The sequence below is a fragment of the Octopus sinensis genome, linkage group LG19, assembly GCF_006345805.1.
Source record: "Octopus sinensis linkage group LG19, ASM634580v1, whole genome shotgun sequence".
Classification (NCBI taxonomy): domain Eukaryota; kingdom Metazoa; phylum Mollusca; class Cephalopoda; order Octopoda; family Octopodidae; genus Octopus; species Octopus sinensis.
In genome coordinates, this window is record NC_043015.1 from 30,747,677 (window position 1) to 30,819,765 (window position 72,089).

At 36.8% G+C, this 72,089-nt stretch overlaps 3 protein-coding genes, 1 long non-coding RNA gene and 1 other non-coding gene across 10 annotated transcripts in view; 4 read left to right on the plus strand and 1 right to left on the minus strand.

Moving 5' to 3' along the window:
- LOC115222174 (tyrosine-protein kinase HTK16) overlaps positions 1-9,176 on the plus strand; it is a 94,543-nt gene extending 85,367 nt beyond the window's left edge. The window contains exons 15-21 of one of the 3 annotated variants that reach the window (XR_005002971.1): positions 491-631; positions 2,868-3,056; positions 4,291-4,379; positions 7,278-7,404; positions 7,800-8,363; positions 8,453-8,791; positions 8,970-9,176. Coding sequence is in view for 1 of the 3 variants with exons in the window: in XM_029792320.2 (XP_029648180.1) it covers positions 491-631; positions 2,868-3,056; positions 4,291-4,379; positions 7,278-7,404; positions 7,800-7,961 (708 nt within the window). In the remaining 2 variants the exon portion in view is untranslated. The other 2 variants (XR_005002972.1, XM_029792320.2) reach the window with 2 other exon arrangements.
- A 3,561-nt stretch (positions 9,177-12,737) lies between these two features.
- Positions 12,738-13,118, minus strand: LOC115222034. The gene has a single exon (XM_029792141.1). It carries the CDS (start codon positions 13,116-13,118, stop codon positions 12,738-12,740), a length of 381 nt encoding a protein of 126 aa, XP_029648001.1.
- Positions 13,119-15,478: 2,360 nt separating this feature from the next.
- Positions 15,479-15,584, plus strand: LOC115222417. Its single transcript, XR_003882706.1, has one exon. It is a non-coding gene; the product is annotated as a U6 spliceosomal RNA (small nuclear RNA).
- Positions 15,585-18,261: 2,677 nt separating this feature from the next.
- On the plus strand, positions 18,262-43,402 carry LOC115221980 (RNA-binding motif protein, X chromosome). Of its 4 annotated transcripts, none has more exons than XM_036511260.1 (12): positions 18,262-18,508; positions 24,127-24,249; positions 25,773-25,879; positions 26,503-26,699; positions 27,763-28,034; positions 30,404-30,442; positions 32,474-32,588; positions 33,402-33,467; positions 33,572-33,619; positions 35,133-35,297; positions 36,440-36,525; positions 43,030-43,402. In XM_036511260.1, the coding sequence occupies exons 2-12, from the start codon at positions 24,141-24,143 to the stop codon at positions 43,149-43,151; spliced, it is 1,326 nt and encodes a 441-aa protein (XP_036367153.1). In that variant the 5' UTR covers positions 18,262-18,508; positions 24,127-24,140; the 3' UTR covers positions 43,152-43,402. The 4 variants fall into 4 exon arrangements, with proteins under 4 accessions (XP_036367153.1, XP_029647938.1, XP_029647940.1 ...); XM_029792078.2 differs by lacking the exon at positions 43,030-43,402 and adding an exon at positions 39,013-40,748 and having other exon boundaries at positions 18,276-18,508; XM_029792079.2 differs by lacking the exon at positions 43,030-43,402 and adding an exon at positions 39,013-40,748 and having other exon boundaries at positions 18,280-18,508; positions 27,778-28,034.
- LOC118767163 lies at positions 33,626-34,963 on the plus strand. The gene is made up of 2 exons (XR_005003066.1): positions 33,626-33,891; positions 34,295-34,963. It is a non-coding gene; the product is annotated as an uncharacterized LOC118767163 (long non-coding RNA).
- Positions 43,403-72,089: the final 28,687 nt, after the last annotated feature.

A 72,089-nucleotide genomic window follows, 5' to 3' on the forward strand; every position in this document is an offset into this window, starting at 1 on the left:
ATATGTATTTGCATAAGTTTCGATTCCTTCTATCTGTTTGGTTGACAACAAACACAACCAATTCTAATGAACTTTACTTCCCATGACCTTTATAGGTTTTTGTTCAATGAATGGATAATACAACCTTTCATGGTATGAACCAGAAAACCATGCATCATTTATAGCTCTTTGTGTATTATACGTGTAGGAGAGCGTTATTGAGGTCAACTTTGCATTTTATCCTTCCAAGGTTGACTCCATTTAATTGACTATAAATTCCTTTAAAAATATGCGATTCCATACTAATAATAGCAATCAATAATTTGATAGAGAGACAAATATAAAGAGAAGCAGGTAAATTGTCAAACAGGTTTATAGATATACAGACAGATAGATATAGCACAGTGGTTGTGAAGTTAGAGGCTGAAATAATAAAATCACAAAAACATTTTGATAAAATCCTACTTTCTCTTTTCTGTATTTTAAATTTCTGTTTTTATATTATTTTTAGATAACAGTTGCTTTGAAAACCTTTAATAATAATGTTGTGAACAGCACTTCAGACTTCTGTCGAGAAGCAAAGATTATGATGAACTTGGACCATATATGTATCACCAAACTAATCGGTCTCTGTCAGATGCCTTTGATGCTGGTAGGTGGCAGCACCGTTTTCGCTTTTTTATGTATTGTTTTATGTTACACTACTGCAAACTGTCATATTCCCTCACCAATCCAGTTAAACTGAGATTTATAAGGGGTATTCCACACCCTTTATAAATTTTGAGGTACTTACTCTTTTACTTGTTTCAGTCATTTGACTGCGGCCATGCTGGAGCACCGCCTTTAATCGAGCAACTCGACCCCGGGACTTATTCTTTTGTAAGCCCAGTACTTATTCTATTGGTCTCTTTTGCCAAACCGCTAAGTAACGGGGACATAAACACACCAGCATTGGCTGTGAAGCAATGCTAGGGGGACAAACACAGACACACAAACACACACACACATACATACATATATACATATATACGACGGGCTTCTTTCAGTTTCCGTCTACCAAATCAACTCACAAGGCTATAGTAGAAGACACTTGCCCAAGGTGCCACGCAGTGAGACTGAACCCGGAACTATGTGGTTGGTAGACAAGCTACTTACCACACAGCCACTCCTGCGCCTTAGTTTATATCTCTTTACAATCTGAGTTCAAATCCTGCCAGAACAACTTTATTTTACTTCTTTTCATTTCAGGGTTGATAAAATAAGAACCAGTCATGAGTACTAATGTTGATACAATCCACTGTACTCTTCGACAAAATTTGAATCCTTTTGTTTACATCTGAAATTATCATCGTCCTCATTTTAATTCAGGCTTTGTTGGAACTCCTGGGGTCTTGCATGCTTAGCAATCTTGCTACATGCAGCCTACATCATCATCATTGTTCGACCATGGTCGAGACAATGGAATTTACTATGCTACGCCAGACTTCACGGTCTGTCATAGCATTACGGAGGTCCTGTTGCTGGATACTTGTATCCCTGGAGATTACATCAGGATAGGAGAGTGTGCACCCTCTGGTATTATGAGCAGATGGCTTCCAGAGGAGAAGAGTAGAAATTACCTCGTTTTCAGCTCTACAACAATGTCCAGCAAACTGGGCTCTTCTACCTTTCACAAGAGATGACACAGGTGGTACCATGCTATCTGTTCTTTTCAACTACCTAATGCTTTTCTGATGATTCTGGCCATGCCAAGGAGGTAAACCTTTTGTAACAGTTCTACTGGGCACTCTATTCCCATTTCCTTTATGTTTTTGGTGCCTTCTGATACTGTCCCCAAGGACCCAAGAATACTTGGCACTATCTTCACCTCAGCTTTTTGAACAAAGAAGCAACAGTGTTACCTGAACAGTTGAAAGTGGCCTAAATAATGTATGGAACCATATTTCTATTATCGATGGGAATAAGATATTTGGGAATGTACATCTAGTTTTCAAAGTTAGAAACATTATTATTATAAAGGTGAAGGTGGCATTTTTGTCCATCTGTACATTCTGAATTCAAATTATGCCAAGGACAACTTTACCTTTCTTCCTTTTGAGATCAGTAAAGTAAGTCCCAGTTGAGCACTAGGGTCAATGTAATCAACTTATCCCCTCCCCCAAAATTGCTGGCTTTGTGCTAAAATTTGAAACCGTTATTATTATAAAGGTTGTGGATTCACAGATTTGTTAGTGTTGAGTAAAATGCCTTGTAATACTTCTTCCAGCTCTTTGTGTTCTGAGTTCAAATTCCTCCTAAGACAATTTCTGATTTTCGTCCTTTTGAAATCAATAAAATAAAGTACCAGTCATGTACTGGTGTTGATGCTATTTACTAACCTTCTCCTGTCAAAATAGCTGGCCATGTGATAAATTATAAGGCATGGCTGCATGGTAAGAAACTTGCTTCCCAACCACATAGTTCTGGGTTCAGTCCCCCTGCGCAGCACCTTCGACAAGTGCCTTCTACTATAGCTTCAGGCCAACCAAAGCTTTGTAGGTAGATTTGGTAGAAGAAAATTGAAAGAAACCTTCCATATACATATATGTGTGACTTTGTATCTCTGTCTCTCACCACTGCTTGACAACTGGTGTTGGTGTGTTTACATCACCGTAACTTAGCAGTTCAACAAATGAGTCTGATTGAATAAGTACTAGGCTTAACAAAATAAGTCGTGAGGTCAATTTGTTCGCCTAAAACCCTTCAAAGCAGTGCTCCAGCATGGCTGCTGTCAAATGACTGAAACCAGTAAAAGATAAAAACTGAAAGATATCAGAATTCCATATTTGACCAACACCAAAGATATGTATATATATATATATATGTATGTTTTTTTTTTAAACTTTTAGGTTGAAGAATTTGTCCCGAAAGGATCAATGCTAGACTTTCTCTTGGATTACCCTTCAAAAGTTGATGCAAAAGTAGAACTGATTTTATGGGCATCTCAAATTGCTTTTGGAATGGTTTATCTGGAATCAAAGAAAATGGTGCATCGAGATTTGGCAGCAAGAAATATCCTCTTAGAGTCTAAAAAACAGGTGACTATCAATTGAGTCTTCTGTCAGCATCTGGAATTTGTGTTGCTGTTGTTATTATTATTATTATTATTATTGTTATTATTATTATTATTATTATTATTATTATTATTATTATTATTATTATTATTATTGTTATTATTATTATTATTATTATTATTATTATTGTTATTATTATTATTATTATTGTTATTATTATTATTATTATTATTATTATCTCTTAAAGCCAATTTTGTTGTTGTTTAACCCCCAGTTTATACACCCCTAATCACTCAATCTTCATTTTAGGTTTAGTATAGGTTTTTAACACAATTTTTTTCTTCAAACTGGCATTGGTTGTACAAGACTTCTTGAGACAGCAGTATATATATATATATAACCGGATGTCCTTCCTGCCAACCATTACTGATTTTTAAAATAAGATACCGTAAATCCTCGAGTATAGTCCGCCCTTGAGTATAATACACAGGGGATTTTTAGGGGGCTGTACCTCTGAAAAACCTAAACTTTGTGTATAATACATGCTCCTTCTCTAACTTGAGTCAAGGAGGTCTATATAACATCCTTGGTTTGTAAAAATGCATACAGTAACGTCCTTTATTATTATTGTATATATAATGCAAATGTAGCTTTTTTGTGCATTTTGTTTGCAGAAAATAAAGAAATAACAGCAATAACTGTTAATAAATGTTGCTTACTGCAAGTTATGGATGATTCTTTTATGACTTCATTGCTTTCAGGCTTAGCTTAAGGTATTTTTGCGCCTGACATCACAAAATGCGTCTGAATAAACATTGCTGGACAGCAAATAGAGACTTGGACATTGCTTAGAAAATAATTTTTATTTTTAACCTCGTATATAGTACACACTAGGGATTTTGACCTTTAAATTTTGGGAAAAAAATGTGGATTATACTCGAGGATTTACAGTACATTATTCTGCATCTTCACATGTGAAAAAAACTGCTGGACATTTTGTTTGTGGGAAATATAAAGAACATCACCCCAAGACAATGTCAGTGTGAAGATATGTGGATACACACATGCACACACACACATCATCATCATCATTTTAACATCCATTTTTACATGCTCTGGGACTAAACAACAACAACAAAATAAACAGTGTCTCATTTGAAGTTGTTATTACTGTACATACATCATTTAATGATATTAAAAATCATCCTTTATTATTCATCAGGTTTTTCTTTGAGGTTTTTTTTTTTCCACTCCACAGATTAAAATAAGTGATTTTGGATTATCTCGAGCTGTTGGGGAGAACCAATATTATCGTGCCACCACTGGAGGAAAATGGCCTATCAAATGGTACTGTTCATTTTACTTTGTCTATTTATTTTTCTGAAATTACACATATTTCTTTTGTCTTTATTTATCACATGTAATATGCAAAATAACTCAACTGCACTTGCAGTTCATCATCATCATCATCATGGTCATCATGATCATCATGATCATCATCATGGTCATCAACATCATCATGGTCATCATCATCATGGTCATCATCATCATCATCATGGTATTCAACATCATCATGGTCATCATCATCATCATGGTCATCATCATCATCGTCATCATCATGGTATTCAACATCATCATGGTCATCATCATCATCATCGTCATCATCACCATGGTCATCATCATCACCATGGTCATCATCATCATCATGGTCATCATCATCACCATGGTCATCATCATCACCATGGTCATCATCATCATGGTCATCATCATCACCATGGTCATCATCATCATCATGGTCATCATCATCACCATGGTCATCATCATCATCATGGTCATCATCATCATCATGGTCATCATCATCACCATGGTCATCATCATCATCATGGTCATCATCATCACCATGGTCATCATCACCATGGTCATCATCATCACCATGGTCATCATCATCACCATGGTCATCATCATCATCATGGTCATCATCACCATGGTCATCATCATCACCATGGTCATCATCATCATCATGGTCATCATCACCATGGTCATCATCATCACCATGGTCATCATCATCATCATGGTCATCATCATCATCATGGTCATCATCATCATGGTCATCATCATCACCATGGTCGTCATCATCATCATCATCATCATGGTCATCATCATCATCATGGTCATCATCATCACCATGGTCGTCATCATCATCATCATCATCATGGTCATCATCATCACCATGGTCATCATCATCATCATGGTCATCATCACCATGGTCATCATCATCACCATGGTCATCATCATCATCATGGTCATCATCATCATCATGGTCATCATCATCATGGTCATCATCATCACCATGGTCGTCATCATCATCATCATCATCATGGTCATCATCATCATCATGGTCATCATCATCATCATGGTCATCATCATCACCATGGTCATCATCATCATCATGGTCATCATCACCATGGTCATCATCATCACCATGGTCATCATCATCATCATGGTCATCATCACCATGGTCATCATCATCACCATGGTCATCATCATCATCATGGTCATCATCATCATCATGGTCATCATCATCATGGTCATCATCATCATCATTGTCATCATCATCACAATGGTCATCATCATCACCATGGTCATCATCATCATCATCATCATCATGGTCATCATCATCATCATGGTCATCATCATCATCATGGTCATCATCATCATCATGGTCATCATCATCACCATGGTCATCATCATCATCATGGTCATCATCACCATGGTCATCATCATCACCATGGTCATCATCATCATCATGGTCATCATCACCATGGTCATCATCATCACCATGGTCATCATCATCATCATGGTCATCATCATCATCATGGTCATCATCATCATGGTCATCATCATCATCATTGTCATCATCATCACAATGGTCATCATCATCACCATGGTCATCATCATCATCATCATCATCATGGTCATCATCATCATCATGGTCATCATCATCATGGTCATCATCATCATCATTGTCATCATCATCACAATGGTCATCATCATCACCATGGTCATCATCATCATCATGGTCATCATCATCGTCATTGTTGTTGTCAATTATTCCTCCATACTAGCTGGGTTAAATAGGATGACTTTCTGAGGCTGTATTTTACATCAGGCAGCTAGATACCCTTCATAATGCCAACTCTTTTAGTTACTTTTCACAACACACACGGGTATAAGGTATAAGGGTATCTGTTCTAAAAGTTGGGACACACATAATTATAATAGGAATTTCATTTGATTAGAGAGAAAAAAAGCAAAACCCTCTTATTGGTTTTAGTCATTGTGTCATGACCATGCTTAGGTATTAATCCTAAACATATCATTTTCGTCATCATCATCATCAACATCATTGTCGTGCCTACTTTCCATGCTGGCATGGGTTGGACATGTCATCATGCTCCAAGTCAGTTCTTATTCAGAATTACTAATTAATCTCCTAGATGTCCCATGGGATGGAAGATGTCCCATGGGATGTTGCTGAAGAGGTTACAGACGTGTGACGAAAGATGTCCAGGCAACAGACATAAGCTAAAATAAGAGATGATGATGATGATGAGGATGAGGATGAGGATGAGGATGAGGATGAAGATGACAAATAGACAAGTGAAGAATGAATATGTAGTACATGTGTCTATTAGGCAAGTAAAAGAAAAAAAATTACCATCCTGAAATATAACAATATCTGTTTCAGCCCATTATTTTACATCAGGAATCTTATAAACCAAATTCATAAACATGTGTGTGTGTGTGTGTGTGTGTGTGTGTGTGTGTGTGTGTGTGTGTGTGTGTGTGTGTTGTGGTGTGTGTGTGGTGTGTGTGTGTGTGTGTGTGTGTGTGTGTGTGTGTGTGTGTGTGTGTGTGTGTGTGTGTGTGTGTGTGTGTGTGTGTGTGTGTGTGTGTGCGTGCGGACACAACAAACTTCTTTTAGTTTCTGTCTACCAAATCCACTGAAAAGGCTTTGACCAGAGCCCAGGGATATAACAGAAGACAGGCCCAAGGTGCCATGTAGTGGGATCAAACTCAGAACTCTATGATTGGGAAGTGAACTTCACACCACACAGCCATGTCTGTGCCAACTAAAGATTTTTTTTTAATATTTTTTTTTTTAATTTTGTTTTCCTTCATTTTTGTTTTTTTACGATCCATTAACTGACTTTGATTTTCAGTTTTTTTTGCAACATGTTGCAGGTATTCACCTGAGTCTGTGAAATATGGCCATTTCTCACATGCCTCAGATGTCTGGAGTTTTGGTATAACATTATGGGAAATGTTCACATATGGAGATGTACCTTACCATGATATGAAAGGAATTGAAGTAAGTCTTTATTGCTTTTTCTTTAATTATGTATGTTGGATGTTGTCATAATTTGGGTTGGGTACCAGGGTGAAAAAAACTATAGCTTATAGCAACTTTTATTTTAAGTATCTAAGGTTTACCAGGGAAGAAAGTACCATATTTTGATGCCATAAAAGGTGCATGGACATATTAGATGAACCCATATTTCAGCTGTGCATATTCAGGAAAAAGGTTTAGCATTTCTTTCTCCAGCTATTATATCCTTCATGTCCTGCTGGGTCAATGGTGTCTATATCTACTTGTATCACACAACTCCCTGTTTCTTTCCTCTTAAAATTTAACTGTATTTCCCATAAAATGAATAATTATATGAATATATTAATTTTTTTTTTTTTAATTCCTATTTTCTCCAGGTCATGAAATTTTTGGAAAACAATAACCGATTGTCTCAGCCCAAAAAATGCCCAAACGCAGTCTACAAGATAATGGGCTGCTGTTGGGAAATGGAAAGCAAAGCTCGACCAACATTCACAAAACTCCAGGAATTCTTTACCAATTTTGGAAACCAAATGTAACTGAAGAGAAACCTGTTTTTGTTGTTGCTGCTGCTGTTTTTATTGTTGTTGTCTGTGTTGTTTTTATGTTGTCCTTTTGTTTTGTAATTATATTTTTTATTATATATTTTTTAATGAGGTCCGAGGGATGGGGGTGTGACTTAAAGAATCCTGAGAGCATTCAACAAAAGGCTTTGTAACATTTAGTTACAAATGCTTACATTCTAAGTTCAAATCCCACCAAAATCAACTTTGCCTTTCATCCTTCCATTCCAGAATCAAGAAAATAAGAACTGAGTCAGTATAATCCACTGTCCCTTTCTTTCACCACCACCACTTCCACCAAAATCAATCAGATTGATCATTGATTGACGTATCTTATCATCAAAAAGCAAAGCTTTTAAGTCTTTTTATCTGTATGAAGTTTGTCAAATAAATCCTTTGGGGATTTTGAGAGTTACATACCAGTAATATACTGGAATTATAGGGGCGCAGGTATTTATCTGTTTGAGGTTTGTCAAATAAATCCTTTGGGGATTTTGAGAGTTACATACCAGTAATATACTGGAATTATAGGGACACAGGTATTTATCTGTTTGAGGTTTGTCAAATAAATCCTTTGGGGATTTTGAGAGTTACATACCAGTAATATACTGGAATTATAGGGGCGCAGGTATTTATCTGTTTGAGGTTTGTCAAATAAATCCTTTGGGGATTTTGAGAGTTACATACCAGTAATATACTGGAATTATAGGGACACAGGTATTTATCTGTTTGAGGTTTGTCAAATAAATCCTTTGGGGATTTTGAGAGTTACATACCAGTAATATACTGGAATTATAGGGGCACAGGTATTTATCTGTTTGAGGTTTGTCAAATAAATCCTTTGGGGATTTTGAGAGTTACATACCAGTAATATACTGGAATTATAGGGGCACAGGTATTTATCTGTTTGAGGTTTGTCAAATAAATCCTTTGGGGATTTTGAGAGTTACATACCAGTAATATACTGGAATTATAGGGACACAGGTATTACCGTGTCAATAAGAAGCTTGCTCTGGGCTCAATCTCATCGTGCAGAACTTTTAGCAAGTGTCTCCTGCCATAGAATCTACCAATTTCAGGTCATTGTGGTGTTTGGTTGAGAAAAACTGTGCAGAGGTCCAACATAAATGTGTGTGTGTGTGTGTATGTATGTGTGTGTATTATACTATGTTTGTATATAAATATCAGCTATAAAAAAATGAAATAATGAAAAAATTGGTGGGTTTTAACAAAGTCCCTTGTGATATTTGTTCAGAACTGCTTTACAGACACTTCTTGTCATTCTTGCCATCAGGTGTACATTGAACCAATGACTGACCCATCAAAAACCTGTAACCAACAACACTATTATTCATTAATTGCAATAATATGATAATCAGCAACACATCCTTAATTAGGCTCTCCCGAGCCTAATCAAAAAGAAATCATTATATCTATATATTTTATAGTTTTTTTGTTTTGTTTTATTATTTTTATTTTTATTTTCACTTGAACAAATTTTCATGACATCACCATTTTCACTGACCTTTTTTTATGAGAAAAACAAAGATTTTAATGACAATTTTTGTATATTTTTGTTATGAAAATAAATTTTATAAATTGCAGATGTTGTTGTCATTTGTTCATTTGACTCTGTCACAATCTTATGCCCTTAGCTGCAAAAGGAGGAATTACAACCGTGTTTCGTGGTCTGCTACCACAACAGCTCCTTTATAGGATCCAGTTAGCTCAAGACATCATCAGGAGGAACCACATCCGGTTTCGGCCCCTACTCCTCTACTGTTTTGACGTGGCGGGGCCCCCCTTTTCGGAGGTATCTTCAGCTCTGGTGTTGGGTGCATGTCTTCTTTCTTCTGTTCCCTGGCCTCTTCGATGTATCGTCAGTGAGTGTCAGCCGGTGACTGACTGTCTTGTCAAATTCTCCCTTTAAATACCTGCCACCAGACTCCAGCAGGCAGCCCCAGCAAGTTGTCACATGACACTGTCTCACCTTAACTGACTAGTTTTAGCCTGCACTTTTTCTAAACGACCTGTCAGCAGGCAGCCCTAGCGAGTTGTCATGTGACTCAGCAGGCAGCCCCAGCGAGTTGTCATGTGACTTCAGATCACACCCTACAAATTACAACAACCCATTTTTTAAGCCCATCTTCCCTGCTAAAGTGGAGATTAACTTTGCAGGTCTCATAGATCAGTGATTCCCCCAACCTTTTTTGCAGCACGGTTTCATGCAAAGAAATTTTTCCATGGGCTGGATGATCATGCACATAACAAAACGCAATAAAGTGTATAAAATATAATATAATTACTATATATATATATAATACATATACAGATCTTGTGTATGGTCCACGGTGAAAGCATTAAATGTAACTACACAAAGAAACATTACACAAGACAAATCTATACTGGAAGATATACATTACATATATTTATTTATACATTTGCAGCATGGAAGGTGTTTGTAAGCCATTTAAGAAACACACAAAAGCCGTTTGATTCACTTCAACATTTAAGTTTAATTTGTCAAAATATTTTCATCGCTATAAGACCACGACCTGTTCACTGACAAAAATCATGCTTGCAAAAACACTCTACAGATTGCAATAGTCAATAAAATAGAAATAAAATATAAAAATTCCTTTTTTCTTTGCAGCCCCGTACCAAATAATCTATGGCCCAGTACTGGATCACATCCTGATGGTTAGGAACCCCTACCACAGATCGTATTTATCATGGTTCTCCGTTTGAAGCAGTTTTACAGCCAGATGTCTTCCCTGTTGCCCTCTTATGACAGGAACACAATGTATTTTTTTTCCTAAAACTGGACACACACAAATCACAGTAATCTTTAAGGCAAGAAAAGTACTTGAGCCAATGAAAGAAGCCTCTTACACGGTTACACAACTTACTAGAAATAGCAGCAAAATTCAACTGCAAATTTAATAAGGCTGCTACTATATAGTTGCTTGACCTACTAAAAACTACACACTTGGTTTCATAACCTCCCTCTGCAGCACATATAGGGTGAGACATGCAGGACCCAGTTGTGAAACTGTCACTGACCTGGTTATGGGTTTAAGTGGCACCTTCTGTAAAATGTCTGTCATGTGTAGCCCTCTTCATCTGCTGGTTCAGGCATTGAGATCTATTGTGGTCATCATCTGCTTGCTCCAACATTGGGGTCTTTGGGATTGGCGACGCATAGTCTGGGTCCTCATCTTTGACCTTGCCACCAAGAGTGGCTCCACCAGGATTTAGAACTCCTGACCGCATTGATTTCAGAGTCATTGGTCCACGCAAGCCCCTCCACCAGCAACAGGACCTCCGTAATGCTATGATGGACCGTGAAGTCTGGCGCAACATGGTAAATTCCATTGTCTCGACCACGGTCGAACAATGATGGTGATGACAACACAGAGCGAAAAGCAAAGGAAAGGCACATTAAACAAGGTAGTCCCAGAAACACTATACCTGAATTTTAAAAAAATCTAGATGGCCACGGCTGGAATGGCTTTGATCATCAGTCTACTGGATCATGATAAACTCGCTGCTGTATGACAATAATCTAAATCAAATGACCTTAAACAATGGCTATAAGATTAAAGTCATGACTTCAAACTGCTCTCCTCCAGATGTGGTGATGTATCCTCTGGCAAGGTACATAACTCTGCTTACACTGATTTGTCTGGCTAAACAAAAAAACAGGTTGTAGGAACCAACGAGGAACCCTTTACACCAGTGATTCACAATCAATTTTCACCTATGGACCCCTTTGATTCCTAATTTTACTAGGATGTATCCTCCTGGCCATTCGATGTCTAAAAAAAGCATATTATATGTTTATGATTAAATATTATTAAGAATGGTATTTAAAATATTGCTAAAATATTTTGTGTATTACTCTTTTACTTGTTTCAGTCATTTGACTGCGGCCATGCTGGAGCACCACCTTTAGTCGAGCAAAGTGACTCCAGGACTTATTCTTTGTAAGCCTAGTACTTATTCTATCGGTCACTTTTGCTGAACCGCTAAGTTACAGGGACGTAAACACGCCACCATTGTTTGTCAAGTGATGTTGGGGGGACAAACACAGACACACAAATACCCACACACACATATATATATATATATATATATATATATATATATATATATATATATATACATATATATATATACGATGGGCTTCTTTCAGTTTCCGTCTACCAAATCCACTCACAAGGCTCTGGTTGGCCCAAGGCTATAGTAGAAGACACTTGCCCAAGATGCCACGCAGTGGGACTGAACCCGGAACCATGTGGTTGGTAAGCAAGCTACTTACCACACAGCCACTCCTGCACCTATAGAATATGTCATTCTATAAGTATTGTATAAGTATAACCAATTTATTGCAGACTAACTGAATTACCTGGCGTTGCCTGGGTGACTGGTGTTCTTATTCAGATTAGTAAACAATAAATATGAAGATTTTTTTTTCTCATAATTATTTCCAAATATCTATATTTTATTAAAAAATATCAAAATTGTTATGCTAATAGCATTTAGAACTGAAATCTTGAAGCACTTCAGGATAAACAATTTTCATTGCATAATTTTTTTGTTGGTGTCCAAATGAATAAATTATTCCTGCTTCCAACTCATCAACAACCAGCATAGAGTTGGCCATGGGAAAAGCATGTAGTAGAGAGATGATGTCCAACTACCTTGAGGGATTGACCATTGAGATTTGTTAATTGAAATTCCAAAACTTAGTCAGACTGGAAGCTGAAGCATCTTAAATTCAAATGGAACATCTGTAGGTATGAGAGGAAATTTTGGATTAATGACATTTTCTTCTTTGTGACTACCTGTTATGATTGTTGCCTGTAGGATATAGGGCTTCATGGAAGTAACAATTAAGCGAGTTCCATTACACAAGAGAGTTGGGTCAAGATTCCTAAGCAACATAATGGGAGCATCCTGCTTTAGCGTTAAGTTATGTGGTGACATTCCAGTGGGTTTAAGTGTGTTCTGAAATTCAACAGGGCATTGAACAGCCTGATCTTGGTCGACTGCTGTGTGAATTGATGGAAAAGTCATTTCTGATGTATCTGTTAACTTTTGAAAAAGTTCATGATTGAGTTTCTCAACCATTTCATTAGTTAGGGCCTGTATAGCTCTTTCACATAACCAGTTTACGTCACTGTAATTGACAATCACACTGACACATAGACTCTGACACTGACACACATGTACATTTTCACATACACTCACATACATATACTAAGACGGACACGCACACAGACATACATTTACGTAATGAATGCACTGAGAGTGGCCTTTGTAGGCCACTCTCAGACTAATAACCACAGCCTTCATAGGTCCATCTTTGTCCAGTGGCAATAGCTTTGCAGACCAGTCCCAGACCAGTGATTATAACCTTTATACATCAGTCCCAGACCAATCACCATAACCTTTCTAGGTCAGTCTCAAACCAATGAAGTTGATGCAGCAGGTATTCAACTTAAATTTCCGTAGTGTGGCATCTGTAAGAAAACTATAAGCAAGGATAATACCAAAGGATAATACTGGGAACAAATGTTTTCAAGTGTGGTGTCTTGGAGCCTTGGAGTTTGGAGTCATAAGGGGAGAAGTTGGTGTTTAGCCCCAGATCAGCAGACCAATAAATAAATATGTTCCTGTTGTTTTTTTTTTTGGGGGGGGGGGTTTCCCCCTTTAATAGTTTACCTTGAAATACATTATCCAATGTACCTCTGTCGCATTTTTTAGAATTGTAGGTGTGATATGAGGGATATTTCATGACTATTTCTAGCAGTTTGGGTGATCATGTAGACCAGTGGTTTACAAACTTTTGTAGTTCAATTTTTCTTCTGTGAAGCAAAAAGTTATCAATTTGTGGCTGAACACTGAAAACTAACTTTGGAAAAGACTTGACCTTTCAACTTAGAAAACGATTGAAAACAACAAAGAAATTGATTAAAAGAAAACAATCTGAAGTATAAAATATAAAATTATCGAAAAGTGCCTTAATTTTAGAAAAATATAAATTTGGTTAATATGTAATCGCAATCCTCATCTTGTTTCGGCTTAGAATAAAAATCTCACGGACTACCTAAGGCATAACTACACAAATGTGCCCCGCCGGACTTTGCTTTTTTTTTTATTTCATAACTCTCAGTAAAATGGATATTTTCTTATGAAATTTTCTACAAATACGCTTCAGATGATGCAGATTCTGATCATATCGGAATTCGTTGAGAAAACATTTTCCGGGGGCGAGGAAAGGAGTTTCGGAAAATTCATACTATCGGTTTTATTTCCTCGTAACTTTCAGAAAAATGGGTATATTTTTATGAAATTTTCTACAAATATTTTTCAGGATGTGTAAATGATGATTATATCAGAATTTCATGTGGAAAAAAATTGTGGGCATGCACACATACACGCTGGCACATATCACAATTTTTTAATGAAATTTCAAGTTTGGTTTTTTTTTCATATTGAATTCCGATATAATCGTAATCTGGCGATCTTTCGTCTCTAGTAGACCTTTCCGTAAAAATCTTTTTTTTTTTTACCAATGGGCTTGCGGGAACTTTTGAAGTAATATACATACATATACACATACACCGAGTAAAAAATTTCAGTTATCTCTTTCTTTCACACATTACTCTGTCTCTTCACACACACTAACAGAAGCACTTCACTTACACAACATACTATCTGTCTCCCACACCCCATCAAACACACACATGTACATCAATGCTTCCCCTGGACGGTAACTTCAAAAGAACTTCCCTCGTCATACAATCGCTTTCTCTTAGTCTCTTTCGCTCTCATTACTTCAAAAGTTCCCGCAAGCCCATATGTAAAAAAAAAATTTTTTTACGGAAATCGACGGAAAGGTCTACTAGAGACGAAAGATTGCCCACCATCGGAAAGGTATCTGTAGAAATTTTCATTTAAAATTAAAAATACCCATTTTCTGAAAGTAACGAGCTAAGTCGCTAGGTACACGCGGACTAAAAAAAAAATGAATAACTCAAATTTTCTATACATCTAGAATAGAAGTATTGTACACATAACCATACGGTCTGGTTATAGATACATTAAAATATATATAATTTACAAAATCTCCCACTAAATTAATGCATGAAATGGGGAAAGGGAAGCATTTCAAATCTGCAAAGCCGGAATGAAAATATGCAGATGAAAATAGAACATAAATTACCTCCCTTGATTTTTATTCAAATACTATTAAAGTATTTTTATATTTTATATTTCATAAAATATTTATCAGATTAATATATTATATTTCAATAAAACAATTTTATATATAATAAAAAATATAATCTATTTAAAATATCATCAATATCTTTATCTACAAGTTTAGTTAAAGGCTAACTTTGACTATATATGCTAATTAGATTGCCTGTTTATTTTTTTACATGACATTTAGTGACTATATATACCGTTTCTAAATACTAGATTGTGTATTGCTTCGGCAATACATATACTAAAATTGGAACGATACAGAGAAGATTAGCATGGCCCCTGCGCAAGGATGACACGCAAATTCGTGAAGCGTTCCATATTTTTTGGCTTTCTCTACTTTAAATAACTTATTTTATTCTTTTATTCTACTACTTGTCTCAGTCGTTAGACTGCGGCCATGCTAGGGCACCTCCTTGAACCATTTTGGACGAAGGAATTTACCTTACTACTTTTTATTTTTTAAGCCTGGTACTTTATTCTACCTTCGCTATTGCCGAACCGCTAAGTTACGAGGATTTAAACACAAAAACTGTTGATCAAGCGGTGGTGAAGGACAAACACACACAGATGTATGTACGAAGGGCTTCTTTCTGTTTCCGTCAACCAATTCCACTCACAAGTCTTTGGTCGGTCTGTGACTATACTAGAAGGCACTTGCCCAAGGTCCACGCAGTGGGACTGAACCCGGAACCATGTGGTTGGGAAGCAAACTTCTCACCGCGCCTGGAAACTTTCATTTTATTATTTTTTTTAAATCATTCAAAAGTTTCAGAAGGGAAAATGTGAAACAGTCCTCTTTCGTCTCTAGTAGACCTTTCCGTCGATTTCCGTAAAATTTTTTTTTTTTTACATATGAGCTTGCGGGAACTTTTGAAGTAATGAGAGCGAAAGAGACTAAGAGAAAGCGATTGTATGACGAGGGAAGTTCTTTTGAAGTTACCGTGCATGGCAAGCATTGATGTACATGTGTGTGTGTGTTTGATGGGGTGTGGGAGACAGACAGTATGTTGTGTAAGTGAAGTGCTTCTGTTAGTGTGTGTGAAGAGACAGAGGTAACTTCAAAAGAACTTCCCTCGTCATACAATCGCTTTCTCTTAGTCTCTTTCGCTCTCATTACTTCAAAAGTTCCCGCAAGCCCATATGTAAAAAAAAAATTCTTTTACGGAAATCGACGGAAAGGTCTACTAGAGACGAAAGATTGCCGCGTCTTTTTCTCTTTTTTTCAGCAAAGTTTAGATACGTGAAATATCTAACAACTCTCCTCACCGTTTTTTTTTTTCACATTAAATTCTGATATAATTACAATAAATACCCATTTTTCTGAAAGTTATGAGGAAACAAATTTGAGGCGTGTGAACTGTCCGAAACGCCTCTCACCGTCAACCCCCGCCGAAAAAAAAGACTTTCACAATAAATTCCAATATAATTGTAATCTACACCATCTGAACCGTATTTCTAGGAATTTTTGTTAAAAAATATTTATTATTTAGAAAAGTTATGAGGTAACAAATCCTGCTCTCCAAAAACAATCATCGTTGTCAAATTCACAGTGCCATAGGAGGACAAACTTCGATATTTCCCACCAGATGAAGAAAGCCAAATATCAGGACTTAGTCGACGAGACCCTTGTACGCGGCCTCAGTTCCCACAGAAGTCGGCTGGCCGCGACTTTCCAGCTGGTTCGATGCTGTATCACCTAGAAAAAATAGCTCAGGAACCCAGGCAACTGTAGAAAACCACCCAGGATATAGCCACGGTAGCTGAAGCAAGATCAAAGGTGGCTATGGTTGATATGATGGAAGCACTCCGTCGGTTACGACGACGAGGGTTCCGGTTGATCCGAATCAACGGAACAGCCTACTCGTGAAATTAACGTGTAAGTGGCTGAGCACTCCACAGACACGTGTATCCTTAACGTAGTTCTCGGGGATATTCAGCGTGACACAGAGAGTGACAAGGCCGGCCCTTTGAAATACAGGTACAACAGAAACAGGAAGTAAGAGTGAGAGAAAGTTGTGGTGAAAGAGTACAGCAGGGATCACCACCATCCCCTGCCGGAGCCTCGTGGAGCTTTTAGGTGTTTTCGCTCAATAAACACTCACAACGCCCGGTCTGGGAATCGAAACCGCGATCCTATGACCGCGAGTCCGCTGCCCTAACCACTGGGTTGATATGGTTGATATGAGAGTGCAGGTAAAGATTCGATCAGTCCTTGCAGCCCTAATCACTACAAGAATACAAGTTAGGTTGGGGACCAAACGCACGTAACTCTGAGATTCTGATTTTATGGGGTTTTGCTTTTCTGCTTTATTTCATTGTGTTGAGGATATTGAATAAAACGATATTTTATTTTCCACAAACAAGTAATGCCATTTATGTAAATTTTGCTGTCATTGTGTACAAATCGTGTATTGTCAGTTAATAAATGGCTTTAAAATATTGTATACGACATTCAACAAATGAATTGAAACTTTTTCTTGTAACTTTTTACTTCCAACCAAAAAATCGATATATGCCTGTGTGTGAGTATATGCATATATACATACAATCATTCATACATATATATATAATATATGTCTATATATCTATACACACACACGCATATTTTTTTTTAAAATTTATTTAGTTTCCGCTCACAAGCTGTGGCCATGCTGGGGCACCGTCATTTGCTGATATATATGTACATATAATATATATTTACATATATATATACATACATATAATATATAACATATATATATATATACATATAATATACTCAAGTATGAACGTTACTGTTTACTTTCTCTTTCAAAGATCTCTCTCTTTCTCTCTTTCAAAGATCTCTCTCTTTCTCTCTCTCTCTCTCTTTCAAAGATCTCTCTCTTTCTCTCTCTCTCTCTCTCTTTCTTTTTCTCTCTCTCTCTCGTTCTGTTTACGGAAATTACCGAACGACCAATTCGGCAAATATTCAGTATCAGTAATCAATCGCTTTCATTTTAATAGATATTTAAATCGGCAATCGCCGTTCTCTTCGCTATTAAATTTCTACTCCTATACAGCATATATAAAAAAAATATTCAACATTTCAAAACCAGTGCCATTTTTCCTCTCAGCATTTCAAGCAAGCGAACGTGAAAGACGAAGAGACAGACAGCCATATTGAAAAAAATTAGCCAAGAACCTCACAAGTGGTCGGACACGCTGTTGGCGAGTCTGGCTCTTTATTTCCGTTTTATACTACTATAATACCGCTCGTTTGATATCATGTAAGTTGATCTTATCATCTTCTTCAATTTTTAACACTTTGTTACCTTGCAAGCGTGTTATTTTCTTGTTTAAATCTATTTTCGAATCCCGAGTCCGTTCTTCGTTTTTGCAGGGGGAAAAATCAGAACCGAAAAATGAAGGGTTTTAGGCTTTGTTAAAACCTTATACACCTCTATATTTAGCCACACACACACATATATCTTTATATTAGCCATATATATATATATATATATAAGCGGGCGTTAAACGATGATATATGTGTGTGGTGTGTGTATATAGATTTGTGATGAAACTACAGGAGTTGAAAGCGCTCATAATGAAGAAAGAATGCTGTGATATGTAAATAAATATGTATTTTTACAACCATCCAGCCATTCTGAACACCTTTTTTTTTTCTTTCATATGTATTAAATCTGTACATCAACCCCCAATACTTCTAACACACATTATATATACATATATATATATATATAATAATAATAATAATATTAGGGAATAAATCCAAACTTACAGGGAAAAATTAGATTTAGGATTAAATCCAATTTTATAGTATTGTAGACTGGTCCTAAGTTATATGATGTATAAAAACATGTTATATACAAATAAATATCTGTAAATATAAACCATCCCATTTTCTGAGTACCTCATTTCTTCTAATATATATATATATATATATATATATATATATTTATAAGCAGATAAAAATAGGACATAGGAAATACAATTCTGATAGGACATAACACCAAAATTTATAAATGGATTATGTTTTTCACTGTTTGATTTGCCTAATAGTGGTTTTATCTCTAATTCAATATAATATAATATACTTAGGTACATATATATATATTGTTTGTTTGCATGAGTATAAAACAGGTACCTCTGTAAATTGTTAATTTTGTCTCATATAGTTCCAAGTTTTCTGTGATTACATGCGTCTAAGCGAGGACATTCCCAACATGACCACACTGTCTTTTTCGAATTTCCATAAAATTTGACCTTCCTTTTTCCGTGCATAGTAATGTTATTTGAGGGGAATTTAGCTGTTATTTCTAATCGGTCGCGCCATGACGTACGTTTCCCTTCCCCTGTTGTTAATGCTTAAATCCCATATCATCCCTGATTTCGTAGACCTAGTATCAGAAGCGCTCCAGCCATAACCATGCCGTCTATTATTCAGACATGCCATCTTATATCTAATCTAATGTAAGCTCCCATATATATATATACATTGTTTAAGCCTGTTGGGAAATTTGGCTGCCATTTCCAGCACTATGCGATCACTTCTTTTGCTGCCCCTACAATAATATACACTAAATGGTCATTGGATTCAATTGGACAACTATTAGTAAACAAGTATGCACTTATGTATACATTATACACTTATATATTTCGGACTAGTATCGTGCTATATAATCATTATCAGTTTCAAGATGAGAGGAAGGATAGTGTCACTGCGACATTTGATGGCATTATTACAGATTGGTGGTGGTGGCAGTTTCCCCACCCTGACAACTTTTTCCTCATAGCTCTGTTTAAAATGCATGTTTTTTAAATGGCATTTTACCAAAATACGTTTCAGAGAGTGTAGATTGCGTAAAGGTCTTAAAACGCATCTGTAAAAAATTGAAAAATACAAGTTAGAGGAATTGGTAGTTAGAAAAGTCAGGACAGGAAGAACGATCCAAAAAATATTTTCCTAAATTTTATCATGTAATTGTAATTTACAGTCTCGAAAACGTATTTCTGCAAAATATCGTTAAAAACTGTGCATTTTTTCAGGAAAATTAATACGAAACTAAGAGCACCAATCCTGTAATTATGCCCATTTAATAAGCATCGGGGGTCTGTGAAGGGACTTTGCTCAGCCTGTCAGAAATAGCAGTGAAATCTCCCTTCTTTTTATCACACATCCTGCACCATATAAGAAAAATAAAAAGTTACATTTGCTAAATATAGTCCAAGATGCACCACGTCTGGTGACGAGAATCATGGTCTTAAAACGTTTTTAGCTAGATTTTTTTTTCCTTGCAGCATAAGATTCCACAGTTTGAAATTAATGTTACTCTTTTTGTTTATGGACGTTTGTATTCTCTTTGCAATCATGAGTCCCCGTGTTCGATCTCACTGTCCGGTATATTGGACAAGTGCCTTTTACATGTAATTCGGGGTTCCTACAGTGCGCGCTTGCATGCACTACCCCAAGTATTTCCACTTATATGTAGAATAACTCAGCCGTTAATTTCAGGAGCTATCGAACAAAGGGATGTTCATCGTCATCAAACTGGCGAAGGACCTACTGTCGTTACCTTTTGTTGATGCAAGTGTTAACGTGGAGTTAAACCACATCTTGAAATGTAATTAGTTAAACAGACTTTTCTCTGTTAATTAACCTCAAAGTTCTCTGTTTGCCAATAATAATGAAAGTATGAAACGTGAGCTTTGTCGATTTACACGGTATCTCAAAACGTATATTTTGCTTTCGTAGATTTTAACTATATTTTTGACACTGCTTAACCCTTTGTCAATCTAAAGCATTTTCATACGCTTTTAGTAATATAAAGCTTTCCTTTAATTAGTACCGAGTTACTCTGCTAGTTGGAAAAAAAATTGAGAATGTGTATCGTGTATGATTGTATGGGCGACGAAAATGTGTTCTGTGTATCACAATTGATTCACGGGACAAGCAACGGGTTAATTTCTATCACAGACATCTTTATATATAAAAGTAAGGTTGTGTCTGTCTCCTACGATTTAGATTCCTAACTACTCCCACATTTTGCGGTGCAGTGTAACCAAAAGCGGGTATCTTATAGTCGTGATTCATATCGAGCCCTTCTGGGTATTAGCGCGCGTCTACGATGAGTCTACGATTTATAAAAAATTTACCATAATTTTTTTTCCATTTTAATGCATTTTTTGGCTATAACTCTCTAAAAATGCTTATATAGTTATTTCCCTTACAAACCCGAGCAACGCCGGGCGATACTGCTAGTAGAATATATTTCGGGGGCAGAAAGCAGTGTGGCGAGATTATAGCACCACCACAGCAATACATTACTTGCTGGTCTTGTCTTTAAACGAATTAACGAGGAAATGTTCACGTGGTCAGACGACAGCCTGCTAGAAATAATAGCTAAATCTCCTTCATATCACGTGAAGCTTTCTCTAAAGAAGGTAAAAAAAAAGGAACCCTTAGATTGTTTTGCTAGTAGCCTCGAGAAAAGGCTTCCCCCACTGTTTTGAAATGCTGATTGCAAAAAAAATTTTTTAAGATAGCAGCCAAAACAGAAATTATCGCTGTCTTAGACCAATGCAATGATAATAATTTAACGGTCTACTAAATGCGTTTATTGATGCAGGTATTATCTAGTGCAACTGCATATTTAATTTTATGTTGCATGAAATATAAGAGAATCATAAAGACCTGTTTGTAGTGGCCATCATTTTGTCAGAAATAATGGTTATTGTAGATAATGATAAGCTATGCATTATTGATAATGCAGCATTTTTTCCGTGTTCAGGTGTAAAACCAAATGTGATCGGAAATATATATATATAATTATGTAATTCTATTTAAAAGAAAAAGGGCTCACATGGCTGGGATGTAAATGGACCCCCCCCCTTTTTTTTTTTTTACAGAATCCCACGTTTTAGGCTATGGAGAAAGTTGTCCTTACAGAAAATATTTCGCATTGTCTTCCATTTCATGTTCAAGGCACCTGTGTCTACTGCAGCTTTATACTCCGGCTTAGATAACAAAACCGCGATCCAGTGGTATGAGTTTTGTCGAGAAGTGTCTTCAGGGAAGATGCTTCGAGGCAAAGCTCCACTCAGTGGTCCGGGTCATGAAGTAGAAATAGATGAGTTAACTCTTCAAAAGGAAGAGCAATGTAGGGAGGATAGGCCATTAGATGTTGGTTGTCAGGTGTTGTGACACCACTGTGAAAAAAGGATTTTTAAAGCCTGTACTCGACAGAAGCACAGCAACACTGGAAGCTGTGATAATAATGTGTCTCTAGTTAATGGCCTCAAGACAAACAATCTTCTTTTCCCTTCTCTGGCAAATAAATTTGTGGCCTTGGAAGTGTTTTCCTTATTAAAATTAGTAGGCTGATCAGTCTTGTTCTTTTGAATTCAAATCACACAAGGGTCAACTTTTGTTATTCATCCCTCACTGGTCGATAGAACTCTTCCAATGGGTGAATCTTTGCGTTGCTTTTGGCCTGCTAGGAATAACCAAATTCCCTCAAATCACACTCTACTATCTTCAGGGTGATACATTTAGACAATGTTGTACACAGTCAGGAAATAGATGGAATGATCACAACTGGAATGCCTTTGTTTCACTGTTATCCAATATCTGATAGATCTTTTCACTAAATTTTCATAAAGGAAGAAAATTGTCCATAATCCAGTTGTAATATTGTGAATAGCTTGATAAATGGATTAGGACTCCTGTCCTATTCATGTAATATGGATATCATCGAGGATTGTAACAAATTTTAGAATATGTCTTAGATTTAGTCTGAACACTTAAATATCTGTTTACTAGTTCTGAAAACCAGCTGTAAAATCAGTAGTGCATATTCTCTTACTAACACTGTTTGTGCTCATGGGCCCGAAGTGTAAAGTAGTACTGCTGTGTTAGGGGTTCTTGCTGCTGTAAAGTTGAAGACCTATTTGTCTGCAGTCTAGTTCGTTTCTACTTGTTGAAGGAATGGACTCTCCAGAGGCACTGCATGAATTGAGTTTTTAATGGCTGCCTTACAACCCAATAGGTTATCAGATCTCTATTATTAGCCCCTGATGAAATCTAATTTTTGACTGGAGATCGTGGCCATTGCCAGCCTCCCCTGGTACCTGTGCCAGTGGGCACGTAAAAAGCACCATCCGTACGTGGCTGATGCCAGCGCCACCTTGACTGGCTTCAATGCCAGTGGCATGTAAAAAGCACCAACCGATCATGGCCGTTGCCAGCCTCCCCTGGCACGTAAAAAGCACCCACTACACTCATGGAGTGGTTGACGTTAGAAAGGGCATCCAGCTGTAGAAACACTGCTAGATCAGGCTGGAGCCTGGTGCAGCCTCCTGGCTTCCCAGACCCTGGTCGAACTGTCCAACCCATGCTAGCATGGAAAACGGACGTTAAACGATGATGATGATGATGACTATGGTCATAAGTTTTAATTATTTTTAGTTTTCTTAGTGATTTATAATATTGTCATGGCTGGATACATTGTTTAATCAGCTATTTTCCCATCCTTTACATATTCATGTATCGCATGAATCTTGTTCCCCCCTCAACTCACCTGATTTTACATTCTCACACTTTCCATATTAGCACTAATAGACCCACATCATTACAGGCTTGTATGCCTGTTACACATAACAGTTCTCCAACTATTCAGGTTTAAGACTCCTCAGTACCACTTTTATTATGGCCTAATCTCTTAGAGTACACCTGAAGTCACTTGTTTTCCCTCACTCTTAACTAATCTTTATATTCATTAGCTGTTCTTTCACATATTTGTCACTATTTTATCTGGTGATATTCTATTACCAATTGCAAATTTGTAAACAATTACTTTTTTAATTAATTTACATTTTAACTTTTCAGAATTATTTGTGAAGATGGTTGAAAAAGACAGGCCTGGAAAAATATTTGTGGGTGGCCTCAGCCCAGAGGTCGATGAAAAATTGTTAGAAAATCTGTTTGGGAAATACGGCAAGATTATTGAAAGTAAGAATCTTTTTATAACTTGAAATTTTTAACCCTTCATTACCATATTTCTAACCAAATCTGTTGTATAATTTTTGTCTCAAAATGAATATAAATACAGGTTAATTCAACAAAATACAACATTATTTAAATTTTACTTACACATCAGCATAAAAAATAAGCTATTCGCTAATATTCAATGAATATACAACAAAATTTTAATAGAAGAAATGTATAAATTTCTGGACTATCATTTGAACAGGTTTTACCATATAGGTAAAACAGAATGAACTACTGGAAATTGTCTTTGGAGAAAAACTAGGAAATGAAATAGATGCCATTTACTAAGTAAAATAAACTCACATGCACAGAAACACATATAATAATGATTCACAATCCAACTTTAAAATTTGTCACACCTCTTACAGGTAAATAAGAAAAAAAATAGGTAAATTTGAAAAATACATTTATAAATCAAATTGACACAATATTCCTACCATTATATTCACTATATGGTTGTGAGTGCTCAGTCTTTCCCCTGTGAAAAATGTATCACTTAACATAGATGATTGGTGACTAGACAAACTCAGTTGTGAGAATTTGGAAATGAAAGGTGCAAAAACTTAAAAGATCTCTTTGCTGAACATGGATCCAGAGAGATTCTAGGGTGATGCATTTATTGTGACAGAGAAGAGTTTTATAATGTAAAGTTGTTTTACAGAGCACTTTCATACTTGTTGCTCTTAATTAGTAACTTTTGTCATTCAATGCACACTATCAAACCACCTGAAAGGCTTAATTTGTGACTATTATGTTAGATCATAATAGAATATAAAATTTAATTTCAAGTGTTATTGCTGTTTTGCAAAATCTCGACGTATTTTTTGAAGGTTGTGAGTTCTTTCCCTTATAGTACACATTCCTGACATTAGTTGGTTTAGTTTCTGTTACTATTATTACCCAACAAAATGCTACAGCTAATTCAGTTCTTTCTCCTAAATGTGAGTAACCATGTAGCTAGCTCCCCTACAGAAAGAACCTGCTCTACCCCACCCCTTCTCTTGTACCTTAGTCCTCATCTGTTAGCATAAATCCCCTCTCCTCAGGTTTCATAGACTTGCAAGTTGCATGACAATCTCACTGGTACTGGTGGCATTAGGAAAGGTATCCCACCATGGAAACTATACTGAAGCACAATACAGTCCTTAGGCTATGCTTACATGAAACCTAGGTGCTAAATGATAATGAAAATGTTTCTCTCCAATTTTTACTGAGCACAAGGCTTTTTATATTTTAAGGGAACAGGCATTTGATGCAGGATTGAAACCCTAATGCACCAATAGCTTGCCATGAGCTTCACCCTAGATCTCAGCATTTGTGTTATGTCATCATCTTTTAAATTTCCATGTTCCATGGGTTAGACTGTACATTTGCACAAAAAAATGATTTTAAATTTTATAATTTCCTCTGTTAATACACTTAATCACTTGTAACTGCTACATTCCAGAGCTATCTCACTTGATTCATACTATTTCTTCTTCCAGTTCTAATTATTCGAGATAAAGAAAGTCGTCAATCTCGAGGCTATGCTTTTGTCACTTTTGAAAATCCATTGGATGCAGAAGATGCAGTCAAAGCTGTTGATGGCATGGTAGGTACTTTTTTTTTTCTTTGGTTGATAATGTAGTTCACATCTCATTATGATTTTACAGTCACTTCATTTCCTCCTTTTATAGAGCTTGTGGTGTATTTTGGAGTAATATAGTGAAAAAGTAGCAGTGGGATTTGGACTTAGAATTTACATAGGGGTAACAAAACATGTCAAAGCATTCAATGTGGCAATTCCGTTTCCACTTATCTACTTTAGTGCTAGTAATAATGATGAACTAATATTTTCTAGTATAAAAAATAACTTCTTACTGCTACAAAAAACTGTCCAGTCGTTATTGTATTGACTATAGTCAATGTATGATACAGTATGACCAAATTTTCCATGCTGTAAAATAAGTTTTGTGGTTGGTATAGTTCACTTTTGTCAGTTGTGAAATCTGCTATATACCATTTCATTAGATTGTAGTGCCGTGCTCAAATCCTATGTGGAACAATTGTTGGTAAAGAGTGTCTTTAACTGCTTAATAACTAAAATAATTTTCTATGATCTTCTGGTTGTGAAAGTGGGTGGGGTTGGGTGCTGAACATTTGGGGTTTAATATCTTACTACTTTCATTTGTTAGTTTTAAAGTTAACCTTTTTTTTTACTTTTTTCTTTTGTAGGAATTGAAAGGCCGTGAAATTCATTGTGAACAAGCAATTCTTCCTCAAGCTCTGGAGAGAAATAGGCGTGGACCACCACCATCAAGGGGTTCTCGTGGAAGACCATCTTTACTTCTGAGAACTGCTAGAGAAAAGCTGTCAAAAGCCAGAAGAGGTGGTTTTGCAGGGAAGCCCATTCGTGGAAGGCCTATCGGAAGGTACATATATATATCATGACCTCAAACTACCAGATCATTTATAGGATATTTGATTTAAGAATATTGTAAAGCAACCAACTAGCAGTCTTTGTAGTAATTGTTTAGGCTCACTGCACTGTTTAAATGCCACTGAGGTCAGCTTTACTTTTAAGTCTTGTGCTGGCATTGATTCTTGGCAGAAACTAGTGAGACCTAGAGAGAGATAGACTCTAAAAAAAGTGCTCAAGACATGCCATATGTCATGACTGCCCTCCTACAAAGTATTAAGGAAGGATAGGAAAATATTGGATTTATAAGCCCTAAAATTCACTGCATAATTGCCCACTGGCTACTAACCCCAAGATTCTAGGTTCGATTCTAAGCAGTCATCATCATAATTTAACATCCGTTTTCCATGCTAGCATGGGTTGGACGGTTCGACTGGGATCTTGGAAGTTAGGAGGCTGCACCAGGCACCAGTCTGATCTGGCAATGTTTCTACAGCCGGATGCCCTTCCTAACGCCAACCACTCCGAGAGTGTAGTGGGTGCTTTTTACGTGCCACTGTCACAGTGACCTGAATAACAATAACAACATTGAAAAGTACCTTAGGAAATTTCGAAATTCCCCAAGACACCTGATGACGGCTGGAGGGTATATCGGCCAAAATGTGTTAACAAGCAAGATGACAAATATCCATCAAATGTAAATAATGTACATAATTCCTCATCTCTTACATACAGAACTGTATACATTATTAGGTGTCTACCTAATTCTCAGGCTCATTTTGCAACTATGGTGATAGCCAGGGATGTAACTCAGTAACACCTGGTTTAATATTATTTCATTTTATTTGTATGCTTAACTTTCATGAGTGACTTTATACCTTTCCACCAAAAATGTTCATATTCTGTTGGGTTAGCAGTTGTGATGCTCTAAAACTAGTCTATCAATTTGAGGTTAACCTATCCATTCAGCTTCTGTCATTCCTTCACACAATGTATCTAAAACCAAATTATGAAAATTGTACCTTGTAATTTTTCATAGTTAACTTTTTATTTTTTAAACAATCCTGTCATTTTAGTTATGATGTTTTCAGTTCATTCCGAGGAGGCCCTCCAGGAAGATTGCGTCCATCAGGGAGAGGTGGACCTCCAGGGCATTTCTCACCACCCTCTTTAAGAGGAAGAGGCCCACCTTCACCACCAATTGTAAGCTCTCGAAGTATGTTTAGGGATTCTTCTCGGGGGCCACCAATATCATCACGTGGTCCTCGTGATCTCTCTCCTCGCAGTGGGCCACCAAGAAGAGGCATACCTAGAAGTATGGATTCACCTCCCAGAAGATCCAGCTTTGGTAGGTGTTGCTTTTTTTTTTCCCCTCTTTTCTTGATGCTGTTTTAATAGTAGTTTTCTTAAAAATTGTTGGTTCTTGTTTTCAAAAAAACTTGATATTTCTGCCAGCTTTTATCTAATGAGTTACAGTTTTTTGTTGTTGTGAAGATGATAAACTAACTAGATGCCTTCTTGCAATGTTTAGTTTAATTCTTCTGTAATTGCTAATGGATTCAACTGACTAGATTTCTAAGTCTGTGGAATTTTAAAAATAAATATTATCAGAAAATAAGTGCTAAATCAATGAAGTTAAAGTGGTACACTACAGACTATATGGTCATCAGTTCAGTTAGATGTGTTGTGCCCCTTGGGCAAGCATGTAATTCTGCATACCACATTTGACCCCTGCTAAAAAAGTGTAGCAAAATGGTTACTCCAACAGAAAATAATCGTTCTCTTACTAACCTGATAATATGGAATTATAACTGACATTTATTATTAGATTGCAAGAATAGTTTTAAATCTATTTAAGACAATTTACTGTGACATGCTTAGCTGCCTAAGAGTTCTTCAATTAGATTGTGTATATATTTTCTTTCAAATCCATTTGGATAAAACATCTTTGGAGTTTGAAAGAAAGAAAGAAAGAAATGGATTTATTTTTATAAAGAAAATTTATTGCTGTATTTTATACAAGCCAAAGTAGTTGGGATTTGTTTAGTACCAACATAACTTTGTAAGCTACTTAATGTGATACTGAAATATCATACCAAAGATTTTCTACTGTTGTACAAAATCTTACCAACAATACTTGTAGGACTTACTCATAGATCACCATCTAACTCTTTTCCACAAACTTCTCACCCACCTACTACCTCTCTCTCTCACTCACTCACTCACACGCACACACGTCTTACATCTCCTAAGCTTGTCTACATTTTGGTGTTATGGTGATAAAAATCTGAAGCAATGATTTTCCAATATTTTGAATTACTTCTAAAAAAATTTCTATATTTCTATTAGTATTAAACATAATATTTTAGCATGGACTCAGTTCGAGAAATTGATTTCCTGTTGTATCAGTTATCAATCCTTTAGACCAGTGCTTGGAGTACACTTATATTCTTTTCAGAATTCAGCAGTACACCTGAACTAAAAATATAACTAAAAGTATAAGAGAAAATATCATATTCAGGTTACACTGTGGCACACCTAGCATTGTCTCATGGCATACCAGTTCCAGAGCACTGCTGTTAGACAGCAACAGCTAGTGGAGGTGCAATGGCCCAATGGTTAGGGCAGCGAACTCACAGTTGGAGGATCGCGGTTTCGATTCCCAGACCGGGTGTTGTGTGTGTTTATTGAGCGAAAACACCTAAAGCTCCACGGGGCTCCAGCAGGTGGCGACCCCTGTTGTACTCTTTCGCTCCAACTTTCTCTCACTCTTTTTTCCTGTTTCTTGTCCCCGACTTCCTATGCAACTGCTGAGCCTGGATGCGCATTCATCCATCCGTTGATGCTCTCGGTGTCAAGGGTTGACCTGCTTTCTCTTCTGCGGGTCTTATGAATAGCAAAGGACCATGTCTCAGACTTCTCCCATCTTGCGAGCTCTGGGACGAAGACCGTTCGCTCAACAGCTCAGTAGTGGGCTGCTCTCTCTATATCATTCTTCACTGTAAAAGCATTTGCTCTGCTTGTATATTAATTACCTCTATGGAGATGAGAATATATTTTATGAAGCTTAATTTATCTTTAGTCTATTCTAATAAACTTAGGCTAACTCATTCATTGAAGGTAAATTTTCTTTTTGACTATTTTTCATTTTTTTTTTCCCTTCTTTAAATGGAAATTTTTCTTCATAAAGATTTATTTTTGTCCTATCAAGAACTTAATATATATATATATTGTAGTTAAATATCTCTTAATTGCTTCAGTTTTACATTACTTTTAATATACAGTATATATGTCTTATGTGTTCTTGTTTTCTGTTTCTTTTTATTTTAACTTTTACTATATAACATGAATTATGAAGAAATTACCTAATGACAGATTTCTCTTCTCTTAACATCCTGTAATCCAGTATACTTAATTTATTGGTACATCTGTGACCAAATAATGTTGTGTACCTCTGATTTTTAACTTCAAATTGTTCTGGTTTGCTAGTTTAATTTTTGCTGTTATTAACTGGTTTCCACGTAGTAATTAGTTGTGCAGATGTATATATAATTAACTGTGAAGTAACTGTTGTAACATGTTCTTGGATGTATATATATATTTATACATACATATCTATAATAAATTGCTATGTTAATCGGGCATCGGTTTTACGGGTGCTTTAAAATTCCCTTTCCTGTATTCTACTTTGGGTATCCCCTCTTCCTCTCTTTACAGATGATGACTACAATTCCCCACCTTATTGGGAAAAGTCAGGTAAACATCAATTTTTCCGAAGAATTAGGGTGAAACGGGGAAATAGACTTTACTATATAAATGTATTTTTCACCCCCCCCCCCCCCTTTTTGCTTTTATTTATGGGGTTGTGTTTTTTTGTGTGGGTGGGTGATTTTTTTTTATTTTAACCGGTTGCATTTTACTAATATACAAATTCAGGTTTAAAATTAGAAAGGTCTTACAAATCTTCAATTAGATTCTTAAAATCCTTCAATTCAAATATCTGGGCTTATCTTTTATAATTAGTTTGGGGTAATTTTTCTTCTTTGTTTGTCTTTGTTTGTTCTTCCATTTATGACAAATATTATATATATATATATATATATATATAGGAAATGTTTTCTGTTTCAGCTCTTTCTATAAAACTGAGGCTTCACTAACCTTTTCATCATTAAAATATTTAGAAACTAAGTTATGATTTTCATGTAGTATGCCTTCAGTTATTAATCTTATTTTCTGAAGAATCTAAACAAACCAATTTTTCATGACTTCTCTGAAGTTTGCTTTGCACCACTTGGTACCAGGTTCAGTCTCCCTGTGTGCTGTACCATGGGCAAGTATTTTCTAGTATAACCTCAAGCCAAGAGTGAGTTGGGTAGACAGAAATTAAAACGAACCCCTTTGTGTGTGTTTCTTTGTCTTGTCTTCATGCATTACATCTTTGTCTTGTAACGGAATTCATCCAGGAGCGATTAAGCCAGCTCCTATTGAGATCATGGCAGTTTTAAAGGATGATCAGTCCATGAAAACCGTTTCTGTCTGTATTTGTAAACCACTATACACAACCGGTTGCAGATTATCCTTGTATTATGCCTTCTTGCTGCGAGAAGCTGCCAGATTCCAGAACAGATGCTGTCTGGAATTCAACATTGCTCTCCAGTTAGCCTGGTTGCAGCCCTAGCACTGCTGGTGTCAGACCTGTCCACCTTAGGTGGCATCACTTATTCAACATTCCTACCATAATGAGGTCTAGGATTGGACTTTGAGGAAATCCTACAAATGGTTTCATTTGTTTACAAGCTTCGTGAAAAAAAACATCCTGGCTGGAAAGAATGTCACCTGACTCAGTAACAGGTGAGGATTGGCAACAAAATAAAAACTAATAGAAAATTTGCTTTTGTGAATTTCATCTGACTATACAAGCATAAAGGCATATATGATTTTTCATTTATAAATGTCTGTCTGTGCACAGACTGGGCTACAGGTAACTAAGCCCAAGGGAGATTCAGGACTACAGGTTTTTGGACTGTAGAAGCTACTTAGGTGACCAATTTAATTCCTGATTTATTAAATCTGTATTCTAAATGAAGATTACTGAAATGTTTTATATAAAGAATAAAGCTTATCTTTATAAATATTCATAATTATATATATATAGATAGATTTATTTATTACATTATAGTTTCTTTCTCTTAATAAGCATAGTAAATCTAATCTAATGAGGGACTGTAATAAATAGTGTGAAGGGAGGTGACTATTGTTTACATCATAAGATGGCTCTCTTTTTACATGTCACACTAATAATCTCAAATTTAGGGCTCTGTGTGTGTTAACTGAAATTCTGTCAAAATTGCTGTTGAATTTCCAATAGTTGCTAAAGGACGACAAACTCAAACACTTCGCCTATATTAAATGCTTTTTTTTTTTTTTTTTCTTTTTTCCTGCAGTTTCTCTAGTCATCCTTAAAGCTGATATTTCAAAATTTACTTTTAACGTCTGCATGATATTAGATATTAACGACATTTATTACATTTGCATATTTCAGTTTGTCTCTGTGCAGTATGTAGATAGATAAATTACTATCTGCTAAGCTCTAATAATGACTGTATTCGATTTAATTGCATGCTGTAACTTGAGTATTATTTAGATTTAAAGTATTAAATTAATTACAAAATTGTTACAAATGTACAATAGGAATTAACTCTGTGTGTGTGTCTAGATCTTTTTACTGATCTTTGTCTAGGCATTTCTGTTGTTTTGTATGTCTATGCAGCTATTTGTCTATTGTAGGCCGAAGTGACCGATTGTCTATGGGTGTACCTGAAAGAGGACCCCTTCGCAGCAGAGATTTTCATCCTGCACCATCTCCACCTAGAGAGATGAGGCGAGAATACAGAAGTGAAAGGTACGTTTTTTTTCTTTTCTATGCAAATGTGATTATAAATTGTCTATTCCACATTTTTCTGTAGTGTATATAATGGGGGAAAATGGATTTTATTTGTGGTACCTGGGCCAAATATTAAACTCTGAAGCTCAAGCTTGAGGGTTTGGGTAGCGTGGTTATTCCCACTGCCTCCACCAGCACTACTACTACTCTCAAATATATTCTGATTCAAGGTTACAATACTTGTCAGAGGCCCTAATATTGAGTCAAGTAGCCAGATGTGGTACTTTGTCTATGATATTCAGAACTTAGTGGGTTGATCTTAGACATGTCACAGAGGCCCACTAATGTGTGAACAAGCCCTGTAATGTGAACCAATCATTACCTTTGCTTCAGAATTGAAAAGGCCCTGTGTCTCAAGAACAGATTCGAGAGTAGCAGAATAAACTGAAGGTAACCGGGCAGGAAGCAATGGGAAATCACTGCTGTGTCTTTCCCAAGAGAAGTCATGAATCATCAGACTTTATTATAGAAGCCCACGATTGCTGATGCCTGTAGTCATTGCGTATGAGTTGGGATAGAGGAGTGGAAACCCTTGGGTTCTGAAAGTGTTTTTGTAGAAATGAAATGTGTATGTTACTGAAGTGCAAACTGTGGAAAGACGTAATTAACACAGTGACATGAAATGGAGGATTGTCTACTCTACACTCTGCCTGTTTAAAAATTGAGAATTGTTTCATGATGGAATACATTCAATTATTAATGAGTTAAAAACTGTTTAGGACAAGATTTCTTTTATTATATAAATTAGAAAATACTTTTCTTTTGTTTCAGGGAATTCCGAGAATTTAGCCCTAGGGATTTTGATCGTCCTTCATTCCGTGAAAAGATATCTTCAAGGTAAGCTAGTTTTTATACATATTATAATTAATAGTGCTCTTTATAATTATGTCTGCTTTTTCCTGTTTACTGAGCTTGGATTTTAAATATTTGCATGTTTTAAGAATGGTGTTCTCTACCAATGATGGCGCTCTGAGAACTGCAGACAGAGGGTAAGTTCCCTGACTAATCTCTACAACACTTTTTGAATTTTTTGTCATTTTAATTCTCCACTAAAACCTTCAGTAATGAATAAATTAATCATCAGAAATATATTTCCTAACAGTTAGGCTTTAAAAATAAGGAAAAAATTTAAATTACAATAAAGGTGTGTGTGTGTTTATATCTGTGTCAATTACTTGGTACTTAAATAAGGCTTGTGATCAGTAGTAGTGCTAGGTGTTTATTGAAGTCACTAGATATTTCACCTATGTATTCTAGTATGGTATGCGTGTCTATATATATATATATATATATATATATATATATATATAGTTAATCCAAACAAGAAAGCACAAAAAAAACAACAATGCGAGGACATGGAACAAATATAGTATTATTGGACGCTCAGGAAAGGAGGGTTTAACGTTTTGAGCGGAGCTCTTCGTCGGAAAGATCCAGAGAAGGGGAGACAACTTAGCATTTCTGCCAGAGATACTGATAGGGTAAGCACCAGACTTTTTTTTTTTTTTTTTTTAATGAGTAGGGTCACTTGGCAAAACCACAGTCCAGTGCATGTGTGAGCAACATTTTTAGAGAAAAACTGGCAGCTCCCCATGTATGCAAATCTTCCTTCTCCATGTCATAAAAGTTTATCCAGAGAAGGTTGCTCACTTTTACCTGTATAGCTTGGCACCGGTATTCTATCTAGTGTTGCTTTCATAGAGCCAGGGTAGATACTATTAAGGAACCTTGCTCAATCTGTTGCTAACGGTTTTGCCAAAGCACCACTCTGGATTGTGGCTTCATATATTGACCTTAAAAGGATGGAAAAATTTACTTTGGCAGGAGCTGAACTTAGTGAGCAAATCTTGTGAGGCATTCTAACCAATGCCCTGATGATTGCTAAAGTATCAAGTTGAATGAACTATCAGCTGTAGGTGGTGATATAGTATTTGAATATTTGAGTCCAAGACTGAATAACGGCATTAATATCAGGTACATTTTGCATTGATTTGATCACCTGTCCAAATTATACATTGATCTCAATATCTTCTTAGAGACAGTAACTTGAAAGCTGGTTGAAACTTCTTTGTAATAAATGTCAATAACATTGATTTAGCAAAAGTTGTTGAAACTTAAATGATAGTGGGGTCTCAGCTGATAGATGTAAGTTTTATTGATAAGAGGGAAAGAGACTTGGTGAGGTGGGGTGATCCTCATCACTCATCAACCCAGAAAATGTTTAGAGTTTTGCTCTAAACAAACTTATCTGGTTTGCAAAATGTGTGTTTTAAGTTAACATGCTGACTAAATGTGGATTTCACAACTTATTTTGGGCCTTTAAGCAAAGTTGGGGGGTGTTACACAAAAAAATGTTAATTTTTTTCTCATAAAACTAGATTCACAAGCCACAGCTGGAAGTGAAGGTGTCTTCCAGTTGTACATGAAACAATTTCCGTATTTAAGTCCAATAATTGCTGAAAAGAAAAAGTTATGAAATTATTTTCTTGTTTGTTTGAATAGAGAATATATATCGTCTGATCGGGATTTGGGTTCTTCACGTTCAAGCCGAGATTACATTTCTCCAAGGTATGATGACCTGGACAGAGAGTATTCCAGTCGGAATTTTGTATCCAGAGAACACACATCTTCCACTAGTCGTGGTAGTCGATCATATGGTTCCAGCAGGTATTGTCTACTTTATTTAATGTAATACTTGAACGTTTTTCCATTTTGTTATTGTTCTTGTACAAAACTGTTTTTCCTTTCCGCAATGTGAGCTACACAATAAGTTTCGCGCTTGGTCAGTTTGTACCTTGCTCTGCTACCAATTAAGAGTTTTCACTATCATTGAGAGGATATGAATTATGACATCCCAATGGCCTCAAATTGGTCCAATACCTTATGAGTGGAATGGAAAATGTATTCTGGTTAAAATTACTATACAGAGTATTTCTTGGACAGCAAGTGGCACAGTCCTTGTCATTCTCTCACTGTCAATAATACAGTAAGCCTAGGACCACTAGAAATTGAGATCTCTAAGTCAATTTTGGAAAACCGTTGGTCCTGATATTAAGAACCATCATCAATAATTTTTTATTTACTAATATATAAGTGCTGGTAATACGTAAGAGAACCATCCGAACGTGGCCGTTGCCAGCGCCACCCCGACTGGCCTCGTGCCGGTGGTACGTAAGAGAACCATCCGAACGTGGCCGTTGCCAGCGCCACCCCGACTGGCCTCGTGCCGGTGGTACGTAAGAGAACCATCCGAACGTGGCCGTTGCCAGCGCCACCCCGACTGGCCTCGTGCCGGTGGTACGTAAGAGAACCATCCGAACGTGGCCGTTGCCAGCGCCACCCCGACTGGCCTCGTGCTGGTGGTACGTAAGAGAACCATCTGAATGTGGCCGTTGCCAGCGCCACCCCGACTGGCCTCGTGCCGGTGGTACGTAAGAGAACCATCCGAACGTGGCCGTTGCCAGCGCCACCCCGACTGGCCTCGTGCCGGTGGTACGTAAAAAGCACCATCCGAACGTGGCCGTTGCCAGCCTCGTCTGGCACCTGTGCCGGTGGCATGTAAAAATCATCTGCTACACTCACGGAGTGGTTGGCGTTAGGAAGGGCATCCAGCTGTAGAAACATTGCCAGATCAGACTGGGCCTGGTGCAGCCTTCTGGCTTCCCAGACCCCAGCTGAACCGTCTAACCCATGCTAGCATGGAAAGCGGACGCTAAACGATGATATAACTCCCTTATTCTCTTTGTAAATACTATTTGATGTCTTCTTTGCTGTTGAATGTTATTGTATTATAAATTCTGTTCTCTCAGGGAATCTGGTCGTAGTTTCTCTAGCCATAACTATGACAGAGGTGTAGATCTTTCTCCTCGTGAGTACGACTCCTACAGAAGTTATGGTAAGTTGGATAATTTTTCTAAAATGCAAAATTCAGCTGAAGTTTGTTCATTTAACTAAATCGTGTATGTGTATGCAGGTATCAGTGAAGCGCATGAGTCTTGGATGAGTTTAGAGGACTGCTTAACGTTTCCTAATTGAATTTTTATTGTGAGTGTTGACTTCACAAGAAATTAGTACAAGATATTTCGATAGTTTTAAAATAGGTTCTCTGATAATAAAAAAGAAAAAATGTTAAAACTAGCTTAAAAATAGAAGCCAGTCATTCGGTGTTACAACCTTGTAGTTTTACAAACATTGGAAGACCTTCAACCTTAAGTTCTCAGCACCTCTAATTTGTAATTTTGAACTTTAATACAAGTTACTTGACTATTAGTCCTCTAATGTAAATACTGATTTACTAATTTTGGGGACATTTTTGGACTGCTGATTGCAACTGTTTTTTCATATTTTGACTTGTATTACTCAGTTTCAAAATTATTAACTACTGACTTGTGTAAAATTTAGTGAACATTATTTCACTTGAAAATGTCAGCACAACTAAGCCAGACATTAGTTCAGCTGCTCATTATTTAAGCGAGTCTTCAATATTGATATATAGTTTTTTTTTCACTCTGCAAATTTTCTTGGTGTTTAATGTCATCCCACGTATCTTGATAATTACTAGAAACTTTATTGAAAGCTAGGCTGGTCAGTGTTAGTCATGTGTTTAATAGTTGCTGGCACATTGAGTACCATGTTTTGCACTATTTGAGCACTATTTTTATATCTAGGGCTCACATAACTGATGCAGTACAGAAATGTGAAAATCAATTATCTTCACAACCAGCTTTTGCTGATTTGTGACAAATTTGTCACAATGTCAATTAGGCATTTTTTTTTTTTTTGCTGAATATTCACATCATTTGTAGACCACTAATACACATGGATCATTTGTATATCCAATATTAATCCTATGTTGGTTTACCATTTCTCTAATTATGATGATACTCTGTCATTTTTTATTAAAATAACTATAGGCTTTACTAAACATAACCTATCTGTATGTAGAGGATAATGTACCGATATGAAGAGTCAAATCTTTTATTGATTTGTCTTTGAAAAATAAAATTAGTTTTTCAGTTTATCTGACCATTAGTTTCAACTTGGTACCTTTATAACTATTGCCAAATTAGTTTAACTCACTAATTACAGTATATTGGTAAAATGTAAATGTCTGACAGTAGGGAATGATTTCTCAGTATAATGATGATGCAGCAGTTAATATGTTGTGTATATAAGAAAGGCTTCACTAATTTATGGATGAAAAAGTGTTGTGTTTGAAAGCATCTGAGATGATTTGTGATTTACTAATATTCCTTTATGTTCAGTTTTCTACTAATTTCTGTTGTAATTTTTAATTTTTAAATCACAAAGTAAAACAAAACAAAAAAAAGAGCAAGAGAAAAGCAAGTTGCTCAAACGCTTCCATCTCCATATTAGTTCCATTGGCTGTTTGTTTTATTTAATTCATTGTAGTGACTTACAAAGTTTGCTTCGTTGGCTTTTGTTTTAAATGATTCTATATCTTAACTTTGTTTCTGGCATTGATCAAACTAAACTGGCTTGATTCTCAATGTACCTTGTCAGAAATTGATAAACAAAAAAAGAAAGAAAGAAATTCCTGAAAAAATTCCTAACTTCAACTACATTCAATTGTGTGAATGTTTCAATGAAATCTTCAACTTAATCCCATCATCCTTGCTTTCAATGTTATGAACCACTGTACAGGCAATCAAATACAGCTAGTATAACATTCTATCGTTATCGAATTTGGACACAAGAAACAGTTTCTGCAGCCTAAAAAATATCTGAGCCCAAGCAGATAGTTTCAGCATTGTGCAATCTAACTAGAAATACTAGAAATTTGTGGTAACTTATTTCAAACTGCAGGTGCCATACTTATAGAGTTAGAAGTATACATATGTCTGTTCTTGGAAAAATGTTGAATCAATTAAAAAGGGAAAAAAAGCAACAAAACTTACGCCACTTATCAAAAGTGTTTTGAACCAGCTGAACTGAATAACTTTAAAAAGAGGCAAAATAATCACCAGAAATTGAAAATCTACAAAACGAATTGAATGGATCATGAAAATATTTTTAACTAACAAATCACTCGTTGGAATTCTGAAAACTAAATGGCCCTTTGTTCATTGGAACGTTACTTGAGGGGTGGGTGGTGTTTTTTTAGATTTGGGGGTTTATTGGGGTTTTCCTTGGACAATGATGATGGAAGATTTGTTTTTTGTTTCAACTGTGTTCTACAATTTTAATTAGTTCTTGTTAAAGCATTGTTTTCTCCTACATGTGAAATGTTAGATTATTCTGTCTTGTTAATATTCTCTTCTTGTTTGCATTTAAACAAAATGTTATTTTATTTCCAAACTGTTACATGCAATACTTTAAAAGCAACCTCTACTAGTTGCATGGTGATATTTGTAAATTCTAGGCCCTCGTGACACTCCGAATCCAAACAGAGGACCTCCATCGCGCAGTTACTCTTCCTATGGACCTTCTTCCAGTACACATCGCAGTTATATATCTAGCAGCTCACGAGGAGGGCCATCTTCATCCTGTGGCCCACCGCCAAGCATGTCCTCAAGGGGCCCAGCCCCGCCTATCTCTTCTAGAGGACCACCACTCTCCTCCAGAGGGCCGCCGCCTATGTCATCTCGTGGTCCACCTATGTCTCGCAGAGGCTCCATTGGCAGTGATCAACGTGGAGAATACAGTCGAGAAGTCTATCCTTCTGGAAGCCGCCGCCCTGCTCCTCAGGACTCTAGGGGTCCCTCAGCCAAACGTCCGAGAGGTGCAGATGGACCATCAAGAAGTGGACCGCCATTCAGGCGCTAATTTTCTTTTTTCAACCACTTATAGTCACTAGAATATTTTAGTTTATTAAATATCTTTAACTTGATATTTTCTTTTCTTTTTGAGAAAACAAAATTTTTACAGTCCTTCTACAGTTTCCTCATGCTACACCACTATTCATTGTCTGAAACTAGTTGACTTTAGAACTACTACCACTTGATTTACCTCCTTTGTGAATTCTATCAACCTCCTGTAATCAAACATCAACTGATGATGCCATTCTGACTATCCATTACAACATATAGTTCACGTGTCCCATTTATACAACTGATTGGTATTTATTTGAACGATCAATGACTTTACCACCTGATTGGACTGAAGTTTACTTCAAATCCCCAACTTAACTCCATTACCTGAAGCAAAGGACGACCATACAACCTGAATGCATTTTAAACAAGTTCCCTGAGCCAATATTTAACCATCTGTGCTAATCATCGGAAATTTTTAGACCAAATGGCATAACATTAACTTACAATTGGACATTGGTATAAAATCTCTCATCAACACCTGAACATTAAATACCTCTGCTGTTTTGTCATCAACTTTCACTCCATTGTCATTCAATGTTTCTTATTTTTATTACAAAATTATTCAAATGTTTGTAAGCCTTCTTAATTTTTTTGTGTAACCTATTTTCATGCAAGTAAAACAATTGAAATGAAGACTACAAATTCTTAAATGGGATTGGTTTGAAATAAATTAAACCACCAAATTGTAATTCAAATAAACTTGCTTTACCTTTTGTTTAATTAGCTCCATTCTAAGCTAAATGATGTACCTTAAAACGATCTGCAGTGGGTTTCTGATCTCTAACTCAAATTCCCTATTACAATACAAAATAGCTTAAGAAAATTTACTAGCCCAATTTTTTTTTGTAAGTCATCTTTGCTAAATTATTTTACCATTTGAGTAGTATTAAGAATTCAATTTCCACTGGCAGTGTAATTTGTAATACATTATATTATTTTAAGCAGCATTTTGCCAGCCGTGATTTAAAAAAAGTAACGTTGGTCCTCCAGTGTGTTCATTTTAATTAATGGCTATGAAGGAAAAAAAAAACCACCTAAATCTCTCCAACTGCTAATTAAAAAATTTTCTTGAAGAAACTCCCACAACTTGACAATGAAAGTTCTTCAAAAAAAAAACATTCTTTGCTTACATTTACTGTAAACAAATGACCAACCCTTAAGGAATCTGACAAGTATATATACAAAAACTCCACTGGGCATTGTGTTTAATGTCACGTCTAAATTTCTCTCCACAAAGAACAACAAGTCCTTGTATTTCAATAAAATCCTGCTCAACAGTTGTAAACTTATTTTGTTACTCTTGATTCCTTGAGATGACTGGAATATGTGAAAAAGGAAGCTGGCCAAAGTTGGTTAATCTGCAGACATTGAATTTGGTTTCTAGTTGTAAATACTCGTTTTCTATTTTAAATATGTTAAAGTAAACTTTAACCTTATTGGATCTGATCGTCATCATCTCTGGTGTCTTCAACGTTGACAAAACCCTCTCCCAGTGAATTCATATATTCAGCAACTTAACAGCGTTGTGGAAAAAAATTATGCAAACTGGAGCTTTGCAAATCCAAACCCGTCATATAACCTGTGTCTGGAGAAAATTTTGCTTAAAACTTGTCGATTTATAGTTATGGAAGAAGTATTGTGTCTCACGTGGCCAAGAAAAACTTAGTTTTCTCAGTATGGGTCTATTTTTTTATTTATATATAACTTTAACTGCAGTCCATGCGTATCACTTTTCGAAATCAGTGACAGTGGTAACTTTACATCGTTTTATTAATTACCTGGGTTTCACCTAAAACCAACCGAGAAACATGCGTTTGGGTCAAAAGAAGTCTATTCAGAATGATTACCTGTTCAACATTTTTTTTAAAGCAATCCAAGTTTTTAATACAGAATAATAATGAAACAAAGAAGGTTTAGTCTCTACACCCACACAATATTTATGATTTAAATATCTGCAAAGCAAAATCTGGCTCTCCCTCTCGCTCGTTCAAGCTGGTCCCACTTATTTCAATGATGCAATTTCAGTCAAGTCAAGATTGAGAAATGAGTTTTAGTATTCATTTTATTAACGATAATGATAATCCTTTCACTCTACTAGAGGCAGAAGACCTGAAATTTGGTGGGGAGGGGACTAGACGATTACATTGACCCCAGTGCGAAACTGGTACTTAATTTATCAACCCTGAAAAGATGGAAGGCAAAGTCAGCCTCGGCGGAATTTGAACAAAGAACGTAAAGATGGATGAAATGCCACTAAGCATTTTGCCTGGCGTAATAATAATAATAGAACAACAGTTGCTGTTTGCTGTCAGTGAATAAAAGGTAACTAAGGAATTTAAAGTGCCCATCTGGCAAGATTTCTAATTTGGCCAACATAGATGTCAGAATATCTTAACTAACTTCAATACATGGTTCACCATGGTTAAATGGTAAATTTAAGAAAGAGTTTCTGAATGGTTTTTATCTCTTCATACTAGGTTTTGCTGATGCTTAGTCAGACCAGATTTGTGATCTTAATGTTAATAATTTTTTTTGAACTCTTTTAACAAATCTACCAGAAAATTATATTCTTATTTGCTACATTGTTTGTAACATTTTTGCCAAACACCTGAGCATATATAAAACTGAAGTATTGAACCAGAAAAAACCTATCTTAAAACAAATTCTTAAATTGCCAAAAACTGTCGAAGGAAAATTTTTAAAACAAGATGAAAATCAAAGTATATCACTTGGGTAGGTATACAAAGGTTGCAGAAATACTGAAAGTTGAACCACCACTTGCACATGCTGATATGGTATCAAAAGAATGGTAGGTACACAGTTTCCGTCTTGCTGGTCTGCTTGGGGCTTCATTGATTTCTTCCTGTGGCAGTGTTACCAAAGTGCTGTTGTAATAAGATGAGTGGAAGCTGATCTGTATTTTCGAAAATTTAAGCTAGTTTCCTGCTAAAAGCAGGCAAAAATAAATCAGATGTTTGCTGTCTTAAAACTCTGAGTATTGTAAAGATTCACTATCAGTTATGCAAGCTCCTGTCTTTGCACTCATCTCATTCACCTCAGCTCCTGGTTGTAAACTATTTCACCTCCCTACTTTTCAAAAACGTTTGAAAGCAAATAACAAAGCATCAGGAATTTAAACAAAGGAACCAACATAAGGAATTCTTTGGAATGAAAGGATCAAATTATAATTGTCTACTGAAAATGTCACTGAATCAACACAGGATGGATTAGAGTGAATTATCTTCTGGTAAGTATAGTCAAGAAGACTGCTCCAGCTGGTGTTCGTTAAAACAAAAGTTCAAGTGAAATATGGCTAATCATTGCTCATTTCAGGTGGCAGCTAATCAATATTTCAACTAATTAGAAACAAAGTCTCTTTCCAAACAATATCTAAATTAGACTACATGAATTCATCAAATTCTACCTCTGGATCTCTCTAATTCATGTCTATCAGTCTATATCGTCCGCAAGGCCTCTAAGTACAGCAGTTAACTTTTCAAATCTCCACATTCATCCATAACAATGTACAGATTTGTCTCTTAATTCGGATTATGTCTATATTTCAGGCCATTCAATGGAAGTAGTCTGTCTCTGCCTACCATGGTGTTTTTGGTTAACATTCTGCTACTACAACTACTACCACTCATGGCCTCTTTCTGCTCTTCTCTGTTGCAACATCCCGACTTAGTTGTGGTCTCTGCTGTTTTAACATTTTCCAGTTCTGGAAACTGGGGATGCTGCCTGTTCATTCTCTTCTTAGAATGTTGGCTGTGAACTTTGCCAGCTTTGTCAGTGTAACCCCAAAAGTCAGGCCAGTTCATTTAGCTGGTTCAGTCTCTTAGACTAACCCATCTCCACCTGGTTCTACTCCATTGTGGATGATTAAAGCCTTACTAAATGACTGTTGGGTGAGTACTAGGCCTTTATGGCTTATCTATTACAAAATTCAGCAATGGGCTGCTATACGAAGGTAGGTCTTTCATGTATATACTTTTCTCTGAGTTTAGCTATTTCAGACGTTTCCTATTCCAGCAGACAAACGAAGGTAGTATATCTCTCTTTCTTCTACAGTTTCTTTTTTACTTTCAGGAATTCACATTTTTGTGTATTGTGATTTTATTTTGTAAATAATAAATATTTTATGAGCATTTTTTGAGTTGTATCATTCTTGATTTAACACCAGGTTATTCATTAATATCCAGTTATTTGATATGGTAGAGACAACGGCTAGATCTTCTTCAAATTACATCCTATGAGCTTAAGACCATCATCATCGTTTAACGTCCGCTTTCCATGTTACCATGGGTTGCACGGTTCGAATGCTAGTGAGGAAAGGACAGAATGGTCATGGTTAGAACTTTGATCATGGCTAGCTTGGAATTAACAATAATTGACAGTTGTGAAGGTGTGTGTATGACTCAGTGATTAGAGCGTTGGGCTTGCAATCATGAAGTATTGAGTTCAATTCTTGTGTTAAGACGCTTTATTTCATGTTGTTCCGGTTCGTTCAGATGTAGAAATGAGCTACAGCATCACAGGTGCCAAGCTGTATTTTGCCTTTCCCTTGTTCAACATCAGTGGCGTGGAGAGAGGAGACTGGTATGCATGGGCAACTGCTGGTCTTCCATAAACAACGTTGCCCAACTTGTGCCTTGGAGAGGAACTTTCTACATGCTCTCCCATGGTCATTTACGACCAAAAGGGGTCTTTACCCTAATTTACTCTCTCTATCATTAAAAACTTTTTTCTCAGATTGCGAAATGTGCAGAAAAATTGGATTTTAGGTTGGTGCAGGTTATGACTAATTAAGAATTTGTTAGAAACAATAATCAAGTCCTCAAGACCACTTTGGAAGTAGTCATAGCTAGAATGCCTTTCATCCCAACCTGCTGGAAATAGCAGCCGAGTCCTTGAGACCACACACTGGAAGTAAGCTAGTCATGGCCGGAATTCCTTCCATCATAGGCTGACCAATCAGTTGACTTGTGGGAAAACAGCTGTGTGTGTGTTCTAGTGTCAGACATACTGCCCTACTTCTCACTCACATTCTCTATTTACCGTTCTCTGACTAAATGTCAACAGAAATAATTCCTGTCAAGAGGCAGCTCTACGTATGTGAAGTAATAGGAACATTTTAGCTGCATTAGTCAAACAAATCCCCTTAATTGTTCTGTAAGTTAGGATAATATCCTTTGTCATATATATATATATATATATATATATATGTTGCTGTGTGAAGTAATTCTTGTGCTGGCTGAATGACAGCATGAGTACCCATTACATTCTGAAGTCAGTCCCCACTGGTAACTTAATTTCCTGAGTGAGTAGAGGGTTTTATTACATTGGCTATAGCCATCTCGCCAACAAAAGCATTTTGACTTTTGACTATAGGAAAACATTGTAGGCAAAAAAGAGAATATCGGCTATAAAATTAAAGTATATGTTTTCACCTCTTAGATACGAAATGATATTCTTTGGTGTTCATTAAATCAACAATCCCCTTATACAAATGTGTGGTCATGAATAAAGGATCTTTTTTTTTCTCCGGAGCGTATTATGATATTTTACTGTGTTCTGGCATCAATAGAAACTGCATAAATAGGTGGTGGTTAGATAACTACCTCTCGGATATAAACATCATGTCAGAAAAGATACAAGCTTTGAATTTATATATTCCATATTCACAAGAATAATGGCCCATTAAATTTTCTTAAATGCAGTTATCAGACCAATGAATTACATTTAGTCCACTGAAGATAAGTGTATGGTAATCGTTTTCTCTCTCACAGTAATATATATGGAAGGTAACCTACTTAATGGCTCATGGGTCCTGACTTTTGTTGAGTCATTCAATCCAGCTAAAGACTTAGTATTAGGCGTGTCTGTGGAAAGAGCTCTGTTATAGAATGGTGATTTGCCTGCAGCAGAGTTACGGGCACCCTTTGCCTCCATTCAAATCTGAAGTTGCCAGCTGTCATCTTTACATGAAAAGCAATTGAATTTATAGAATTAAAGATGCGTTATTTCTATTTTTCAGCACTGATGCACAGCACATGTTTTGATAGACTTGCAGTGTACTAAAATGTTTTTTTAATCCCTGGCCTACAGGAAGCTGTGCTTTCTTTTATGCAATGCTACAGAAAATGGAATTAAGGAAGTAAGTTCCTTTGAACTCCTGTAGTTTCTGATAGGATGGACTTTTTCAATAGACATACTTTCTGTAGAAAGACTGGTAGTCAGTGAAATTAGTTGACACCAGTAATTAGATATTTATCAGCATAGAAGTCATTTAAACAAGAAATGTAGGACAACCATTTCTGGCATTTCTCCACCTCATCCAGGTGTGATGTATTATATTCAGACAGCACCGATCTTTATATGAAGGGAATAAGTAATCCATTAAACTAAACTTGGTATTATTAGTACAGCTCTTACCCCTCCCCTTCATCTTTCATTTGTTGGTTTGCGTAAAAGGAAAAAGAAATGCAATATCCCATTCAGAAATAAAATATTTTAAAAATGAAAAGTTGTCGACGAGATTATGACTGAGAGTAAACAGTTTATTCAAAGTAGCTGGCCTCAAGATGGCTCTGGGACCTGGTACATGCATTATTCATTTTGGCCACTAGCTCAGCCTTTGTGTTTCAGGCATAGCGGTTGGTCATTCCCAACCATGCCCCACATATAGTAATCCTTGTGATTACAATCAGCAATTAAGAGACCAGAAATTGGAGCAGGTAAAAGTTGTAGAGATTGTCTTGACAACCACTTCTTACTGTTTCTGGAACTTCTAGCAAGGAGCCAAACCCTGCTGCTACACATATGGCATTCTAGCAGTTTCGCATAGAATTGAGTCTAATGCCCTGTTCAAAGATGTGGGGACGAATTCCAGCTTGCAGACACAGTATGCATGCTGTGTCTCTTCATCCTAACCACAGGTTCATAGTTTCCGTTGCAGCTGTCCGTATCATGTCTTACACTCTTTACAGTATTCATAGAGCATTGAGCAGCAGTCATGATGTTGGCACTTGGATATCTGGCACAAACCATCATGATACAGGTAACTCTTCCAGTATTCAGATAGCTCAGGTTAGAACCTGGCCGTAATAATATTAGCTAACTTTTTCTCAACTACAATTCTATCCTCTTCGATGCCATCGGCTGTTCACCAATACATCTTAGGCTGTTACTGAAAAATGGCAACATAAAGAAAAATCGTCAAATTTAACCCAAACTTTCTGTATGGGCTTCCATACTGGTTATAGGTTGGATGTGTTATAAATCATTACCACTCAAGTCGTCTTTTTTTTTTTCTGTAAGACTCAACATCCTGAGGTCTCATTTCACTACTTTCAACTTCTACTGCTAACAAAGATCCTCTACTTGCAAACAATATCGATTTTTCATATTGTGTGAAGGACCTGTGCAGTCAGCTCCTCTTCAGACTTCTCCAGCTCCTCTCTCAGCACCATAGTTCTATGCATGTTCACCTCACAACACCCACTAAATATTCCAGATTTTTCTGTCACCATTCTTATATTCTTTTACGTGCACCATTTTTAAAAATTCTTTTGACTGCGATCATACTGGAGCATCACCATAAGGGGTTTTAGCCGAAGCAATCAACCCCAGTACTTATTCTATTGCTCTCTCTCTCTCTCTTGCCAAGCTGCTAAGTAATGGGGGCATAAACACACCAACATCGGTTGTCAATCGATGGCAGAAGGGACAAACACAGACACATAATACATGTCGTGTATATATATATATATATATTGGTAAACACGGTAAGAACAAAAGAAAGAAAGAGACCTCAATATTATGTAAATAGAGGAAATTTATCTAAAATCCATATTAAATTCTTCTGTGTGTCAGAGTACTCAACCGATGTCTGGCAATTATCCAAAAGAAGCTGTGTATATATATATATATATATATACACACGATGGGCTTCTTTGAGTTTCCTTCTACCAAATCCACTGACAAGGCTTTGATTGACTTGAAGCTATAGTATAAACACTTGCCCAAGGTGCCACGCAGTGGGACTGAATCAGGAACCATGTGGTTCGTAAGCAAGCTACTTACCACACAGCCACGCCCCACCAAGCACTTCTTTGTGACTTGGTGTATGCCCTCTCACCATATCTACCTTTTGAGGTTGCTAGAATTGACTGCTACTTCACTCAATACTCAGTCTTCTGCCTTTTGTAAGATGTCTTGCTTATCTACAACTTTGTGGTCTTTACAAAATATAGAAATTACGTCCAATGTACAACCTGTTTGAATTAGCATTTGTTTATTCGTTTCTCCACCATCAATACCTTCATTTGAATTAAATAAGATCTCGTCGAGTTAAATTTTTTTTCTTTAAATACCAAAACATGAAGACATTGCAAGCGAAAGGTGGGAGTCTATCATCGACAAAAACTATGGTACAGAGTTATCTATCCCTGAAGCTTATCTCCCCTGACACGTCAATATTTCTTTATAGTCATTACTAAATTGTTAGCTTAGGCAATTTTATTTCCTTTCGTTATTCTCTCTTTTTCTTTTTTTTTAAACTGAAATGTCAGATTTAGGAAAAGAGGATTGGACTAATTACTGATAAAGTATAGAAAATAATGATGGAGGTTTCTGTAGTCTTGCTGTAAAGTTTTACATTACTTTTGTGTGTGGGTGATTAATGGTTGAGGTTGAATGTGTAATAGAATTAGTTTTACTGTTCACCTGATATCCACCTGAACACACACACACGCACAGTAAAGAGATGAAGACTTGACTCATTGCTCACCTCATTACTATCTCTCTCATCATTTTTTAAAGTATAGGGAAAGTCTGGCTGGAAATAATTTCTCTTCAATAGATTTTCAAGATTATGAGGGGGAAAAAAATATATATTTATTTCTACAACATTCAGCTTTCAGGAATTGGTTATTATATTTGTTTTGTGTTATTAAGTAAGTACACAGGGGGGGGGCTGTGGTGTTCTGACGCTGCAATGAATATATTTTGACAGCTAAAATGAGTCGTAGGAAACTCGAGAAGAAAATTTTGAAAGTGTTCTCCAGTTTTTAACAAATACTATATATATATATATATATATATATATATATATATACACACGATGGGCTTCTTTGAGTTTCCTTCTACCAAATCCACTGACAAGGCTTTGATTGACTTGAAGCTATAGTATAAACACTTGCCCAAGGTGCCACGCAGTGGGACTGAATCAGGAACCATGTGGTTCGTAAGCAAGCTACTTACCACACAGCCACGCCCCACCAAGCACTTCTTTGTGACTTGGTGTATGCCCTCTCACCATATCTACCTTTTGAGGTTGCTAGAATTGACTGCTACTTCACTCAATACTCAGTCTTCTGCCTTTTGTAAGATGTCTTGCTTATCTACAACTTTGTGGTCTTTACAAAATATAGAAATTACGTCCAATGTACAACCTGTTTAAATTAGTATTTGTTTATTCGTTTCTCCACCATCAATACCTTCATTTGAATTAAATAAGATCTCGTCGAGTTAAATTTTTTTTCTTTAAATACCAAAACATGAAGACATTGCAAGCGAAAGGTGGGAGTCTATCATCGACAAAAACTATGGTACAGAGTTATCTATCCCTGAAGCTTATCTCCCCTGACACGTCAATATTTCTTTATAGTCATTACTAAATTGTTAGCTTAGGCAATTTTATTTCCTTTCGTTATTCTCTCTTTTTCTTTTTTTTTAAACTGAAATGTCAGATTTAGGAAAAGAGGATTGGACTAATTACTGATAAAGTATAGAAAATAATGATGGAGGTTTCTGTAGTCTTGCTGTAAAGTTTTACATTACTTTTGTGTGTGGGTGATTAATGGTTGAGGTTGAATGTGTAATAGAATTAGTTTTACTGTTCACCTGATATCCACCTGAACACACACACACGCACAGTAAAGAGATGAAGACTTGACTCATTGCTCACCTCATTACTATCTCTCATCATTTTTTAAAGTATAGGGAAAGTCTGGCTGGAAATAATTTCTCTGCAATAGATTTTCAAGATTATGAGGGGGAAAAAAATATATATTTATTTCTACAACATTCAGCTTTCAGGAATTGGTTATTATATTTGTTTTGTGTTATTAAGTAAGTACACAGGGGGGGGGGGGCTGTGGTGTTCTGACGCTGCAATGAATATATTTTGACAGCTAAAATGAGTCGTAGGAAACTCGAGAAGAAAATTTTGAAAGTGTTCTCCAGTTTTTAACAAATACTATATATATATATATATATATATATCACGTGACCGACCAGACCATCAGATGTTACACATCGCTGGTCACAATGCGTTCGCATTGTTTTAGCCTTCGAATGACGCCACCCCACTGGCTAAGCGAGCAGGCCAACAGAAGAAAGAGTGGTGAACGAGTACAGCAGGGATCACCACCACCCCCTGCCGGAGCCTCGTGGAGCTTTTAGGTGTTTTCGCTCAATAAACACTCACAACGCCCAGTCTGGGAATCGAAACCGCGAGTCCGCTGCCCTAACCACTAGGCCATATATACACACACACACCCATCTTTCACTTAACCATTGTGAGACGAAGAACTCTATATACATCTGCTTCAGAACAAAGCGGCAGTAAGAAATTCTGAAGAATTTATTAGGTGTTTGTTACTCAAGCACTCCACTATGAATCCACCGCATCTGAAAGCAGAAACAGCCGTAAGCCAATGAAGTTCATATTCCTTTGCCATCTCATTGCGCAGGCGTGGCTGTGTGGTAAGTAAGAAGCTTGCTTCTCAACCGCATGGTTCCGGGTTCGGTCCCACTGCGTGCTAAGTGTCTTCTACTATAGACTTAGGACGACCGGATTATGGTAGATGGAAACTGAAAGAAGTCCGTCGTGTATATTATATTTGTGTGTTTGTCCCCGAAACTTAGTCTATCGGTCTCTATTGCCGAACCGCTAAGTCCTGGGGGTCGATTTCTTCGGCGAAAGGCGGTGCTCCAGCATGGCCACACTCGAATGGCTGAAACGCGTAAAAGATATATATATATGATCATCTGCCACCCGTAACAGTATGATTTGGTAGCGGTTACTTGTTTCAGTCATTTGACTGCGGCCATGCTGGAGCACCGCCTTTAATCGAGCAACTCGACCCCGAGACTTATTCTTTTGTAAGCCCAGTACTTATTCTATCAGTCTCTTTTGCCGAACCGCTAAGTAACGGGGACGTAAACACACCAGCATCGGTTGTCAAGCAATGCTAGGGGGACAAACACAGACGCACAAACACACACACGCGTATATATATATACGACGGGCTTCTTTCAGTTTCCGTCTACCAAATCCACTCACAAGACTTTGGTCGGCCCGGGGCTATAGCAGAAGACACTTGCCCAAGGTGCCATGCAGTGGGACCGAACCCGGAATCATGTGGTTGGTAAACAAGCTACTTACCACACAGCCACTCCTGCGCCTATGTATAATAAATTGATCTCGGTCAGAATCTCTGTACACGAGGGTCCAGTTTGATCGCCCAAGCTACAAGGCCGGCCGTTTGAATGACAATACAATCCAATAGACGAGCTTTTTTCTACACAACTTCACTCAGAAGGTATGAGGTGACTCGTAGGATATTAGAAAATGGCACTTGACCAAAATGTCACGCGACGGAATCAAAAGTTAAGGCCTCGTAATTGCGATGCAGACTCCTTAAACCGTTCGACCATTCTGTCGTATGTGTTTGTGTGGATGTACAGCGGGGTGGCCGGGTCGGGTGGCGTGAGATGACGTTTCGCTTCTGACATCATCTGCAACCATTAAGTTTATTTTGGTAACGTACCTTGCGCGTGTATATATTACACTCCCGTTTATAGACATATATATATATATATATATAACATTTAAAACAATTAACTCGTGTGCACGCACGCACACAATGATGTCAGCTACATTTCCGTTCTTGCTATAATAATCATTAACCAGAAAACGAGCTGCAAATTTCTTCCGGTGTATCTTTTACACATCACATATATATATGTGTGTGTGTGTGTATACCATCACGAATCAAGGAATAAGTCGTGTAGCGTATAGACACGTACACACGCGCGCCTACATAGCCATCAACTCACGAGGCATCCATCCTGCTTCATGGTTTGCTCGACCTGCTATAAACAACAATCACACCTCCATCAAAATCACTCCCCATTTTAACAACAAAACACGATAATTGTGCTTTGAATGTATTGTGACCAATGTGCTCACAATAAACTGGCAAACAAGTATTTGTTTACTCCACACCTACAATCACTGCACTCCAAACAAAATTAGTCATATTACTAAAATTAATGTTAACTAAGAGCCAAGAACATTTATTTGTATGAAAATGACATTCCTTCTCACTGTCCAAACCTGATTATCTCATATTATTAAATATAGCAATTAACAACAAAACAAAGTTGGGTGAAGCACTATCATCCGAGATACTCCTAAATAAACGGGATGGTCGTGGCTGAAATGCCTTAGACTACAGGCCTGTCAGCTCGAAATGAAGTCAATTTATTGCCGTTTTTCGAATTTGTTTTGAGAAGAGGAACATTTTGCAATATTTAAAATGTGATTCGATCCCTTTGTGAGCCGCAAAAATATTGTCGGTAAACTTTTCGGATCCATTTTGGTTCCTTTTTATCTGTGGAATGGTTTGGATTTTACGCAGTTTAAAATAACCGTTTCTACCCTTTGTACGAGTGTGTGTGTGCGCGCGATACATATATATATTTTGATCCTCCCGTCTTGTATTCTACAAAACACCCTAGTAGAAATCAATAGAGCTCCAGATATCCTGAGTTCGAATCCCACCAAGGTCGATTGGACTATTCCAGCTAGAAGACCTCAGGCTTTGGGACTATATTGAAAGCAACTGTCAGTTCATTCGACGGGTGCTTTATCCTTTACGTTCTGAGTTCAAATACCGTAGGGGTTCGAATTTATCTTTTAATCTCTGCGGGATCGATTTAATATTCCTGTAAAAATATTCTAGATATGAATAGATTTATAAATCGCCCACAAATTCACGTTATTTGTGCCGATGTCGGAAACCTTAAGTCAATGAAACAAAAATATTTGCCCCTAGAATTTTGCAAGCTTCTAAGATGAACGTCACACAATCCCGTCCACCCGGCCACTTTTCCCATAAGTTCTTTCGGATTTACTTAGTTTTTCTATCCCGTTTCATGCTGTCATCACGTTGTATCTTTCTTTAATTCAGTTTCTATGTCCGCAAAATAAGAAACCGTTAGTTTCCCGCGGGACAATCATAGGTTCACAGAAATTCAAATTAGTGATATAAGGCCACGCAAACATCTATTTTTCTTTTCATCCCTTCGGGGCGAGAGACAGAAGGGACAAGGCTTAAAATAAACTGACTACTATCCTTTTTCCCTTACACTTCTTTGAGGAATCATTTTTCGAACTGTTTTGCCATTAGATATCGTAAAGTCAACGGTGCACTCATCAGCTAGAAATAGCAACCAAATCACACCCTACCGTAATTTTTTTTTCCTTCTAAAGAAAAAAAACATTGGATAATTTAGCCCTACATATATAATCTCATCTATATAAAGACAGGATGGTCACGACCAGAACGCCTTATATAATAGGCCTGCATCTTTAACAGTTGGGTATATGTATGTACTGCCTAAATAGATGGGTTGAAACAATTATCCCCTTCTGTCACAACCGCTAATTATTGTCGCCATCATCACAAGACGACAATTTAACCAACTTTTTCTCCCTGTCAAAGCCTGCCTTGTTCGACAAAACACATGATGTGTCTGATGTTTAATGTCTAACCGTCATACCAAACTTGAAAGTCTTTCTTAATATGGCAAACTCCCTGATGGAAACGCACACACACACACACACATTTGCCAAAGTTTTACGTTCCGAAACTTTTAAAACTTATTTCTGAATTTTAGAAGTTTTGTCTTTTATTAATGTTGCTATTGTTTTTACATCAATAATAACACAATAAAATCTTTAACAGAACTATATATAGATATATATATGGTGTTGACTACTATTGACTATAGGGCGAGTCGCGACGTACTCGCTGTCAGAAATAGCAGCAAAATCTTCCTCTCGTCTTGAAAACAAAAAGAGCCCGTTGAATATTGTGGGCTTGGGTCTTTTCTTTTCAGAAAAGAACCATAGTCACAGCTGGAATGACTTTTATCTGGGACTAAATAACATCTTCCAAAGATGGCAAAATGTATTTACAAAAATACGGAGCTGAACTTACTAACTTTTGAGTGACTAGTTTAAGTGTGTGTGTGTGTAAAGAGTAACTCGTATATCATTGCTGAACTTTATATACAAATTGACTTCATATTTTTACAGCAAAAATAGTTTTCGTAAAGCTAACGCATTTAGTTGCCCCATATTACGGTTATATTCATATTGGGAAAATAATGGGTTTTAGTCAACCTCGAGTAAGATTTCCTACACACACTCCAACACTCCCCTCAGGTTTTCCGTTTCTCTTGAGCTATTTTCTTCATATAATGATACATTTAAAAAAAAAAACGCCTCCTGATAATCACATGAAACCAACAAGGAAGCATTAATATGGTTTTCCTTTCGCCTGTTTAAGAAATAACGGCCAAATTCCCTCCAATCACAAACCCCGACTCACTTTTTTGAAAAAAAAAAAAAAATATGGCACACTAAATTAGTCACGGGCAAACTGCGGCCCGATTCATTTTTTTGAATGTCACGCCTAACGGAAAAAATACCCTTTTTTTTTTTTCTTTAATTGTGCGGCCAGCCTCTTGAAAAGGGTTGCCCATGCTTGCGTTAGACAAGGTAGTACTATATATATATTTCTTTACTACCCACAAGGGGCTAAACACAGACAAAGGGATTAAGTCGATTACATTGACCCCAGTGCGTAACTGGTACTTAATTTATCGACCCCAAAAGGGTGAAAGGCAACACTTATTACTATATATTTCTTTACTACCCACAAGGGGCTACACACAGAGGGGACAAACAAGGACAGACAAAGGGATTAAGTCGATTACATCGAGCCCCAGTGCGTAACTGGCACTTAATTTATCGACCCCGAAAGGATGAAAGGCAAAACGTATTAGTATATACCCGTAGAGACAGGCTGCTCAATCCGAATTTGACCCGGAGTTAAACCTGCGAAATAACCTTTCATTCGTTAGTCATATTCTGCAGCAGCACCACAAAATAGTATTTAAAAGACAGAAGAAAATAGAGTCGAGAAATGCCATGTCCGTCTTGGCATATGTAGGAGAATGGGAAAGGAATTGATAAAGATTGAAGTTACACGTCAAGTATTGGAATAGATTTAATATTCTGGCATCACATCTCTGTTGCTTTAAAGCATCTTTGGTGTGAACGGAATTGTAAAAGAAGACAAGTGTGGTTCCAACTTTGTTCTCTCATCTCTCTGGTGTTGTTAGTGTTACAAATAGATCCAAGTTGACCCCGATTGAGATCTACGACCAAAGGAATTCCACACTGTCCCTAACTATGTTTTTTCCCCGACAATTTCCATCAAATACGACATTGTCCAGTATATATTTTTAAGACTGGCTTAAAGGAGATTTGACTGCTATTTCTAGCATTTCACGTGATTCATAGGTTGCAGTTCCTTTTTGTCTTTTTCTGCTAAAAAATATAATGGTAACTTATTTCATACACTGCAGTACATTATGTAATTATATATACCCACATACACACACACACACGTATACATACATTCCAATATAAACACACAGCAATATACCGTTATTTCGGAAGGCTTTCTTGAACATTTATTTTAATTTCTCTCCCTACAATTACAAAAGCAAATAAAATTTAAATATTTCAAAGTTGTACGATTATGAGAACTTATATGGAATAAAATACAGTGTGATTATAAACGAAGTGTGACTGTAGACGATGCCAAACAATTCTTGAACGCGAAGATTGTTATGAAGAAATGTTAAAGCTGCTGTATATAGTGTCAACACCCTATACACAAATATATGTGTCATAATTTATAAAGTGCATACATTTAAATAAATAGACATAGTTAAAACGTGCAATGTTTTCTTGAACACGACAGACTGATAGGTATATTCGTTGTCGACTATTTTTGGATCTTTTCGGTTTGACCGGCAGTTTTTAACATAATTTCCACGTAACTAAACACTTTTAAACTTGTATACTGGTAGAATGTGTTTATAAAACATCTTTTTCTCTTGGCTTTATTGAGAAAATTCTATAGTTTGTAAGACATTTGTTGTTTTTTTTTCTTCAACTTCTGCAATTTCAACCAATCACTGACGTCCATTGAGGTAAAAAAAAACATTCTGCGCCGTATGAATATGTCCCTCGTTTAAGAAACAGATTGGGTTTATTTACATTTCTGAAGAAAAAAAGATACCTTCCCCCCACCCCTAACCCTAAAACAGATTGAAATGCAATAGATCGATACTAGGGTCATGATTATGGGTGACAATTTCATATGACACAGCTAGAAAAAACTGCCGTTCAAACCGAAAAGATCCGAAATTTTTTTTTAGTGCGGGTGTATAGAAATATGTTATTAAATGCCTTGGTACCTTTTGGTTATCTCACTCCCAATTAAAAAATTGACTTCACCACACTCCAGCACGCTGATATCTTATTCTATGGGTTGGGCTGGCAGAATCAGCGAGTTGGAGAAAATTGTTTTGCAGTATTTGTTCTGGATCTTTACGTTCTCAGTTCAAATCCTGCCAAGGCCAACACTTTGCTTTCGTCCCCTTGGGGTCGATAAATAAAGTACCAGTCAAATATTAAGATCGATATTATCAACTAATCCCCTCCCCTCCTTTGTGCCTGTTAGAAAAATTATTGCTGTTGGCATTGCGTTCCCGAAGACTAGGTCATTATTATCCATTTGAAAAGACTATGGAATTTACAATTAACTGCACCAGGGAACCAGACTTAATGGTATACCTGCGGATGTAGGTCCAGCCCCTGCTTTGCCGGGTCCTGTCTCTGATCACGTTGCACCTCCAAGGGCATCCATTGACGGTGATGCCCTCAATCTTAACAGACGGGTATCACCTGATGGAGAAGAGTCAGCTCCCAACCAAACAAACACCTCATCTAAAATACCATGATGGACCGTGAAGTCTGGCGTAGCATGGTAAATTCCATTGTCTCGACCACGGTCGAACAATGATGATGAGGTCATTGTATTAATTTGTGCCACATTTCTAGGAAATAACCTCACTTATTCTTTTCTATATAAGGTGGTTATTCTTGATGACCATCTCTACTCATTTAGAGATTGGAAGTGAGTGCGATAGAGCAATAGTTGGCACGGTCAGAGGTTACGTTTCTTAGGAATGGAAACAGCGATTTCCAAAGATCAGAGTGGACCCCTGTAGAAATGGAGACAGTGAAGAGTTTAGTGGAGGGGTAATGGAAGAGACACAGTGAAGGCCAGTAGCCTTTTTGATGTGAAAGTGTGGAAATGTCCACACTTTATATGTACATAAGCAAAATGGTGAGTTGGGGATTTGTCTGTGAAGCGAGCAGTGGAGGCTTTCTAGGTTGTGGGAACTACTCACAGAACCATTGTGATATGGAGGCAAAGAAGATTCTGCAAAACTGGAGAAAATCCTTTTGGCATAGGGCCAAAAGGATTGGTTGTAGTTTGGAAGGTGAGACGATTTCAAAACTGTTTGATGTACGAAGTCATATTTTATGATTCAGATAAACAGCCTCGCAAACGTCTCGTTGCTGGATGAATGCCACCTAGTTTTGAGGTATGTGTGAGTTTTGCCAGATGCTGTAGGGCTTTGCTTTATGCCTGATCAGCTTCAGCACAACTAGGTGTGAACCTCTTGGGACATGGATATCAGTGAAATAGTGATCTGAGGGAGGGAAAGCAATGGTGGACAACTCGGAAGAGCATTTAGGGATGCATTGGATAGCAACAGATATGAATGAAACTCTCCCCACTCAAGCATCATAATCTGAAAGGATAGAGAAGACCAGAGTAGTGGGGGGGGGGATTAAGGGTGCACAGATATAATACTTTCAATTCATGGAACGCATGTTACAGTGAATAGCAGCTATGATATACATGTTAAGGGTATTGCATAAGCAATAGAGCATAGAGGATAACTTAGCATGTACAAATAGACAACAGCCTGTGTGTGTGCATGTATGTATGTCACAACCCATGTGTATGTATATATATATATATATATATATATATGAAGCACTCCGTCGGTTACGACGACGAGGGTTCCGGTTGATCCGATCAACGGAACAGCCTGCTCGTGAAATTAACGTGTAAGTGGCTGAGCACTCCACAGACACGTGTACCCTTAACGTAATTCTCGGAGATATTCAGCGTGACACAGATAGTGACAAGGCCCCCTTTGAAATACAGGTACAACAGAAACAGGAAGTAAGAGTGAGAGAAGTTGTGGTGAAAAGTACAGCAGGGATCACCACCATCCACTGCCGAGCCTCGTGGAGCTTTAGGTGTTTTCGCTCGATAAACCTCACAACGCCCGGTCTGGGAATCGAACCGCGATCCTACGACCACGAGTCCGCTGCCCTAACCACTGGGCCATTGCGCCTCCACATATTATATATATATATATATATATATATACATACACACCAAATGTGACCGCGTGTATACTGTTGGCGATTTTTTCCTGCATCTTCCCTTCCTTGGATCTTTCCTTTTCCTATGTTTCTGACGAAGAGCTCCGCTCAGAACGTTAAATCCTCCTTTCTTCCCTTTCCTGAGCGACCAATAACTCTATACTTGTTCCACGTCCTCACGTTGTTGTGTTTTCATGTTTGGATTAACTTTATGTATATATATATATATTTATATGTATGTATATTTGATGATTATTTTATGTTTCCTTTTTCCAAGGACAGCTTGATGTATTGGTGAACAGTCAATAGTGTTGGAGAGCCTAAAAATTAAAGTTGTAGTTGAAAAAAGTCAGTTGATGTGGAGGACTGAAAACATCTGAATATTGGAAAAAGAGTTACTTGTATCTTGATGATTTGCATTGGGTGTCAAAATGCCAACACCATGACTGCTGCTTTGATGCTCTGTAAATTCTGTAAAGACTACGACCTGCAACAGAGACTATGAAGCCATGGCCTTTTAAAAAAGAAAAGCATTACAACACAAATATGAAATTTTTGGTTATCCATTTCAAATGTCAATAAGAGGTAGCTGGAATGAAAGACAAATCTATTTTTAGTCAGGAACAAAGAGGAGATGCATTATCACTTCAAGCAACACCAAAGTTTTAACTGTCTTATGTTTCAGGTGTGTTCAAAGAAGTGTTAAAATATTTAGCTTAAAAACGCCCAGAACTTTCCGGACAACATATATATACGTTTATGAATTTGTGTTGCAAGATTCTTGATGTGAAGTCGTGTGTTGAAACAGAGATTGTTGTATTTCGGGATGGTCATTTTTTTTTTTTACCAAATACACACACATATATTCATTATTTACTCACTTATCACTGTTCTTATTCTAGATCATGTCCATTGTCCAGAAATCTTTTGTCACACGTCTGTGACCTCCTCAGTGACACTTTCCATCTTCGTCTGTGCTCTTGCTATGATTAGTCCATTCTGTTCTTCTATGATGTGTATCCTTATATGCAAGTGCATCTGTGTTTGTGTGTGTGCGTTTTTGCTTAGAACAATGACACACACACACAGACACAGGAGCATATATGGATACACATCATAGAAGAACAAATGGAATAAGCAGAGAAACGGCACACAAAAGACAAAGTGTTGCAGAGGAGGTCACAGATGTGTGATGAAAGATTTCCGGATAATGGACATGAGTTAGAATAACAACAGTAATAAACGAGTGAATAATGAATATATAGTGTGTGTGTGTGTGTGTTTATTTGGCAAAAAAATGACCATCCCAAAATACAGCAATGTATATATATATGTATGTAGATTGATAGATAGACAGTTATGCATTTTACAAAGATTGCCCTCCAGCACATAATGCTGGAGAAGAATTACTGATTCTTCTCTAGCACCATGTATAACACAATCCTTAGTCATTTTCTTTGTCTGATATAACACTTCAGATAATTTTTCATAATCTTGTTTCAAGTCTCACCTCTCTTCCACTGATACCATTCAGTTTTGAGTGTTTGGCAATTCCTCATGCAGCTATCATTCTCTATGCGCATCACATGCTCATACCAGTGCACTCTCCTCTCAACTCAATTGTACTTTGTCATTCATGCACACAGACATTATACATCCAGCAAAACATCCCTGCTTCATTTCCTTCCAGTCTTTGCAGAACCTCTGCATTCAAAGCCCATCTCTTACTGCTGTGCAGCATCACACTTGGCAGTTACAATCTTCAGCCTATCCCATTTCCTGATGTAAATAACTCTGTCTGGTTTGTGTAGTCTCCACTTTAAAGAGTAATTGAGTTGCTGGCCGGTTTCCAGAAGTTCATGTTGCAGGTTCTGAACCATCATAACGTTTGTCTAACATGTCCAGCAAAATCACCAGCTTTCATTCCAGTGCAACTGATTGCAGCATCAGTGATTCTTCACTCACTATTTTGCTCCATCAGTAGCAATGGCATTTGTGTTACCATGTGGTTGCCAGTAAGTACAAGCCACTGATGAAGGCCAAAAATGTAGAAATACACATCTACTGTTACTGGACGATTTTCGCTACCTACTGTTAAATGTGTTCTTAAACACAACAAGTTCATAACAGGTATTTCCAGATGAATACTACAGTTATCTCTTGTGATGTATTTGCTTTAAGTATCATACCTAGATGGCTTTTATAATCTAATACTATTTCTTTTTACGTACCGGTGGCACGTAAAAAGCCCCCACTACACTCTCTGAATGGTTGGCGTTAGGAAGGGCATCCAGCTGTAGAAATCTGCCAAATCAAGATTGGAGTCTGGTGCAGCCATCTGGTTTGCCAGCCCTCAGTCAAAATCGTCCAACCCATGCTAGCATGGAAAGCGGACGTTAAACGATGATGATGATGATTTCTGTTGCGTATGATGGATGGGCGGATTTTAATATGATGTCAGGAAACTCCCTAATGGAACATTTCCCAACGGATAGTTTGGATGAAAAAGAAGGGTTAAATACTCTCTGCTGTCACCACATTTAATACTATTTGACTTGTTGTGGAGGGTAACTTAAAGTCAGACCCAAAGTCACAAAATCAAAATCACTTCTTAAAGAATTAAAGATTACAGTACAAGAGAATTGTCACGAAATTATGAGAAGCTTTAAGTGATGTCTGAGACTTGTGCCTTGACAGTTCAAGGCAGGACAAGACCAGAGAGAAGGAGAGACACGAAAAACAGATGGTCATTGAAGAAACACAGAATGTGTGACGAAAGAACTCTGGCATATAATAATAATAATAACTGAAGACCAAATAGTGTGTATTAACTGGCAAAATGACGGTACCCAAATGTGTGTGTGTATATAAGACTATATATTAGTTTAAACGGAATTTGTAACTATTTAATCAATAAATATTCAATATATATATATATGAAAATATGTATTAATAGAAAACCTCTATAAATGGCTGATGATTGCTCAACATTTGAAAACTGTTGTAATACTTACAATGTTTAATAAAATGATGTAGCGTGGAACGATCGTACCAAATTACCGAAGATATTCTTTTTGCTTATTTTGATTATATATATATATATATATTTCTTGAATATACTTAGCTTTCAAATAAATAACTTCTAATTAACACAGTTATAATTATTTTCCTAGGACTCATTTTCTGTGTGTATTATGATTTTTGTATACTTCCATTTAAAAATGAGGGAATTTAAGGTAAATTACACTATATAGTGAATGTATTTATTAAAACGATGACTTTTACAATATAATATTCTTGCAATGTTCAAAACATGGTCATGTATATATTTTTATTAATTTTGCAGAAGCAACTCAAGAGCCGAGAAGTTACGTGTTTTAGAACTTATCAAAACTCCTTGCTAAGTGCTACCGCACGAAACCCTTCAGCACTTGAGTCGCTTTGTTCCTTCTGCTTAACATATATATATATGTATATATATGTATATATATATATATATATATATATATATATATATATATATATATAATATATATATATTATATATATATATAGTCTGCTTTAGAGAGTTTTAGAATATATATATATATATATGTCTCCTTTGGAGACATTTAGAAATATATATATATATATATATATATATATATATATATATATATATATATATATGAGAGAGAGAGAGATATTATGTATAAAGATGCTTTTACCATACAAGGCGTATTATATGTGTGTAAATATATAATATAAAGCAGACGCTATGTTTGTGTTACATTAAAAAAAGAAAGTCCCTACATTCAGACAAGCACATTGCACACATCATAAAACCAGCTGACAAACGGCAGTGACGTGTAATTTAAAAAACAGACGGTTAAAGATGAGACGTTGCTTAAAGAAAGATATTTGATTTGTCGGTTGCCTTTAACAGCTTCGTCATGTGGAGATAGTTCTGGTGTATCACCAACTCTTAGAATAGTTTTCGTTGTTCTCTATATTCCCACATTTGACCAGGACAGATTTTTACTGTACAACTGTAGGTTATATAGAGTGGACACGATAACGAACATTAGTCCCATTTTATTGGTTCATTTAGTCATCATTATTATTATTATTATTATTATTATTATATATCTTTGTTGATTTGTCTTTGAGTAAAGTAGAGACCAGCTTGTTTTATATTTGGTCACTTGCCACACAGGAGACCAGTGTATATATATTTTTATATATATATATATATATATATACTCTCTTTTACTTGTTTCAGTCATTTGACTGCGGCCATGCTGGAGCACCGCCTTTAGTCGAGCAACTCGACCCCGGGACTTATTCTTTTGTAAGCCCAGTACTTATTTTATCGGTCTCTTTTGCTGAACCGCTAAGTGACGGGGACATAAACACACCAGCATCGGTTGTCAAGCAATGCTAGGGGGACAAATACAGACACACAAACACACACGCATATATATATATATATATATATATATATATATATATATATATATATATATATATATATACACATATATACGACGGGCTTCTTTCAGTTTCCGTCTACCAAATCCACTCACAAGGCTATAGTAGAAGACACTTGCCCAAGTGTCACGCAGTGGGACTGAACCCGGAACCATGTGGTTGGTAAACAAGCTACTTACCACACAGCCACTCCTGCGCCTATATATGAAAATATTTTTAATACTGGGGACAGCTAATAAATTCTGATGGGGCTTTGAATGTAATTGAAATTAAAGGCGATGGTAAAGAATACACAAGAGGAAACCACACAGTACAGAACTAGAGTGTATATATTTATTGATGGTGCCAAGAATACGACCTGTAGGCTTTCGCAAATGAAACTGATACCATAACCGATTTCTGATAGGACGATCTAGATGAGATGATGGTGTTTAAGATACGGCATTTATATCAAAATAAAGGAACATTACTTTCTAATAGACCCAGGGTAAGGAGTCTATTAGATATTGCCATTATCTTAATACAGATGTGTAAAGGGGCGTTAATATTTTGGCGGCATTTTTTTAAAAATAACTATTCCCCGAAATCTCCATTTCTTGAAATATGGGGAGAAAGGGTAATTTTTTCCCCTTTATTTTTGCTTTTATATTCTTGTTTCATACAACGGAAATGACGATTCTGAAGGAAACAATGTTTTCATTTTTTGTTTCCTTACTTCCACACCGTTTCCTTTCCCACAAGGCACAGGACATTGAACTACAAGCTATTCCTAAATTCCGCCCATATTTTTATTATTTATATCGATGCTTTATTTTGTATAGTAACACAAAATTAGTTTCTAATGTGTCTGGTCAGCATAAACTTTTGATTCTCATTCTGTCAGAGTATTTCTCTCAATTCATAGCCTTGTCTACGCAAGAAAGCCCCATCAGAATTTATCAGCTGTCCCCAGTGTTATAAACATTTTTAAAAAAATCTCATTATCTAATATGGTTATATCCTTTTCTCCTGCTTAAATATCACTGAAATCGACTTTGTCTTCCCATAGTTTCATAATTTCACTACCACCAACCTAAGGTCCATAAACTATGGGCATCAGAAATAAAATCCTGTGACATTCATATATCTTCCAACCTTAGCCCAGTAGAACACCTAACAGTAATATTGGTTTCAAATTCTGGCACAAGACCAGCAATTTCTGGTGTGCTCAACTGGTATTTATTTTATCCAGCCCCGAAAGGATGAAAGAAAGACAAAGTCGACCCCGGCAGCATTTGAACTCAGAACACGAAGACAGACGAAATGCTGCCAGGCATTATCTAACAGTTTTTTTTTTGTTCTACACAATAAATGTAAATTGTCTTTAAGCAAAGACAATAAAGACTTTCTTTTTTGAAAACAGTGGTAGTTTTGGCTGCTATTTCTAGTAGGGTTAGCCACCACGTAATAAAAATAGTGTTGCTTTCACTGTCGTTAAAATGTTATTTTGAATAGAAAGGAATGTTGTTTTTTTTATTGAAAACGGATATTTACATATAAATATTTGTATTTAAACAGTCGAATACGGAAATTGTTTATATATATGTAAACCGATTGGTTGATAAGTTCATTGCTTGCTTGTCCTGTGAATAAATTTCCCTTACTAACATTTGTATTTCCCGCCTAAAACGGTTGAGTGCGCCGAAGTAACCACAGCGCAACGGGCAAATCTCCCGTTCCAATTACTATAACGAAAGCCTTGATATGGTCACACCACCTGCTAGAAACAGCAGCCAAATCTCCCTCAAATTCGTATCCCCTACTACCATCATTTTAAAAATGGACATGTTGCACAATGTGGTCCTGGGTTCCCTGCGCATAGAAAAAAAGACGGAATGGTCACATATGGAACGTCTTTGATCGCAGGTCTGCTCGATTAAAACTGATCTGGGACAGCAACCAACTATCAGAGGTTTGGTGATACAAACGGGAATATAGAACTCAAAAACTTTATTAAAATATATAGATATATATATATTATTAACCTGTAGGGGTGAGAGAGTGACTCAAGGGCTGAGAGTTTCGTGCGTTGGCACTTTATCAAACTGGTTTTTAATCAAGGGGGCATTTAGAAACCCTTTGGTTTGAAACCAGTTTGATAAGTTCAAACTCCCAAAACTCGGTTTTTGGTTCATTCTGTAACTTCTGCTGCGCAAATACATATCGAGAAAAACAAGGGAGTCTCTATGTAGTTGCATGGGACTGCTAGAAACAACCAGATCTACGTCAAATCTAACCCTATCGTCTTAAAAAAAAACGAAGGACATATTAGATTTACAACTATGCCTAGGGAAAAAGTGATGAAATTCGGGACTAACATGTGTATAATAGAAGAGTATTTAATAAGGGTTTAATGAAATAAATTTAAAGTTAATTTAACAGTTTTAGTATCTTTCGCTTCTTCCAGTTATTTTACTGCGGCCATGCTTGAGCACCACCTCGAAGAGTTTACTCGAACAAATCGACCCCAGTAATTTTTTTTTTTAAGTTTGGTACTTATTTTATCGGTCACTTTTGACGAATCACTAAGTTACGGGAATGTAAACAAACCGAACCAACACCAGTTGTCACGCGTTGATGGGGACAAACATACGAATATCTTAAAGAGAAAATGGAAACGATCGTTTCGACCTATCGTGCATCGGTTCCTCGCGAATACAGTGGTGTTTACCTAAATTTAGAATTATTACTTTATAAAGCAATATATACATAAGACACGCTTCCACAGTTTCCGTCTATCAGATTCTCTACTAAGGTATTGGTCAGCCCAATACTCTCTAGTAAAAGACACTTGCTTAAGATGCCGCGGAGTGGAACTGAACCTGAAACCACTCGGTTGCAAAGCGAGCTCCTTAACAACACGGTCGTGCCTGCCACATGTATTAATTATTAAGATGGTCCTTGTACCATGTAAACTGCTTCACTTTCAGCACACGATCCTAGATCAAAATCACTTCTTTAGACAAGTACAACTCTGAAAAAGGATAGACTGGGAGTTGTGGAGGACCCACCACCAAATTAATTTTAATTAAATTTATTTCGGAATTGGGTTTGACGATGAGAAATTTCGATTGCAATCTTTGAAGAGCAACTCTGTCAAGCGTGGATTCTTGAAAGCAAGTTCTGGTTGTCAAACTTTGAAATTAACGAAAGTTTGAAATACAATATATTCAAAAATTAAATCCATCAAAATAAAAGTAAAACAACACAACACGCGGTTGGCCCGACTTGCTAGAAATAGCAATTAAATTTACCAAAAAGTTACACTTTCAAGAGTGACATAATATACTCTTCCCTCCAAATTATCCTAACTACTTAAAATAAGAAAGACACATTAATTAATTAAAGTAGTCTAGTGGAATGCTTTGATGCTCGTACGGGACCGACCTGTGGCTAAACAACTATCTTGACGGTTACTACTATCGCCTCCACCTCCACCACAGTGTAGCAATCTCCCATTAGCTTCAGCTCCACCACCACCACCACCACACTATCATGATACCAACTTTCACCCTTATCTTTGGCCGTTACAAGATATGTAGAAGCCCTTTGTTCTCTTCAAACTTGGCGCCAATTTTTGAAACGTCTTCACAACTGAATCTATTATTTTACTGTTCTATTTATCAAAAAACATATCTTCTTGTTCTCAAATAACCTTGTAAATTATGTCATGCAAATATTTTTCCCAGACCTCAAATAGTTTCAAAATATTTTGAATTTTTTTTTTTCATGTTATGTTATAAACCTGGATAAATAAAAACAAATTTTAAAAAAAACTTATTCAACTTTTATTATGGTTGTTGCGTGTTGTTACTATATTTGTTATTTATTTTATTTTATCTAGTTTCAGCTCACGAGCTGTGGCCATGCTGGGGCACCGCCATTTAAAATACTGCGCCCAACGTGTACAAAATAGAATTTATTTCATGTTAGGATAATACTTGGTATGTGTGTACGTGCAGGAAAGTGCCTTTAAATGATAATATTTTTAAATAGTTTCGATATTATAGATCTATAATTTCCAGTAATATATATATATATATATGTGTTTCGTCTCTAGTAGACCTTTCCGTCGATATCCGTAAAAAACATTTTTTTACATATGGGCTTGCGGGAACTTTTGAAGTTCACACACACACACACACACACACATGTACACCAATGCTTCCCATGCAGGGTAACTTCAAAAGAACTTCCCTCGTCATACAATCGCTTTCTCTTAGTCTCTTTCGCTCTCATTACTTCAAAATTTCCCGCAAGCCCATATGTAAAAAAAAATGTTTTTTACGGAAATCGACGGAAAGGTCTACTAGAGACGAAAGATCGTCATATAAATATATATATGTGTGTGTGTGTGTATAATTTTTTCAAGTGTAATTTCAACTATGTTCTTTCTGTTCGGTTTAGACAAATATTTAGCTTTTAATGACTTGAATAAATAAATAATATTTGCTCCAGCATGGCCACAGTCTCTGGTTTCAACCTGCAACAGAATATATGTACCACAAGCTCAATGACAGTTATGCTTTGCAGCCACGTGGTCTGCATTCCGTTCCATGACGCGTGCACTTTAAACATGTGTTTCTAACTTTTGTTTCCGATTGACCCAATATCTTGTGAGTCGAATTTAGTAGACGAAAATTTTGTCGAAGGCCGCCGTATTTTCCCTCGAAAGTCTTGCAACCTAGCGGTTTGACAAATTAAATTGCGATAATTGATATGTTACTACAGCATAACCTATTTCTTTATTACCCACAAGGGGCTAAACACAGAGGGGACAAACATAGTTATTATATCGATCTCAGTGCGTAACTGGTACTTATTTAATCGACCCCGAAAGGATGAAAGACAAAGTCTACTACAGCATAACCAGTCTAGCGACTAAAATCAATAAAAGAATATACTTTCATTGATTGAGTGTGTGTGTGTATATATATATATATAGGGATCCCGACAAAAGCCCCTAGGACTAAAAAAAACTTTTAGCCATTATCATCCTTTTATTTGGTGCCGTTTAAATTAAGCTTCTATCTCTAACCAGTTGAATAATCGCATAGAGGACCTTAATTGTGATGTTTCCAATTATACTGGCAACTATATATGATGCAGAATAAAAATGACACAAAATAAAAAGTAATTTAGCTCATTCAATTCATTATGAATCGATCTCACACGTGTGATACTAACCAAATTCACACATCACACACACACACGTATGATGTGTGTGTGACAATACATGAAACTCGGCTCTTTGAATCACTAATTTCTGTGGATTATTTACTAAATGTATATTGAACTCTGTGAGTCCTATTTTCCCACAGATACATATACATACATACATATATATATGTCACTTAGCGGTTCGGCAAAAAGAGACCGATAGAATAAGTACTGGGCTTACAAATGAATAAGTCCCAGGGTCGATTTGCTCGACTAAAGGCGGTGCTCCAGCATGGCCACAGTCAAATGACTGAAACAAGTAAAAGAGTAAAGATATATATATATATATATATTTGTATATAAAGGATGGTTTTGCGCGTGCGCGACAAAAGCCAAAATCCCGCACTCCCTTCCAAAAAAAAAAAAAGATTCAGTTTTATTCCACAAGTGTTCTTTAATATTCCTGCTCTTTTAATACCGCAAAGCATTAATACTAATGGTAGACGTCTAGTCGGGTCGTTTACACTTCACATACCAACCATTTAGGGGAAACGGATGGTAGAGCAACGAACTAAGTGCTTTACATGGAATATAATCTCATTCTGAGATCTAATCTTGTCTATTTTAACTTTGTGTCTTTGGCATCAGTTAAAAATCAACAATTTTATACTAAAAGAACCATCAATTTGATTCACTTATACTTATTGCGAATGCACAAAGGCTTGTGAGATATTTGTACCACGCATTCTTGTCACAATATTACCCATTGCATTCATTCTACCAAGATGTAAAGATAGCTGGTCGTTTTATAGCCAAGTCCTATACTGAAAAACTTCATGATTGCCAAGGGATTGCGTGTGTGCTGGCAATGTTGTTCAGCTCCCGGTTTACTACCTTCAACGTGCGGGACGGTCTGTACCCCCTTCCTCCTGCTTTGCTTTCATTCTCTCTGCCTTGTTCCCATTTGTGGGTGATTTTGACAGTTAGAGATCCTTCCTATTTCAAAATTGATATATAATCCACCGCCAACGATAACCGTTTTTTCAACCGCCAACTTCCAGCACTATTAAATCGCTGTTCCTTACCCATCCATATAACTTTACTACACGCACCATAGTTGTGTATAAAATCGTATTTATAGCTATAATGTATAATAAAACATAAACATACTAGTCGACTAATACAACCTTGATTATGGCCGTTATATATACTCTCTCTTTTACTCTTTTACTTGTTTCAGTCATTTGACTGCAGCCTTGCTGGAGCACCGCCTTTAGTCGAGCAAATCGACCCCGGGACTTATTCTTTGTAAGCCCAGTACTTATTCTATCGGTCTCTTTTCCCGAACCGCTAAGTAACGGGGACATAAACACACTAGCATCGGTTGTCAAGCAATGCTAGGGGAACAAACACACACATGCATATATATATACATATATACGACGGGCTTCTTTTCAGTTTCCGTCTACCAAATCCACTCACAAGGCATTGGTCGGCCCGGGGCTATAGCAGAAGACACTTGCCCAAGATGCTACGCAGTGGGAATGAACCTGGAACCATGTGGTTGGTAAGCAAGCTACTTACCACAGAGCCACTCCTGCGCCTATATATATATATGTGTGTGTGTTTTATCTTCTGCTTGTTTCAGTTATTGAACTGCGGCTATGCTGGAGCACAACCTTGAAACGTTTTAGTGGAACATATCTATTCCAGTACTTTTTTTTTTATCAAAGTCTGCTAACTTATTCTATCAGTCTCTTTTTACCGAACCGCTAACTTACAGGGACGTAAACCAACCAACACCGGCTGTCAAGCGGTAGTGGGACACACACATATATACAGAGTCTTTTATATCCGTTTCAAATTTTGGCACAAGACCAGTAGTTTCGGGGGGAGGTCCTAAAGACTCTGTAACTCGCTACCTTAATAGCCTTTTATATTGGTTTTCAATTTTGGCACAAGGCCAGCAGTTCGGACGATTACCTCGACCCCAGTGTTCAACTGGTACGTATTTTATTGACCAAGAAAGGATGAAAAGCAAAGTCGACCTCGGCGGAATTTGAACTCAAAACGTACAGACGGACGAAATGCCGCTAAGCTTTGTGTCCGGCGTGCTAAGTGCTCTGCCAGCTCGCCACCGTATTCCTTTCAAATGTCGGTACAAAGTCAGCAATTTTTTATATTTTTCAAAAGGAGATTCCGCCGAGGTCGACTTTGCCTTCCATCCTTTCGGTGTTGATAAAATATGTACCAGTTGAATGCTGGAGTTCTTGTAATATTTAAAATTATATTCGTAAGAGTGCCAGAAATTCAATTAGCATGAGACGCTAGTAACTCTACAACCGCCTTATATTGTAGTCTAGTCTATTTCCAAGCATTTAGGCTTGCCCTTCAGTTCCTTCCACATCTTCTGTCTTTCATCTGTAGGCATTAATTTACAGATGTCTTGACTGAAAATACATGTTTTACGCAAAGAAGCCAAATCAACTTGTTAAACGGTACGCGTCTAAAGAATCGGAAGTGATATCTCATCTACGAAAAAAAGAAGTATGAATCCGCATGGCAAAAGCATGAAGTCCACTGGACAAATTAAGAATAATTTGGAAGTCTACATTGCTTGACCAGATGAAAAGGGAATTTTTCAGAATTATAATAGAATCAGCTCTGTACAATTCATCAGCATGGAATCTGACAAAACAGCAAGCTTGGTAGGACCTACAAACATATCTTGCGTGCGTGCAGTTCTCCACAAATAATGGAAACAACGTCCAACGAAAGAAGAGCTTTATGGAAACAAACCCAACATATCAAGCGTTTGAGAGGAGAGAACAAGATATTCTGATCACTTCACTGCAGTCGAAGCAAAGATGAATCAGTGAGCTCCCATTGTGGACCTGGAGCCATGAGAATTCTCGTGTCAGACGACACAATAACGGTCTGAGCATTGATTAACTCTCCCGTGATGTAGAGTTACAAATTGAAAACCTCGAGAAATGTCATGGAAGACAGGACAGCTTGGAGAAAACAAAGTGGTTTTGGTGTGGGCAACACGTTCGAAACGATATATATTGACTAAACCGCACTAATCTCACCTAATGAGAAGACTGCCATTATCCATCTGACTAAATTATAAAAGTGAAAAAGAAAAGACTAAAATATATGCAGCTTCAATAACAACGGCAAAAGAAATTGTTTTGCAAGATGTACACAATTGCCACAGAGGGTGGCACGCCGTGGGACTGAAACCAAATGCTTTCGGTGGGGCCTTAGGCAAGTGTCTTCTATTATAGCTCTGGATCGACTAAAGCCTTGTGAGTGGATTTGGTAGGTGGAAATTGAAATAAGGCTCCTGTGTGTGTGTCTTTGTGTTGACATCGCGTTATTACTTTAAATGAATGTTCTGCGGAAACATGAGCTTCTCAATTTGCTTGAAAACGAGTAAAGGCTGGCGACAGGAAGAGCATCCTGATACAGAAAATCTGCCTCTATAAACTCCTTCCGACCCATGCAAACATAGAAAAGTGGACGTTAAAATGATGATATTGATAATATGTATGTTGCTTAACACTAGATCCACCTTCATTGAATGGACTTGTGATCAAACGTGTTCCAGTCATGACCACTTAGGCATCATGTTTCTAATATATTTTCCAAAGGTCAACTTTGCCTTTTATCCTTTCGGGATCGATAAACTAAGTACCAGTTACGCACTGGAGTCGATATAATCGACTTAATCCGTCCCCTCTGTGTTTAGCCCCTTGTGGGTAGTAAAGAAATATATATTTTTCCAATGTAGAGATCAGATGCTTATTTTTTAATCAGTGGGACGTGATTTATGAGAAATCTAACTGCTATTTCTAACAGGTGGGACGACCAGGTATGAAGTAGCCTTCTTCGTTTATATAATACATGCAGATGAGAATGTACGGTCTGATATGTGTGTGTGTGTGTGCGGGCGCGCATGTTTGTCTGATTTGTTTATGATGAAATACTTTAACCTAGATAAATGGAAATAGAAGAAGAGGGGACGCCAAAGCAACCAATGACCACGCGATGCTGTATAAAACAGTCGGTTATTTTTCCAGTAGAAAAATCAATTTTAACGGAGTTTGCTGATTTTCAGATTTGATTTTGGCGGTTGAAATTTATCTCACTGAGATATGTTTAAGCCCCTACCATATCTAGGACATCTTGTTTTGTTTATCTCTTATATCTGTCACTACCACTACTTTCATATCATTCCCGTACCAACCCACCACCACCACCAGTAAGATT

Coding starts and splice junctions, on each gene's coding strand:
- LOC115222034 (XM_029792141.1), bottom strand. CDS start 13,118: ATGGTTGAGAAACTCAATCATGAACTTTTTCAAAAGTTAACAGATACA.
- LOC115221980 (XM_029792078.2), top strand. CDS start 24,141: ATGGTTGAAAAAGACAGGCCTGGAAAAATATTTGTGGGTGGCCTCAGC. Junction 28,035..30,403: donor TCCCAGAAGATCCAGCTTTG/GTAGGTGTTGCT, acceptor CTCTCTTTACAG/ATGATGACTACAATTCCCCA. Junction 33,468..33,571: donor CGTGAAAAGATATCTTCAAG/GTAAGCTAGTTT, acceptor GCATGTTTTAAG/AATGGTGTTCTCTACCAATG.